The sequence below is a fragment of the Dipteris shenzhenensis genome, chromosome 15 (genome assembly GCF_047967505.1).
Source record: "Dipteris shenzhenensis isolate YYH24624 ecotype China chromosome 15, Dip_SZ_1.0, whole genome shotgun sequence".
Classification (NCBI taxonomy): Eukaryota; Viridiplantae; Streptophyta; class Polypodiopsida; order Gleicheniales; family Dipteridaceae; genus Dipteris; species Dipteris shenzhenensis.
The window spans coordinates 20,860,175-20,932,263 of NC_141610.1; positions in this window are offsets into that span (position 1 = coordinate 20,860,175).

Below are 72,089 nucleotides of genomic sequence, written 5' to 3' on the forward strand. Positions count from 1 at the left end.
GGTGACGACAGAAATGAGCACCTTTTTGTGATGTAGCATATGGTTAACTCCATGTCAGGAGATGCTGCAGCTTGCAATGATGTTTGGTATGTTGATTCAGGTGCCTCTAACCACATGACCAGTCATGGTGAGTGGTTTCATGATGTCAGAAATTTGGATAAGCCAGGTTATGTTGAAACAGGTGATGATACTGCGCACCCAATTACGCAGGTTGGTAAAGTGCCATTGGCTATGCAGGATGGCAAAACAAAGTACTTGGCAGATGTACCTCATGTTCCAAAAATCACTAAGAACCTGGTTTCAGTTGGCCAGATGGTTGAGCAAGGTCTGCAGGTTAGATTTAATCCTGATGGATGCTTTGTTGAGGACTTGAAAAATAAATGCCGCTTGGTTGCAAAAGGCAACAAAAATGGAAGAATGTTCACCTTGGATGTTGATATGCCTGAGGTGAAAGCTGCTATGTTTGCGCATGGGAGAGGTGTCATTGCAGATATTGAGATATGGCACAAGCGCATTGGGCACGTGAATATACAAAGGCTGAAATCTATGCAAACGAAAAACATTGTTGCAGGGTTGCCTAAATTCAGAGTTGAGGGAATGCAAAAGGTATGTGAAGCATGCCAAATGGGTAAGCAGGCCAGACATGCATTTTCCAAAAATGCTAAGGTGAGCAGAAGACCTTTGGAAGTGATCCATTCAGATGTTTGGACAACCAAAGCTGCTTCTATTGGTGGATGCCATTATTATGTGACGTTTATTGATGACTACACTAGGAAGGTGTGGATTTATTTTATGAAGCACAAAAGTGAAGTGTTCAGCCATTTCAAGGCTTCTAAGGCCATGGTTGAAAAAGAGAAAGGTGTGCATATTAAAGTGCTAAGATTTGATGGAGGGGGAGAGTACTTTTTAGAAGAATTTTGTGAATATCTGAAAGAACAGGGAATTCAAAGGAAGTACTCATGCAGGTCTACCCCTCAGCAGAATGGGGTTGCAGAAAGGAAGAACAGGCATATTGCAGAAGTAGGATGGGCGATCCTAAATGAGAAAAACATGCTTGATTATTTTTGGGCTGAAGCAGTAGCAACTACTGTTTATATTATGAACAGAACCCCCACTGCAGCTGTCCATGGCATGACGCCTGAAGAAATGTATACAGGCCAAAAACCAGATATTTCTCACTTGAAGGTATTTGGTTGCATAGCTTATGTTCATGTTCCTGATGAGAAGAGAACAAAGCTGGATCCAAAGGCAGAAAAATGCATCTTTATTAGATATGCTCAGCACCAGAAAGGGTATCGCTGTTATAACCCTTCCACCCGCAAAATGCAAGTGAGCAGAGATGTTGTTTTTGATGAAATGAGCAGCTGGTATGCACCAACTGTTATGGTAGGAGATGCAGATGCAGGAAATGGGAATGCTGCAATAAATGCAGAGCAGCAATCTCAAGCCTTGAGTGGACCCAGAGAGTCCTCTACTAATGGATCTAATGCATGGACAGGGAGATTGAGATCTAGTGAATCGTCACATGGCAGTCCTGATAGTGTTGTGCAGGTATCACATAAGGGAAAAGAAAAAGTGGACCATGCTCCAGTGTTTGATGTGTCTGCTGGTAGCTCTCATGTTGATGGAGATTCAAGTGGCTCTGAAATGAGCCTTGATGAGGAACTTGGGATTCCTTCTGTTGTTACACCTGGTGCAAGGAAAAGCAGGCATGATTTAAAGACTCCTGCAACTAATCCAGTTGTACGGAGGTCCACTCGTATTAAGTATCCAGTTGACAGGCTGAGATATGATGGGTATACAGCACATCACTATGCTTATATGGTCAAGGTTCTAGAGGAGCCAGAGCCCACATGTTTTGAGGATGCAGCAGGGCATAAAAATTGGGAAGCAGCTATGGATGAAGAGATGGCTGCCTTGGATGCAAACCACACTTGGGATTTGATGCCTTTGCCTCATGATAAGAAGGCTATTGGCTGCAAGTGGGTTTACAAAGTAAAGCACAATGCTGATGGGTCTGTTAGCAGGTACAAGGCAAGATTGGTTGCCAAAGGTTTTGCACAGACATATGGAATTGACTATGAGGAAACTTTCAGCCCAGTTGCAAGGATGGCAACCGTGAGAGCAGTAATTGCTATGGCTGCTGCAAAGGGATGGTCTTTGCATCAGATGGATGTGAAAAATGCCTTCTTGCATGGTGACTTGCAGGAAGAGGTTTATATGATGCAGCCAGAAGGTTATGAGGATAAAGCACACCCCGATTTTGTATGCAGGTTGCGCAAAGCCTTGTATGGCTTAAAACAGGCGCCGAGGGCATGGTCAGACAAGATAGGGCAATATCTTGTCACTATTGGATTTCAGATTTCCAATTTAGATTTTTCACTTTATGTGAAAAGGACAAACAGAGGGATTGTGCTTATAGTCATCTATGTTGATGACTTGATTATTACAGGTGATAGTGATGCAGACATTAATGAAGTGAAGCTGCTGTTGAAGCAGAAATTTGAGATGAAGGATTTGGGAGAGCTGCGTTACTTCTTGGGCATTGAGGTTATTAGATCCCCGAGTGGGATATGGCTGTTGCAAAGGCAATACGGTTTGGACATGCTGTCCAAATATGGGATGACAGGCTGTAAGCCTATTTCTGTTCCATTGGAGCAGAATGTGAAGCTCAATGCAGAGACAGGTGAGCTTCTTGAAGATATTACTATGTACAGGCGCATAGTAGGTAGCTTGATTTACATGACTATAACCCGACCAGATTTGAGCTATGCTGTGGGGCTGGTGAGTCAGTTTATGCAGGCACCGAGGAAGCCACATTTGGATGCGGCTAGGCGCATACTGCGGTATGTGAAGTCCACATTGCATTATGGACTGTTCTATGAAGCTGGGTGTGCATTACAGGTACATGGATACACAAATGCTGACTGGGCTGGTAGTGTCTCAGACAGGAGATCTACTAGTGGTTTTATGTTTTCCCTTGGGAGTGGTGCCATCAGTTGGAGCAGCAAGAAGCAGCCAACAGTTGCCTTGTCGAGCACAGAGGCTGAGTACAGGGGTGCAGCAATGGCTGCATGTGAGGTAGCTTGGTTACGGAAGCTACTTGCAGATATGGGACAGTCAGTTCATGCAGCAGTTGTCATTCATTGTGACAACATTAGCAGCATCATGCTTGCTAATAACCCAGTTTATCATGCTAGAACAAAGCACATTGAGGTGCATTATCACTTTGTGAGAGAGAAGGTTCTAGCTGGTGAGATTGATCTTGTCTATGTCAGCACTGAGGAGCAGGTGGCTGATATTTTTACGAAGGCATTGGGTACCGAGAAGCTTCGCAGATTTAGGAGCTTGCTTGGTGTACGTGAGATGGATTTGAGCTTGAGGGGGAGTGTTGAGATATCAAGCTCTATCCCCGACATATCTCCTGGATGACTATCATTTATGTCACCGCCTATGTTAGTTGTACTCGTGGTGTAGTTAGACTACCACGTATGTTTTTGGTTTGGGTTCACATATGAACCACGTATTCTAGGTTTTGACATATAGGGTATTTCCCTCTTCTATTGTATTGTTGTTGTGTGCAAAAGTGAAGAAAGGCTTCACCCTCCAACCTTGTGTCCTCTCTCTTTTGTGTTGTGAAGAAAGCTGAACTTGAGTCTCCTATCTCTCTCCCTTATTCTTTACACTCCGTCCAGCCATCAGGGCACACATGGCCCCCATCTGGTGTCCAAACAAGGACCTACCAAATAACCGAGCTACTCAAATGCCTTCTCCTCATATGGGGGGCTTACAAGTAGAGTTAGCTAGTTCCCGCATAGTCACATGAGAGTGGAGCATTGATATCTAACACCCCCCCTCAATGTCCACCTGCAAGTGAACTTACTTTTTCGGTCCAATGCCAAGTCGATGAAGATGCCTCTCCAGCAAGTCTCTTCTAAGAGCCTCTGTGAAGACGTCCACAACATTCTTTGTAGTCAGATAGTACACCAAGTCGACCTCTCCATCCATGAGGAGCTCGCATACAAAGTGATATTGAATCTCAATGTGTTTTGTGTGAGCATGGAACACAGGGTTCTTTGCAATCGCCATGCAGCTCGGATTATGACATGATAACTGTGTAGGCTTGTTCTACACTGCACCCATGTTCCCCAGAATCCTCCTCAACCACATTGCCTCACCAGAAGCAAAGCATGCTGATTTGTACTCACCCTCGGTAGAAGAAAGAGCAACTATGGGTTGCTTCTTACTGACCCATGACACAGATCTAAATCCAAGTGAGAAATAGTAACCTATCACTGATCTCCTGCTATCCACATCTCCTGCCCCCAATCTGAGTCACAGAATCCGATCAAGATGTTGCCCTTGGTATAGGTGATGCCATAATCAAGTGTGCCTTTGATGTATTTCAACACCCGCATCCCTACCGTCCAATGGTTCTCCCGAGGCTTATTGGAAAACCTACTTAGTACACCAATCGCAAAGCTGATGTCCGGCTGTGTGTTGCACAAGTAAATAAAATTGCCCACAAGCCTTCTGTACTTCGCTTCATCCACCAGTGGTGATAAATCGTCGTTTGAGAGCTTCACGTCAACCTCCATAGGGGTACCAACTATCTTACACTCAGCCATGCCAAATGCCTTCAGTATCTCTCTAGCATACTTCAGCTGTGAAATTTGGCTCCTACCAAACTTCAATCCCAAAACAGAAATGCATCAGTCCGAGGTCTATCATTTCAAACTCTCTTCCTAGCAAATGCTTTGTCTGTGAGATCTTCTCTTCATGGTTCCCTATTATGACAAGGTTATCCACATAAAGGACCACGATCATACACATGCCTCCTCCTCTGAAGATATACAAATTTGCATCTGATGGGCTCCTCTCGAACCTGTTTTGCAGAAAGTAGGCATCAATTCGCTGGTACCATGCTCGTGGGGCCTGTTTCAGCCCGTAAAGTGCCTTCTTCAGTTTGCAGACTTTGCCTTCTGAACTGAGGATCTCAAAACCTGGTGGTTGTTCCATGTATACCTCCTCCTTGAGATCTCCATTCAGAAAGGTGGATTTCACATCCATCTAAAACACGGGCCAACTTCCCTAGGTAGCTAAAGACAAAACACTGCAAATTGTGGTGGTTAGTCGAGCTGTGGGAGCAAAAGTATCTTGATAATCAAAACCATGCACCTGTGCAAATCCTTTTGCCATGAGCCGACCATGCACCTGTGCAAATCCTTTTGCCATGAGCCTTGTACTTATCCAATGTGCCGTCGGACTTGTGCTTGGTCTTGTACACCCACTTGGTTCCGATTACCTTGCATTTTGGTGGATGATCCACAAGGTCCCAAGTGTTGTTCTTCATTATGGAGCCATACTCTGACTGCATAGCCTCCATCCACCTATCATCACCCTGTGCCTCTTCAAGACACTTGGGTTCATCAGCACGGATCACTTCAGCTATGAAATGAAGATCTGTCTTGACTCTTGCCAAACTTCAATCCCCAAATAGAAATGTATCAGTCCGAGGTCTCTCATTTCAAACTCTCTTCCTAGCAAATGCTTTGTCTATGAGATCTCTTCATGTTTCCCTGTTATGACAAGGTCATCCACATAAAGGACCACGATCATACACCTGCCTCCTTCTCTAAAGATATACAAATTTGCATTTGATGGGCTCCTCCTGAACCCGTTTTGCAGAAAGTAGGCATCAATTCGCTAGTACCACGCTCATGGGGCCTGTTTCAACCTGTAAAGTGCCTTCTTTAGTTTACAAACTTTACCTTCTTAACCCAGGATCACAAAACTTGGTGGTTGTTCCACGCATAACTCCTCCTTGAGATCCCCATTCAAAAAGGAAGATTTTACATCCATCTGAAACACGGGCCAACTTCCTTGGGCAGCCAAAGCCAAAACACTACGAATTGTGGTTAGTCGAGCTATGGGAGCAAAAGTATCTTGATAATCAAAACCATGTACTTGTGCAAATCCTTTTGCCATGAGGTGATCCTTATACTTATCCAACGTGCCGTTGGTACTTGGTCTTGTACACCCACTTGGTTCCGATTACCTTGCGTTTTGGTGGATGATCCACAAGGTCCCAAGTGTTGTTCTTCATTGTGGAGCCATACTCTGACTGCATAGCCTCCATCCACCTATCATCACCCTGTGCCTCTTCAAGACACTTGGGTTCATCAGCACGGATCACTTCTGTCATAAAAGCATAGTTGACTAAGTGTTCCTACACTCTTCTTTGCTCCTCTAATCTCTTCGACTGGCAGTGTTCGGATGGTTCCTCCTCAATGGCTGGAGGTTCTCTGCCATCCAAAAGCTGCTTTACCCACTTCGGGAATGGCTTTTTCCATTGTGGTTCTGCAGGCTCTTCCTCATCTTCTTTATCTTGAATCCTCCAAGCACTGTTGGGGGAGTTTGGTTTGGTGTTGGTGGTGGTATTGGATGGATATCCTGGTCCTGGTTGTCTGGGAAGGAAGCATCCTCCTCCAATTGATGTGGCTATTCTGAGAAGACCACATCGCGACTTACCATTACCTTCTTGGTAACAGGGTTATAGAGATGGTAACCCTTCGCCTCTTCACTGTATCCCAAGAAAATACACTTCCAGCTCGTCGGTTCCCATGTGGTCCTGTTAGCATCAGGGACACGCACAAAACAGTCACATCCAAAAACTCTGAAATGTGCAGCTGAAGGTTTCTTACCAACAAAGGCCTGTAGTGGAGTCATCCCATTCACAGCTTTCATGTAGCTACAATTCAGAATGTAAACTACAGTGTTACATGCTTCAGCCCAGAAAGTCTTTGGCAAATCTTTCCCTTTCATCATACTCCTGCCCATTTCACAGATGACGTGCATCTTGCATTCTGCTTCTCCATTTTGCTATGATGTATGTGGCACGGGTTTCTACCTCTTGATCCCGTGACTTTTGCAGTAACTCTTGAATTTAGTTGATGTGAACTCTCCACCTCTGTTTGATCTCAATTTCTTCACCTTCTTCCCCGTTTCTTTCTCGACCATTACATGCCATTTCTTGAACTTACTAAAAGCCTTGTCTTTAGTCTTCAGGAAGTATATCCATATCCTTCTACTATAGTCATCGATCAACATCATGAAGTAGTAGGAACCACCCAAAGCTTCCGTCTCCATCTTTTCGTAGAGGTCCGTGTGAACGAGCTCTAGAGGAGCCTTTGCCTTGCTGGCCTCTTTAGGAAATGGCTACCGATGCTCTTTGCCCATCATGCAAGCTTCACATACATCGGGTAGATCTGAAATTTATGGTAGGTCTACAATCATTCCACTTTTATGCATCCCCTTCAAAGAACTAAGGTTTAGATGACCAAACCTCTCATGCCATAGCTTAGTGTTCTTCACATCGGCTCGAGCATTGAAAGCTGAGAGTTCATAGATGTTGTTGCGTTGTGTACCATTACCAATGAACTTCCCTTGAAGATCCGGGATCTGTGCACCATTCTTATCAAATTGAACTTTGAGGTCCCGATCCGGGATCTGTGCACCATTCTTATCAAATTGAACTTTGAGGTCCCGATCCGTGATTGCAAAAATGGACAACAAGTTCCTCTTGATATCTGGCACATAAAGAACATCGGACAACTGTTTTACAACTCCATCTAACTTGAGAGCAATCGTATGTTTTCCTTTTGCTGGACATTTTGCATCATTGTTGACTGCTACCAGGATGTCATTCCCTATCGACTGTAGAGAGGTATACTAATCCTTCCTACTGGTCATGTGGCGTGATGCACCACTGTAAATGATCCAAGGTTCATCTACACGTACATGAACTTCTTCCATGCAAATCTCCTCAATTGCTACAAATAGCTCTACTACTACTGCCTGCGTGCTGTTGCTGGACTCTTTCTTTACTCCATTCTTCTCATCTGCAATCTTCTTTCAGCACTCATTCTGCTTGTGCCCTACCTTGTTGCAATAGAAGCACTTGATCTTCTTCTTTCTCTTTTTATCAGTCCTTACCCTTACCTTTCTTCGATCTAGCATAGAAAGCCGAATCTTCTCCAGTCCTCGTCTTTTGAAGCATCTCCTCCTCTAGAAGCATCACGCTGAAATCCTCAAAGTTGAGGGGTGGATTTATGTTCTATGTATTCAGTGCCATAACAAGACCGTCGTACTTTGGTAGGAGAATCCATATACACCTTCATGCTAGATTCTCGCTGGTGATGGTGATGCCAATCACAGTCATCTGATCGCGTAGATTCTTCACCCTGGTGATGAACTTCTCTGCCGCTTCAGACTCAGACAATTTCTCATTCTTGAGTTGAGTCTCCAGATTCTGAATGCCCATCTAATTCATGGACTCGTACTGATTTTTCAAGACCATCCATGCCTCCTCCACTGTGGTGACATGTTGAATTAACGCCATGATGGAATCACTTACATTGCAGGCAATAGAACACAGTGCATCTGCATTTCTTCTTGTCCACATGAGATTCTCATCCGCAGTTGGTAGTTGTCCTGCATTGGCTGGATCCAGTCTCGCAACCGGCCTCATTTCCACCCCAGTAGTAGTGTCCCAAAGCTCATATGTGCTTAGGATGGTCTTTATCTTGAACTTCTAGAGTGGATAGTTAGAGCCGTCCAACTTTTCGCTTTTGTCGAATGGTGGGATTCGTAGTCTTGCGGGTTGGGCCATCTCTCACAATCTGCTCCCAAACAGAAACACACTACCAAATCTTCTTGCTAGAGTCCAGGCTCTGATACCATGTAAGAAAACAATAAAACGTCTGTGCTCAACAGATAACAGGATCTCATACGCAAGAGAGAAAACAGATAGTATGGAGAATCAAAAATTTGATTACTATAGAACTGATACAATAGATGGCGCTGCCTCCCAACCGTGCACTTCTATGAAAGAAGCTTCGATGGCAAGTTGGAAACAATAGAGGACGGAGGCTGGATGCTAAGAAATCAGGGTTGCTATAGCCAGTGATGAAATGGGCTTCATGGGCTTGCTCTTATATAGCCACCAGTCGTAGTCGATTGGGCTCAATTGGGTGACTAGTCCACCCAAAACGGTCGACTGGGGGTTGGTCCCAAAATAGGCCACCAACCACACGATAGAACAGGTGCACAAAATAGAGCAACTAACCTACGGTCACCGTTCGGCCCACAACCATCCGGGATCATCTGAGACTCCGAACGGGCCCCGTAACCTGAGAGTGGGCTGCTCTGAGAAATTCGCCATCTACCCTCAATGTGGTCAGTCATGGGATGCCTTCCCACACTTGCATGTAACCTAATTGGCAGTGTGCCAACTCCATCTAGCCATCAGGCCACACATGGCCCCCATCTAGTGTCCAAACCAGGAGCTATTGGATAATCGAGCTACTCTCGGGGGGGTCACTCATCATATGTAACCCTATCACGTGAGTTCAACAGAAGGATATTTTTTATTTCTAAAATTTATAGAAATAAATATACATAAGGGACTATTTAAAATACTTTTGGGAAAAATTTACAGATTTGTATAGAAAAAGGGTACATTTTATTAATGAAAAATTTACAGATAAGGGATTTTAGAAATAGGCCTTGAACGCACGTGGTATAGAGGGTTTATACATAGTGACCCCCCCGAGGAGCTACTCAAATGCCTTCTCCTCATATGGGGGGCTTACAAGTAGAGTTAGCTGGTTCGTGCATAGTTACATATGAGAGTGGAGCATTGACATCTAACAAGATGACCATAGCACAAAACATGGCATCCACACATAAAGCATCAAGGCACATGGAAGAACAAAGCATCATGCATGAAGCTACACCAAGCAAAGAAGCGAATGCCATCATCATCAAGCCATGAGCAGAATGACAGGAACAACATGTATTGAGAAATAAAAAACCTTGCCAACCTTGCCTATATTTTGTAAATCAAAACCTGACCACCTGAGAGTAGCCATGTAGGCACCCAAGGGAGGATTTGATCTTGTAACTCACATTTGACCACCTTGTAGTAGCCAAAGGATCATGGCACCAAGGGGAGGTGTTGAGAGTTGTGGTGCCATGAGCACATGTAGAGCAAAGGTATGAGTAAAGGGCAAGCTGCCACATGGCATGGAGGAGATATCCCACATGTTAGAAGGCATATGGATGTAAGTACCCTCACCTATAAAAGGGAGGTTCATTTGAAGTAATATCAATCAAGCACTTTGCACTATCTCAAGATTCTCTTTATGAGTCCAAACTAATCTATGTTGGAACCTAATTGACTTGAGGTACATGTCATGAGCACTCTCTACATCATGTTTGCACTTAGGTTGCATCCTTCTTAGATTAGTGTTTTATTAGGATGTTATCTCATGACTAGGAGAGCTTGATCCCCCGATTTGACAAAAGGTTGTAGCATTGAACAAACATCATCTACCATCTTCTTGGTATCACTAAGTACAACTGAAAGGAGAGAATCGAGCATACACATGCGATACTGTACTAATCTAGGAAAGTGAGACATAACAGTATTGTAGCAATAAATAAACAAATGTTAGAAGTAGATTGAATCAAATGATTGAAGTATCAAGCCAAGAGATGTTCATATCAAACCTGAGGATGGCCATCATGACTTTGTCATTAGCCTCTTTCAAAGGGTTGGAGAGGATTGTAACTTCCTTGCTACCAAATGTTGAAACATGAGGTCGCTTGCCCAATATAACCCTAACCTCAAAAGAGCTCCCCATTTCGTCCAATACAGTGGTTACATTAGGACAACTTATGGGCATAGCAACCAATGTTTCCTCTGGATGCTCCACCACATTATCAATAAATGCCTTAATGATAGATGACATAAATGCATATAGATACAAGTCTATATATGTTGACAATGACGTTTCAATGCCGCTCAAATTAAAAATTTGGGCAAGGAGCAAAAAGCAGTTATATCCGACTCTCCACCCACAACTGTGGTCATCATTTTGCTTCCCTACAGGGCATGTTACATACTCTATTTGATCTATTAAGTCACCTTCCATTTGCATAAGTGCATCTATAGCACCTACCAACTTTCGAGCCAATCTACACATCAAAATAAATAACATAAATGAATGTGCGCATTGCATAGGATGCATCTCATTGATGTAATTGTGACACAAGTAGGTTATACTTACTCTGACACACTGCCATGGATAGATACTATTGAATTGACAAAGAAACATTGCTTGGCTAAGATGTCCACAGTCACCAAGCTCCAATGTGAGCTGCATTATCAATTAAGAATAATTATTATTTGATATAATCCTCCACAATGTAAGAGATAAGCTAAGTAGGGATTGATACTCACTCCTCGTGATATGTAGTAAAGATAACTCGCGCCGTAGTCAAATCAATAGGTTGGAACCACTTAAAAACATCATCTATGGTCTTTTGCTTATTGCTAAGTACAATAGAAACAAGAGGATCAACCATATATGCACATCTCTGTATATATAGGTGAAGCTGTTCTAAAACCATACTGCAATAAAAATAAAAGAATATTAGTCCATTTGATTCAATGAAAATAGAAAAGCATAAAGTCAAGAAAAATTTTGTGTCAAACTTGAGGATGGCTATTATGACCTTGTCATTAACCTCTTTTTTGAAGTTTAAAAGGATTGAAATGTCCTCTTCATCGAATAGAAAAGTAAGAGGTTGTTCTCGAACTTGAAACCTAACTTGAAATGACTTCTCCATCTGCTACAAGGTATGATTATTTTTTAGAGTCATCCAATGGATAGCCAGAGTAGCTTTGCTTTCTTGAGATGAGCTTCCTATATTCTCTACTCCAACTATGTCCTCCTCATCCTCCTCCTTTTCCTCCTCCTATAAAAGGATAAAATAATTATGAGATTCAAAATTTTAAATTAATTATAATTTTACGAAGTCTTTTAAATGAATAAAGAAAATTAAAGATAAGTTTTCATACCTCTAGATATCTTCGTGGTCTTTTCATGTAACCTTCTGAGGCAAGGTTAGTGTCATATCCATCTCCTTTAGCTTCCTTACTATCGTTGGTGTCCCCACTATCATATTTAGAGCTTTCAACATTTTAATCATCTTTCTTGCTCTCATCATACATGGCTATCTCTATGTCAGCATCCTCTTCATGTGAGATCAAACCTTTCTTATCATACTTTATTGTGAGAGAAGCCATGGTATCAAGGTATTCCAAGCAAGCAGGGCTCTCAATAATATTTACATGGTGTCCTTTTCTGATAAGAGCTTCAAACAAATGTCCCATTCGACACAATGTGACTTCCCATCCAGATGGCAGCAAAAATTCCATCATACTAATTAAAAGATCATCACTTTTTGTTGGCCTTTCATAGCGATTCGCATTGGGATGGAGGGGACTTGGAGCTTCATGGTCTTCCAGCAGTAGTTGCAATCTCTTTGCATTCCCTATTATGTTGTTCTGTAAGGAGTGATCATTGTAAGGGCTCTTCATGCACAAGAAAAAGGTTTCAAGACTCTGTATCTTGAGATCGCATTCTCTCTTGTCCCTCTTTCTTGAGTATATACCATTGTAAGCCTTAAGCTCATTGCCATATTATTTTTCTAGGGTAGCAGACATTTTTTCCTTGTCATCTTTATCAACAAATATGACTATGTTACATAGTCCCACTCTACCAATGGTGGTATGTAATATTCTATCAAGGAGTTGACGAATGTCATCCGGTGATATTTCGTAGACAAAGAAAAGCTGAGGCCTCTCCCAAGCAGTGTCGTCAGACAAAAAATCGTTCAATAAAACTCCCTTGCACTCAACACTCTTTCCAGACTCTGAAATGATTTCATGTATGAAAAAAAGCCGTTGTTCAAAGTTTTTGCTTTTCTGAGAGTGTGCTTATTGATGACTTTTTGTGCATGTGCATACACATTTTTTGGAATGTCACTTGCCATAGAATGAGTAATTTCAGATCCATCATCTTCCACCTTCACCCATTTATGCACCCAATCCTTCTGTTTAGCTGACGGTAAAGCCGATGCCATCTGCCTCATAATGCTATGATCAATTTTACATTGGCTAATTGGAATATTTTTTTTTGCCAGCAAATGTTCAATTGCACTCTTTACTGCATCATGCTTGACTTGTTGGATGATGCAGTCTTCCATGCAATGATCTTTATCCTTTTTGCCAAAAAACCATTCTTTGGACATTAGTTTCTCTACAGCAAGACTTGCGTATTTGTCTGGCAAGTTTCTTAGAGGCCTCCACATCTGAGCTGTCATCTCTTTTTTCTCAATCTTCTTTGCCTTGTCTTTAATCAATGATGGAGCCTCATATGTGACATCTCCCTTCTCACATGCAAGACACATGTCTTTGATCTGATGAAAAACTTCATCACTATGGAAAAGTATGCTTGTGTACTCTTGATACGTGTCCCTTACTGTCTTAAAGCTTGTAATCACCTCTGTTCTTTCCTGCTTTCCCCTTGGTACAATGGCACTCAAGCATGTGTAGAAGTCAACAAGATTATCTGCTTCCACTTTAGTTGTAGTTCTTTTGAGAGTGGTCATAGGAGAATGAAAAGTTCTCCATATGATCCTAGCTTTGAGCATCTTTGAAGTGGAGGTGATCTTTTGTAGTGCATGAATGTCATGATTAAGTCTTTCCGACTCAATCAAATATTTTTTCTCGTTCTTGAAGATACAAATGCATGCAGAAAAGTAGTCGAATTGAGGCACACTCGCGAAGGTTTGATAAGTAATTTCTCCTTTGTTGTATGCCTCTCTAGAATGCTCATTACAAGCATAGGCATAGTGCTGACCATCTATTGCCTCAAATGTGCAATGAGCTAAGAAATTTCTCTTAGCATCCTTTATATGTCGTTCTGGATCATTCACTGAACTCTATCCTTCTTGAAGTGAGGGAACTTGTTTTTCGAGGAACTTAGTGAATTGCATCTCAAAATCTATAGGCTGAGAGAAATTGATGGATTGACTAGAATCTCCTCTGACTAGCCAAAATGCTCTTGGACGGAGTACCAAATTAGAAACAACTAGTTTTTTTCCATCAATCAAGGCCTGAAAATCTTTTCAGCATAGGCAATATCTAAAGTCCTACTGTTGGTGAAGATGTTTGCTTTGACTACCATTGAAGCATGTATAACTTGAGTCTTTTGGCCCCATATATATCTTGGATCCTCATCTGTCACAGCCTCATTCAAGCAAAGATTTAGGTTCTTCATTGATAATAATTTTTGCTTCTAAATCTGACTCCACCATTTCAAGACCCTCCGCATCCTCTTTGTGTTCTTCCTCTTCTCTTCTTTGCCCTTTCTTTGTATATGAACGACCTCTTTTTTGAGTTATAGGACTTGGAACTATAGCTTGTGAAGTACTTGCCTTTGCGTTTTACGTCGGGGTTTATTTTTTAGGGGCTCTATGTGAACTACTTTAGATCGCCCTACTTCTTCTTCTATTGCCTCAACTTCAAGTATACTTAAGGGCTGCACTTGTTCTATTATTCCATCAACTTCATAAGTTACACCATCTAAGTGAGTAATACCATGAACAAGAGATGCATGTGTAAGAAAATAATACAACGTCTATGCTCAACAGATAACAGGATCTCGTACGCAAGAGATAAAACAAGATAATATGGAGAATCAAAAATTTGATTACTATAGAACTGATACAATAGATGGCGCTGCCTCCCAACCGTGCGCTCCTGTGAAAGAAGCTTCGATGGCATGCTGGAGACAGTAGAAGATGGAGGCTGGATGCTAAGGAATTAGGGTTGCTATACCCAGTGATGAAATGGGCTTCACGGGCTTGCTCTTATATAGCCACCAGTCATAGTCAGTTAGGCTCAATTAGGTGACCGACCCAGTCCGTACAAAACGGTCAATTGGGGGTCGGTCCTGAAATAGGCCACCGACCATACGATAGAACCGGTGCACAAAACAGAGAAACTGACCTATGGGCACCGTTTGGCCTAGAGCCATCCAGGATCATCTGAGGCTCCAAATGGGCCCCGCAACCTGAGAGTGGTCTGCCCCAAGAAATGCTCCATCTACCCTCAGTGCGGTCAGTCAAGGGATGCCTTCCCGCACTTGCATGTAGCCTAGTTGGTGGTGTGCCAACTCTATCTGAAGTCGTCCAGTGATCAGGCCACACATGGCCCCCATCTAGTGTCCAAACCAAGACCTGTCAGATAGCTGAGCTACTCAAATGCCTTCTCCTCATATGGGGGGCTTACAAGTAGAGTTAGCTGGTTCTCACATAGTTACACGAGAGTGGAGCATTGATATCTAACACCCCCCCTCAATGTCCACCCGCAAGTGAACTTACTTTTTTGGCCCAATGCCAAGTCGATGAAGATGCCTCTCCAGAAAATCTCTTCCAAGAGCCTTTGTGAAGATGTCCACAGCATTCTCTCTAGTCAGACAGTACACCAAGTCGACCTCTCCATCCATGATGAGCTCATGTACAAAGTGATATTGAATCTCAATGTGTTTTGTGCGAGTGTGGAACACCGGGTTCTTTGCAATCGCCATCCAACTCTGATTGTCACATGATAACTGCGTAGGCTTATCCTGCATTGCACCCATCTCCCCCAAAATCCTCCTCAACCACACTGCCTCGCAAGAAGAAAAGCATGCAGATTTGTACTCGGCCTTAGTAGAAGAAAGAGTAACTCTGGGTTGCTTCTTGCTGACCCATCACACAACTCCAAATCCAAGTGAGAAACAGTACCCTATCACTGGTCTCTTGCTTTCCATGTCTCCTGCCCAATCCGAGTCATAGAATCTGATCAAGATGTTGCCCTTGGTATAGGTGATGCCATAGTCAAGTGTGCCTTTGATGTATTTTAGCACCCACATCCCTGCCCTCCAATGGTTCTCTCGGGGCTTATTGGGAAACTTGCTTAGTACACCAGTCACAAAACTGATGTCCAGCCATGTGTTGCACAGGTAAATCAAGCTGCCCACAATACTTTTGTACTTCACTTCATCCACCAGTGGTGATGAATCCTCGTTTGAGAGCTTTGCATCAACCTCCATAGGGGTACCAACTGACTTACACTCAGCCATGCCAAATGCCTTCAGTATCTCTCCAACATACTTCAGCTGTGAAATGAAGATCTATTTTGGCTCCTGCCAAACTTCAATCCCCAAATAGAAATGCATCAGTCCGAGGTCTGCTGTCATTTCAAACTCTCTTCCTAGCAAATGCTTCATGTGCAAGATATTCTCTTCATGGTTCCCTGTTATGACAAGGTCGTCCACATAAAGAACCACGATCATACACATGCCTCCTCCTCTGAAGATATATAAATTTGTATCTGATGGGCTCCTCCTGAACCTGTTTTGCAGAAAGTAGGCATCAATTTGCTGGTACCATTCTCATGGGGCGTGTTTCAGCCTGTAAAGTGCCTTCTTCAGTTTGCAGACTTTACCTTATGAACTGGGGATCTCAAAACCTAGTGGTTGTTCCACGTATACCGCCTCCTTGAGATCTCCATTCAGAAAGGTGGATTTCACATCCATCTGAAACATGGGCCAACTTCCCTAGGCAGCTAAAGCCAAAACACTACGAATTGTGGTTAGTCGAGTTGTGGGAGCAAAAGTATCTTGATAATCAAAACCATGCACCTGTGCAAATACTTTTGCCATGAGCCGAGCCTTGTACTTATCCAACATGCTGTCGAACTTATACTTGGTTTGGTACACCCACTTGGTTCTGATTACCTTGCGTTTTGGTGGTCGATCCACAAGGTCCCAAGTGTTGTTCTTCATTATGGAGCCATACTCTGACTGCATAGCCTCCATCCACCTATCATCACCTTGTGCCTCAAGACACTTGGGTTCATTAGCACGGATCACTTCTGTCATCAAAGCATAGTTGACCAAGTGTTTTTGTGCCCTTCTTTGCTCCTCTAATCTCTTGGACCGGCAGTGTTCAGATGGTTCCTCCTCAATGGCTGGAGGATCTTTGCCATCCAAAAGCTGCTTTACCCACTTCGGGAATGGCCGTTGCCATTGTGGTTCTATAGGCTCTTCTTCATCTTCTTTGTCTTGAATCCTCCCAAGCACTGTTGGGGGAGTTCCGTCTGTTATTGTGGCAGTACTGGATGGATATCCTAGTCCTGGTTGTCTGGGAAGGAAGCATCCTCCTCCAATTGATGCGGCTATTCTGAGAAGACCACATCGCGACTTACAATTACCTTCTTGGTAATAGGGTTATAGAGATGGTAACCCTTTGCCTCTTCACTATAGCCCAAGAAAATACACTTCTGGCCCTTCGGTTCCCATTTAGTCCTAGTAGCATCAGGGACATGCACAAAACAGTCACATCCAAAAACTTTGAAATGTGCAGATGAAGGTTTCTTACCAGGAAGGGCTTGCAGTGGAGTCATCCCGTTCATAGCCTTCGTGTAACTATGATTCAAGATGTAAACTGCAGTGTTACATGCTTCAGCCCAAAAATTCTTTGGCAAATCTTTCCCTTTCATCATACTCTGCCCCCCATTTTGCAGATGACACGCATCTTGCATTCTGCTACTCCATTTTGCTGTGATGTATGTGGCGGGGGTTTCTGCCTCTTGATTCCGTGACTTTTGTAGTAACTTTTGAATTCAGTTGATGTGAACTCTCCACCTCTGTCTGATCTCAACTTCTTCACCTTCCTCCCCCTTTCTTTCTCGATCATTACATGCCATTCCTTGAACCTACTAAAAGCCTCATCTTTAGTCTTCATGAAGTATATCCATATCCTTCTATTGTAGTCGTCGATCAGCATCATGAAGTAGTAGGAACCACCAAAAGCTTCCGTCTCCATCTTTTTGCAAAGGTCTGTGTGAAAAAGCTCTAGAGGATCCTTTGCCCTATTGGCCTCTTTAGGAAAGGGTTGCCGATGCTGCTTGCCCATCATGCAAGATTCACATACATCGGGCTGATCTGAAATTTCTGGTAGGTCTGCAATCATTCCACTTTTATGCATCTCCTTCAAAGAACTAAGGTTTAGATGACCAAACCTCTCATGCCATAGCTTAGGCGTCCTTCACATTTGCTCGAGCACTGAAAGCTGAGAGTTCGTAAATGTTGTTACATCGTGTACCTTTACCAATGACCTTTCCTTGAAGATCCAGGATCTATGCACCATTCTTATCGAATTGAACTTTGAGGTCCCAATTTGTGATCGTAGAAACGGAAAATAAGTTCCTCTTGATATCTGGCACATAAAGAACATTGGACAACTATTTGACAACTCCATCTGACTTGAGAGCAATCATACCTTTTCCTTTTGTCTGGCATTTTGCATCATTCCTGACTGCTACCAGGGTGTCATTCCCCACCCGCTGTAGAGAGGTATACTAATCCTTCCGACTAGTCATGTGGCGCGATGCACCACTATCAGTGATCCACAGTTCATCCACAGGTACATGAAGTGCCTAGGTGCAAATCTCCTGAATTACGATGAACAGCTCTACTCATACTGCCTGCGTGCTATTGCTAGACTCTTTCTTTACTCCGTTCTTCTCATCTGCAATCTTCTTTTGGCACTCATTCTACTTGTGCCCTGCCTTGTTGCAATAGAAGCACTTGATCTTCTTCTTTCTCTTTTTATCATCAGAAGAAGATGGGTTACTAGAGTCCTTACCCTTACCTTTCTTTGATCTGGTCCAAAAAGCCAAATCTTCTCTAGTCCTTGTCTTTTGATGCACCTCCTCCTCCAGAAGCATCGTGCTGAAATCCTCAAAGTTGAGGGGTGGATTTTTGTTTTGCGCATTTAACACTAACAAGACCGTCGTACTTTGGTGGGAGAATCCATATGCACCTTTGTGCTAGATTCTCACTGGTGATGGTGATGCCAATTGCAGTCATCTGATCACATAGATTTTTCACCCTAGTGATGAATTTCTCTGCCGCTTCAGACTCAGACAACTTCTCGTTCACGAGTTGAGTCCAGATTCTAAATCCGCATCTAATTCGTGGTCTCGTACTGATTTTTCAAGACCGTCCATGTCTCCTCCGCTGTGGTGACATATTGAATTAACGCCATGACAGACTCATTGACACTGCAGACAATAGAATATATCGCATCTATATTTCTTCTTGTCCATGCGAGAATCTCATCCGCAGTTGGTACTATCTATTGTCCTGCATTGGCTAAATCTGGACTCGCAATTGGCCCCACGTCCACCCCAGTAGCAGTGTCCCAAAACTCATATGCGCTTAGGATGGTCTTCATCTTGAACTTCTAGAGTGGATAGCCATCCATCTGCTTTCGCCGAATGGTGGGATTCGTAGTCTTGCGGGCTGGGCCATCTCTCACAATCTGCTCGCAAACAGAAACACACTACCAAATCTTCTTGCTAGAGTTGAGGCTCTGATACCATGTAAGAAAATAATACAATGTCTGTGCTTAATAGATAATAGGAACTCGTACGCAAGAGAGAAAACAAGATAGTATGGAGAATCAAAAATTTGATTACTGTAGAACTAATACAATAGATGGCACTACCTCCCAACCGTGCGCTCCTGTGAAAGAAGCCTCGATGGCATGCTAGAAATAGTAGAAGATGGAGGCTGGATGCTAAGGAATCAGGGTTGCTATAGCCAGTCATGAAATGGGCTTCACGGGCTTGCTCTTATATAGCCACCAATCGTAGTCAGTTAGGCTCAACTGGGTGACCGCAATCTGCCCAAAACAGTCGACTGGGGGTCGGTCCCGAAATAGGCCACCGACCATACGATAGAACCAGAGCGTAAAACAGAGCAACTAACCTACGGTCTCCGTTCGAGCCATCCGGGAGCATCTAAGGCTCCAAACGGGCCCTGCAACCCAAGAGTGGGCTACCTCGGGAAATGATCTATCTACCCTCAGTGCGGTCAGTCAAGGGATGCCTTCCCACACTTGCATGTAGCCTAGTTGGCGGTGTACCAACTCTATCTGAAGTCGTCCAGCCATCAGGCCACACAGGCCCCCATCTGCTAGTGTTCAAACTAAGACCTACCGGATAACCGAGCTACTCAAATGCCTTCTCCTCATATGGGGGCCTTAAAGTAGAGTTAGCTGGTTCCCACATAGTTACACAAGAGTGGAGCATTGATATCTAACAGCATGTGCATTTCCTATCTTATCTGATGCATGTCGTGTCTCAGTCAATGCAATTTCTATCTGAGATACATGTGCATGTCTTGTATCATGTGATGCATGTCGTGTCTCAACCAATTCAGCTCCTGTCTCAGATACATATCCCTTGTAAGCACCATGTGTACAAGACCCTCATCCAATGCTACAATGTGTTCTGTCTCATCCACTCCAGTTCCTCTCTCATTTGTATTACCATGAACTAGGTCTACATGGCATGTCTCATCACTTCCTTCCTCAAGTGTAGATTCTTGCACCTTAGGTCCCTCCAATGAAGTTGAACCTTGTTCAATGACACCCTGAAAGTATTCAAGGATAATCTTTGACTGCATCTTTCTTGCTTCCTCAATGGGAAATTCCTCCCACACATGTTGGAGGATCTCCAATGCAGGACCTTGAACCCCAAAACCTAAATCCTAAACCCTAACCCCCAAATACTAATGCCCTAAACACTAACCCTAAACCCTAAACCGTAAACCCTTAACTCCTAACCCCAAACCCTAAGCCCTAACTCCCAAACCCTAAACTCCCAATCCCCAAACCTTAAACCCGAACCCCCAAACTCTTTTTTAATTGAAATTAATTTAACTTAAAACTAATAAGAATTTAAAATTCAGAATCATAAGAAGTTTAAATTTTGACAAAGTAAATTCTTATTAGTTTGAAATCACAAAATTTGAAATATAAATAAATTTAATTTAACTTAAAGTTTATGAAAAAATATAAAATTTAAAATGTAAAATTAAGAAAATAAGACTTAAAATAAAAAACTTAATATTTACGTAGAAGAAAATATTAATTCTCCCTAAAAAGAAATAAATTAAACTAATAATATACGAATATAAGTTAAACTACTTTGAAAATTTTCAAAAATGTGATAAAATTATAATTCTACTTTCTATATTCCAACACATAATTTGCATTTTTTTCTAATATACTTCAAAAAATTTAATTGAGAAATTAAACTAGTAAGTTGAAAATGAAAGTGAAACTCATTTTAATTTTAAAAAAAAAGAAAATTTTAAAATTCAACTTTCCACAAGTTTTCATTTTTGCACACGTAAACGTCTTTTCATAGTTTTCAAGTTTCTACACGTTTGTCTTTTCAAACACAAGGTTGTCTTTTCACACAATTTTCAAGTTTCCACACGTTTGTCTTTTCAAACACAAGGATTCATAGTTTAAAAAAAGGCGACAAATTTTAAATTCAAGTTTCCATACGTTTGTCTTTTCAAACACCAAGGTTTATAGTTTTGCTTGTTTAAGTTTCGACTAAATCACACACCAAGGTAGATAGTTTTGTTTGCAAGTTTCCACACATTTACATTCTCCTTCACTATCTCTCCTCTAATATCCCTCATTGATTGTAGCTCCCAAATTCTTCCATCAAAACATCTCTCCTTTATACCTCCTTGATCGTTGCCCACTCATTTCTCCTCCTCATTGGTAAGATTTTCTATCTCTGAGAGTCACAGTCTTTCATTTTTACTCTCTCGTACTTCCTCTTGCTCCCTCCCTCTCTAAATTTTCATCTCTCGTCAATCTCTCTCATCTCGTCTCTTCGTCTTCTTCTCTCTCTCTCTCTCTCTCTCTCATGCTAGTACGCTTCTCTCTCTCTCTCTCTCTCTCTCTCTCTCTCTCTCTTGTATCTCCTCTCCCTCTCTCTCTTTCCTCTCCTTTTTATTTCCTCTCCCCTCTCCTCTCCATTTCCTCTCTCTCGCGTCCCCTATTCTTGCTTTATCCCTCTCTCTCTCTCTCTCTCTCTCTCTCTCTCTCTCTCTCTCTCTCTTTCTCTCCTCTCTCCTCTCTCTCTCTCTCTCTTTCTCTCCTCTCTCTCTTCTCTCTCTCTCTCTCTCTCTCTCTCTCTCTCTCTCTCTCTCTTCCACTCTCTCCTCTCTTTTTCTCTCTCTCTCGCTCGCATGCTGCGCCTCTCTCTCTTCTCTCTCGCTCTCCCACTCTCTTTCTCTCTCTCGCCCCTCTCTCTCTCTCTCTCTCTCTCTCTCTCACTGCCGCGACGGTGCGCCCCTCTCTCTCTCTTTTTCTCTCCCTCCCACTCTCTCCTCTCTCCCTCCCACTCTCTCTCTCTCTCTCTCTCTCTCTCTCTCTCTCTCACGCATAGCGTGCCTCTCTCCCACTCTCTCCTCTCTCTCTCTCTCTCTCTCTCTCTCTTTCTCTCTTGCCCCCCTCTCTTTCTCTCCTCTCTCTGCTCTCTCTCTCTCTCCCACTCTCTCCTCTCTCTCCTCTCTCTCGTTCTGCCACTGCTGCGGCTGTGCGTCTCTCTCTCCCACACTCTCTCTCTCTCTCTCTCTCTCTCTCTCTCTCTTACCCCTCTAGAGCTCTTTCTCTCCTCTCTCTGCTCTCTCTCTCTCTCTTCCACTCTCTCCTCTCTCTCTCTCTCTCTCGCACATGCGCTGTTGTGGCAGTGTGCCTCTCCCACACTCTCCTTTCTCTCTCTCTCTCTCTCTCTCTCTCACCTCTCTTTCTCTTCTCTCTCTTTCTCTTCTCTCTCTCTCTCTCCCCCACTCTCTCCTCTCTCTCTCTCTCTATCTCTCTCTCCCCCCACTCTCTCCTCTCTCTCTCTCTCGCTGTCATGCCCCCCCTCTCTCTCTCTCCTTCATGCTGCGTGTCCCCCCTCTCTCTCTCTCTCTCTCTCCCCCTCCCTCTCTCGTACTCTCTCTCTCTCCCTCTCATCTCGCCTCTCTCTCTCTCTCTTGTCTCCCTTTCCCCCTCTCGCGCTCTCTCTCCTTTCCCTCTCTCTTTCTCTCTCTGGCCTCTCCCGCAGCCCTCTTCCCCTCTCTCTCTCTCTCCCCTCTCTTTGATCTTGCGCTGTCCTTTCTCTCTCGCCCCTCTCTCTCCCTCTCGTCTCTCTCGTGGCTCTCTCCCTCCCTCTCTCTCTCTCCTCTATCACGGTGCCCCTCTCTCTCTCTCCTCTCGCGCTGCCCTCCCCTCTCTCTCTCTCACTCTCTCTCTCTCTTTTACCTCTCACCCTCTCTCTCTCTCTCTCTAAACGTCTCTCCTCTCTCTTTCTCTCTCTCTAAAAGTCTCTTCTCTCTCTCCCTCTCTCTTTCTCCCTCTCTCTCTCTCTTACTGCTGAGGCAGCAAGATTCTCTCTGTTTTAATCTCTCTCTAAAAGTCTCTCCTTCACTTTTCTCTCTTTCTAAGTTCTCTCTCAATAATAAAATTTCAAAGAATACAAATCTTAAAAAAAGTACCTGGAAGAAAGTTGAGATCAATGCTTGTGCTTGCTTTTGCTCTTGCTCCTCTTTTTGCTTCTCCTCTTACTCTTCCTTGTTGAAATGAGAGAAACAATGAGAGGAGGAGAGTATATATAAGAAATACTCGAATTTTAAGTGCTTCTCTCTCATTGGTCCTTCTATATCATTATCTCATCTCCCATTGGCCTCTCCATCACATTATCTTCTCTCACCTCCCACTCCCATCCTCCCACCCCCACCCCTCCCCCCCCATTCCCACTCCCTTTCCCACTCCCACTCCCATTCTCCCACCCCCACCTCCCCCATTCCCACTCCCACTCCCTCTCCCACTCCCACCCCCATCCTCCCACCCCACCCCTCCCACTCCCATCCTCCCACCCCCATCTCCCCCATTCCCACTCCCACGGGCCATGCCCATTCTCCCACCCCCACCTCCCCCATTCCCACTCCCTCTCCCACTCCCACTCCCATCCCCCCACCCCCACCCCCATCCCCACCTCCCACAATCCCACTCCCTCTCCAAGTTCCACTCCCACCTCCCCTCTCCTACTCCCACTACCACTTCCACACTCCCACTCTCCCTTTCTCCCACTACCACCCTCCCAACTCCCACTCCCATTCCCACATTCCTACTGTCAATTCCACTCCTACTTATGAATCCTAATTAAAACTATTACTTAAATAAATGACATTACTGAAAACACTCATAGGATTTAAGATTTAGGGTTTGGTGGTTTGGGTTTAGGGTTTGGGGGTTAGGCTTTTAGGATTTGGTGATTTGGGTTTAGGGTTTGGGGGTAGGGTTTAGGGTTTAGGGCTTAGGGGTTTGGGTTTAGGGTTTAGGGTTTGGGGGTTACGGTTTAGGGTTTCGTGGTTTGGGTTTAGGGTTTGAAGGGTAGGATTTAGGGTTTAGGGTTCGGGGTTTAGGGTTTAGGGGTTAGGGTTTGGGGGTTAGGGTTTAGGGTTTAGGAATTTGGAGTTAGGGTTTAGGGTTTAGAGATTAGGGATTAGTTTTTATTGGTTAGGGTTGAGAATTCAGAGAGTCAAGATTAACATTTACTATTTAGGGATTAGGGGTTAGGGTTTAGGGATTAGGGTTTATGGGTTAGGGTTTGGAAATTAGGGTTTATAGGTTAGGGTTTAGGGTGTAGGATTTAGGGTTTAGGGTTAAAGGTTTAGGGGTTAGAGGTCTAGGATTAGGAATTAGGGTTAGGGTTTAGGTTTAGGGTTTTGAGGTTAGGGTTTAGGGTTTAGGATTTAGGGTTTAGGGTTTAGGGTTTAGGGATTATCGGTCTAGGATTAGGATTGAGGATTCAGGAACTAGGGCTTAGGGTTTAGGTTAAGGATTTTGAGATTAGGGATTAGGGGTTAGGGTTTACAGATTAGGATTTAGGGATTTAGGATTTAGGTTTAGGTGTTAGGGTTTAGGGTTTAAGGGTTAGGGTTTAGGAATTAGGGTTTTGAGATTAGGATTTTGGGATTAGGGATTAGGGGTTAGGGTCTACAGATTATGATTTAGGGGCTTAGGATTTAGATTTAGGGATTAGGAATTAGGATTTAGGGCTTAGGGTTTAAGGGTTAGGATTTAAGAATTAGGGATTAGGGTATAGAATTTAGGGTTTAAGATTTAGGGTTTAGGGTTTAGAAATTAGGGTTTATGGTTTAGAAATTAGGGTTTATGGTTTTAAGGGTCTGAGTTAGGGTTTAGGGTTTGGGGATTGGGGGTTAGGATTTAGGGTTTGGGGATTAGGGGTTAGGATTTAGGGTTTAGGGTTTAATTAATTTTTTAAACAAGATCTAGATTTTTAAATAATTAGTAAAATAGATTATTGAGAAGAGACTAATGTTCTTTATAATGGTTATTAGAGCTTGTTTGCAAAGGAAACTCACAAAGGAGATGGCTACAAAATTTATTCCACGGATGGAGGTGATTCTATGTTGCAAAATAGTAGTTACATTTGCTACAATCCATGAAAGTGATCCAAATTCTATTTGTCACTTTAGAAGACTTGGCAAAGATAAAGTGGCGGTTATCGTATCAAGGATTCTTAGTGCACATCAACGTTGAGCTAAAGCATAAGTATGGGGATATGGAAATCCTTGGAGATGTTATGCCCTATAATACTTCCAACAAAGAATTTATTGCATGGGACAGAGATGAGACTTATCCAACACATGTCATCAGGAATACAAAGTGCATATCTTTGGATTTTAGAGTGGGAGATATTTTACAAATGTTATCATTTGCAAATAAGAATGTAGCAAAAGGTCAAGTCTTGGGATTTGAACAAGTGGAACACTTGACATTTGTGCAGATGACAATTCAAAAAGTTACTGATGATGGTATGGATGATAACTCAATCTCATTGGATGGTCCCTACTATGAAGTAGGTAAGGATTTGAGATGGAGCATGCAATTTTTGAAGATTGGAAAGACTCGGCATGTGGCTTTTAATGATAAACATAATGTATACTACAACATCAAAGAATTGAAAGAATATGCCAATGTACCAAGCTCTATTCCTTCAAAGATGGATGATTCCAATGCACTCAACTATAGCACTGACGTTGGATGGACAAAAGAAGTAGAGCCTAATCCATCTTCACAGCCACCCTCATCCACGTTTGAAACACTCGGACGACACAATCACAAGGTGAAAGGCATTGATTCAACCTTTGTGTCTCTACACACCTCTATATACATACTCATACTCTGGCCACATTTTCTTCGTAAGCCTAACAACCTCGAAAAAACCCAGTGGACCACAGAACATCAACACAAGCTCTCCTACTAACTGAGATCAAGCTCAGAAAACACGTAGAGGACCCATGAAACATAAAACTCTAGAAAATGACAACTTCAAGAATGCATAACTATTGCGAACACTTTCAGATAGCTCAAGGTGTAAACAACCATGCATGCTATGAACCCATATCCCACAGGAGAGCCACTATCAACCATCATCTTCATCATGAATTCAGAGGGGATGGGCTCGTCAACTACAAGTAAGAGCACCATGCTTCCATGCCAAAATGTTGACCAAATGCAGCATTTGCAAGATAGTCAGCACCCATGCTGTGAGTGCCAAACAAGAAACTAAAGTCGAGTCCTTTGGCTCGAGCCATAAACTGCAAGAAACTCCAAGTGGCTTGCACCAATAGCTCGATATTAAAAAAGATCACCCAACACTGCTGCAATAGAATTTATTTCATCCTCATCTCTTGTGCTTATATACTGAGTCCTTCCAAGGCAACACATGACTGGTTGAATCCCATGGTCAAACGTTTCATGGTAATATGCTCTCCATGCTTCTCCGAGCCTTGGCCTGCTCACGGTTGCATTCACAACCAGGCTCCTTCGAAAGGCGTTACTACTTGAAGCTCCAGCTCAACCTTCTTCTAGCCCACTTCGTACATGCTTCAGTAGCATCTCGTGCTTGCACTCAGCTTTCCCTTTTGCTCGGCCTTCATTCTAGCCTTCAGCTCCACTCTACATCTGCGAACCACGATCAGCCCTTTTGCGTTCTACTCCAGCATCAATCCTTTCGCTCAATCCTACATATGCTCCTCCACTTTAAACTACAGCTTCGCTCCAACTATACATCTCCCGCTAAGTCCTTGGTTATCGGCTACTGTACTCCTGCTCGAAGCCTTGCAGCACGTACCTCCCCTGCACAATTCATGCTTCTACACTCAACTCATGCGTATGCACTGTGCCACCCAGAATCCTCCGCTCCAACATCTACGAGCCATGCTCAAATCTCCCTTCCCTTCCTTTCAGCAACGAGTGCCCCTCTTCCTTCTCCTCCTCCCCCCTTGTACTGCGCTCCTTGTTTTGGAAAAATCTACCACACAAAGCCCGACTTGGCATCCTCTCCTGCTGTCAAATCCTTCCTGCGCCACCTACAATCCTGCCATGTACATGTAACCATGCACATTCATCGACCAAAAGCTTCCCTCTTCTATTACGTAGCCACATGCATGAGCACGATGCCTCCCCAATCAGTCCAGCCACCTCAGCAATGACATTTTACTACTCTCAAGACATTTCCCCAAATCACATCAAATGCACATTTTGGACCTTTAGTCATACAATTTCCACACACATTAGCATGCACATTAAAGCTTGCATGCACCCCCATACACACAATTGGAAAGCCCCTTGACATGGGTAACATCCAAGTACACATTGACTTAGGAAAATATAACAAAACCCTTCATGATTTGATTTTCATGACCCCAAAAACATTTCACTTGACCACACACTCGACACCCTTGCTCTGGAGATCTGGTACAACCACATTGCATTTCATCATTTTCCAAAAGTCCCTATAGAAGCTTCTACCATCTGCACATCAGTGTAGAGTCCTTTTGGAAGTGTCCAGAACTCAATACCACCACCAACTAGCTATATACATAGCTATGCACCTACCCAACAACATGCAACAAGTAAAAAACATGTTTACATTTTTGTCCACACATCTCTAGCAACCCCTTTCTTCTGCTGTGACATTCATGTTCAGCAGTGAGCCAAAAAGAGGTGACAGATCCAAATTTTCTTCTTCTTCATTTTGCACTGACTTCCATTGATTCTGCCACTGCTCATTATCTTCATGATCTTCTTCTTTCAGTGCTACCATTAACTGTGCAAAGTATCTCTTCAACCAGACACCATTGACTCTCTTCTTATGCTTTTTACCATCTAAATCAATCAATTGATAAGTTCCATTTTCAAATTTCTTCTCCATTTTGTATGGAGCTTCCCACTTGGTTTGAAATGCAGTATGAAATGTACTGTCCAGTTTGCTATTGTATCTAAGAACCAAGTCTCCATCTTCGATTTCTTTTCTTTTTTTTTTTACATTTTCCAATTCTTGCCTCCGCATTTGCACTCTGGCATAATGCTTAAAAGCCAAATCCCTGTCTAACTGCATTATGTGCAGTGCTAGTAATCTCTCCTTGTAACTGTCTATAGGCTCATATCCTTCTTCAACTAAAAATTTCAAAGCTGGTATCTCTACATCCAATGGTAGAATTGCTTCTTTCCCATATACCAAATGAAATGGAGAGAATTGAGTGCTATGCTTCATCGCTACCCTGTATGCCCACAAAACTCTATTCATCTCCAAATCCCAGTTTTTGGTGTGGCTCCCAGTCATCTTAGTCATCATTAATTTGAAATCTCCATTAAAATTCTCATTCAACCCATTGCACTGAGGGTAGCATGGGGTGATGTACTTATGATTTATATTCAGCTTGCTACATAAGTAATCTGTCACTTCTCCTGTGAATCCAGGACCATTATCTAAAAGTGACTCCAGGGGAATCCCAAATCTGCAGCATATGTGTTCATACATAAGTAATCTGTCACTTCTCCTCTGTATCGAGTTATTTGAAAGTAACTCCAGGGGAATCCCAAATCTGCAGCATATGTGTTCATATATAAATCAGCAACCCCTTTGCTATCCACTCTCTTCACTGCCTTCACCTCTACCCATTTTGATAAATACTCCACTGCAGTCTCTGCAGTCAGCATATAACATTTCCCTCTAGCAGTTCTGGGTAGAGGACCAACTGCATCTATCACCCATCTTTCAAAGATATCATAAACCAGCATAATATTTCTCGACTCCATTTCAAGAATTCTTTTTTCCATCCTCTGACATTCATGGCAGGATCTACACCAATGCTGCACATCCTTCTGTATTGAAGGCCACACATAACCCTCCAGAAGTATTTTCTGCAGTGTAATCTTAAAAGCATAGTGTCCTCCACAAGCTCCTTCATGACTGGATGATAGTATATAATATATTTCTTCTCTCCAGGGCACTCTTCTCATGATTTGATCAGCTCCTCTCATGTAAAGCTCATCATCAATCATCATATACTGTCTGCTCTTCTGTATGAAGTGATATTTCTGATTCTTCTTAACCTCCTGAGGTAGATGTCCAGTAAGTAAGAAATCCACTATTTGAGCCAGAAATTCTCTCCCTTTGTACAGTGGATCTTCAAGCTTTGCTATCACTGGATCTTGGCCACTCATCTCCTGAGCCAATTCATGTGCCATTTGATTATCCTCCCTTCGCACATGCCGGATATTCCATGTTGTAAATTGTTGAAGCAACCTTTTTACTTTGGCTAGACACCCTCTCAACCTTGGGTTTCTTGCTTGCCAACTTCCTAGAACCTACTTTACAACAAGTAGAGAATCTCCCTTGATCATTATCTTCTGAATTTTCAGCTTAAGTGTAGCTAGCAACCCCTCATATAATGCTGCATACTCTGCCTCATTATTACTTTTGGCTTCCAGATGGACTCCTTCCTTCTAAATCAGCTTGCTCTCTGAATCAGCAATCACATATCCTCCATTAGCTTGATGTAAACTCTTCTTGCATGAGCCATCAAAATGCAAGATAGATCCTCCTGGAATGATAGCATGCTCCTCTTTATCTATCTTTTTCTCTACTTCCTTTACCAAAATGGGACCCTCTTTGTATGTTAACAGATCTGCCAGTGTGGCCCTGGAAGTGCTCTCCACTAGAAATGAGAAACTATATTCTTGTAGCTCAACTAACCATTTCATCATGCTTCGAGAAAGTGTTGAATTATTAACAAGCTAAGGCAATAAAGGGTAGCATGTCAAAACCACAAATGGCTTTGAGATCAGATATGCCTTAAACTTCCTGCAAGCATACACCAAGCTTGACAGAATTAGCTCTGCCTCCATATATCTCCTCTCTGCTTCTGTTTTGACTCTACTAGCATAATACACAGGCATCATATAACAGGACTCCTCCCCTTTCTGCAATAAAATGGCTCCCACAGCATCAGGTCCAAATGAAGGATTCACATAAAAGGTCTGAGAGAAATCTGGAGCTTTCACACAAGCAATCTCTCCCAACACTTCCTTCACTTTACTGAACACTGCTTCACAATCCTCATTCCATTGCAGAGGTTCTTCTTTCATAGCTTGTTGCAAAGGATACAATAGCTGAGAGACTAAATGTATGAATCTTGTCATATACTTCACTTTCTGCACAAAAGTCTGCAACAGTTTTGATGTAGAGGGGGCTGGAAGTAAGATAAGGTCTTTCACCTTCTCTAGATCAGGTTCAATGCCATTTTGGGATACTATATGTCCCAATAACTTCACTTTGGAGCATCCCAAATGACATTTCCGTGGGATGAATTATCCTCCTTCTTCATCCATTTTGTGGAACACTTGATCCAGCCTCCATGCATGCTCTCTCTTGGAATTGTACACACATATATCATCTAGAAATGGTCTCACAAATTTATCAATGAAAGGAGCTAACACTTCATCGGTATTCTCCTGATACCATGCCGGTGCATTCTTCAATGCAAATGGCACTACTCTGTAACAAAAGCAACCCCAGGGTGTGATGAATGTAGCTTTTATTTGATCCTCCTCGGCAATTGAAATCTGGAAGTATCCAGAGTATCCATCACACACGCTGTATTTCTCATATCTTGCCACTCTATCCAATATATCATCAATAAAAGGAAGAGGATAATGATTGCTTTTAGTTACCGCATTGAGAGGCTTGTAGTCAATACATACTCTCCATCCTCATGTGTGCTTAGGAATGATTACCACTGGACTACCCCAATTTGAATGCTCCACTGGATATATCAGCCTAGCCTTGAGCAACTTATTCAACTCCTCTCTCAGCACGGGCAAAAGCTCTTTGTGTGTCCTCCTCAACTTCTGAAAAATAGGCCTGCTGCCTTCTTTTAACTCAATGTGCATTGCCTCACATCTGAAACCCCTGGTCTCTTCATGTGAGGTTATAAACAGCTTTGGATACTGATGAATGACTCTCATATACTCCTCCTTTTCCACCTCTTCCAGATTGAAATTCAGCATGGATAGCAATATCTCTTCTCTTTCTGTCTGGGAAGGTGGGGGTTGCATCAAATTATCCATATCTTCAAGCTTACTCTCCTCCTTAGCTTCTTGTACCTCTGCTACTTGCAACTCATATGCATCACGTTCCTTCAATAGAAATGATACTTGCCCCTCCTCCTCTCTGGGTCACTATGTACAAACCCTCTATATCACGTGCGTTCAAGGCCTATATTTAAAATCCCTTATCTGTAAAATTTTTCATTAATAAAATGTACCCCTTTTCTATACAAATCTGTAATTTTTTTCCAAAATTATTTAAAATAGTCCCTTATGTATATTTATTTCTGTAAATTTTAGAAATAAAAAATATCCTTTTGTTGAACTCACGTGATAGAGTTACATATGATGAGTGACCCCCCCGAGCTCCTCCTTAGATGTAGTACTTTCTTCTTTAATCTCACTATCCGACGACTCCTCCATGTTTGTTTCTTGTGGTTCTTCTTCTATTTCCCGTCTGCTACTCATATCAAATTTCTTGGCCTTTCCCTTCTTATTATGCACTGTAGTTGTACCCATCTTCCAGTTTTGTATTGCTCCTACCTATCTGAGCCAAGGTCTACTAATGTGGCAATTAATGCAACAGGATACTCCAAAAGCATCTACTACTACTCCCGTGCATACCCAGACACTTCACCTTTGCATGATTTGCCAATCGGAGACTAAAATCTGAATGTGCATTCAATTTTAGCCCAACCTCTCCATACATGCCTGAGTCATGACACTTATCTGTGCACTGCCATCAACATATGCCTCTCCAACACTCATACCTCCACACCATGCATCCACTGCAGGGCATAAATCTGGAAGATCTTCTATAGACATCATCTCCATCTCTCCTCTCATAGGCTCCTGCTCATTACTTTTCCTGGGATTAGCCAACTTCTTCCATTCTCTTTTGAGCTTCGGACACAAACCAAGTAACTGTGCAAAAGTTATATTAGTTGATCTCCCTTTCAAATCATTCATCAATGTGTATTCCTCTTGTCCTTGACCCATATGCAAATCTGAAGTCTTGTAATGTTTCTTGGGCCTCCGACTCTTCTTTTTAGGAGACTGAGGGCTGAGATCAAACTCCACATGCTTCCCTTTTTTTGCAGAAGGTCCATTCTCTCCTATTGCACTCCTTGTTCTCTTTGCTACTGGCATGATCTTCGGAATAGTCTCCACCCTAATCAGGCTGATTGCCTTCCCTTTTCCTTTATCATCCCATTTGACTCCACTGGTAGAGGGCTGATTCAAATCATTCACCTCCACATTGAAGTCTCCTGACCTATGATTGGTCTTTTGCATCACAGGATAAACTTCTCCACCTACTCTTGCTGGCTTATCACAGTGAGGGCTGATATGTCCCCATTCTCCACAATTCCAGCACTTCACATTACTCATGTATCCCCGTCCTCTACCTGTTCCAAGTATATTTCCTTCACTCCCAGCCTGTACATCTCTCCTGTTGTTTTGCACACCTCGGCCTCTTCCTCTTCCTGCAGTCTCCATCCAATTTAGACTGAGTGACTTCATAAGCTCTACAGCATCATGCAAGTCCTTCTTCAGGGAGTCATCTTGCATAGGAACAGACACCGGCTCTCTCTATGCATAAGCCTTTATTATTTTTGGACTTCCAATCGGATTCCTAGGCTCTTCTTGCATGCCAAGCTGCCTCAATCCCTGGGCTTTCCATTCTTTCTCCCTGGCCACTCGATCCAGATTCTTCAGCTCCACTTTCAATTTGAGTGTAGGCTTTAGGCCAACTATGAAACGATCACGCTTGATCATTTGAGGTGGTACTTCTAGAACAAGGGCTTTGCACACAAACTCCATAATCTCCCAAACTAGATTATGTATTGGTTCATATCTTGTTCCTCTGCCTATCTCACTGAGCATAGCTCTTTCCAAACTTCATTAGGGCTCCTAGCTTGTGCAAATCGTGCAAGGAAAGCTGCTCTCACCACTTTATACTCTGGATTTAGTTGCTAAGGATGAGCAGTCCTGAAGGTAGCAATTTGAGTCTACAACCATGCTTTTGCATCCCCCTACAAACTATAATTCAAGATCTAAAACAAAATCTCAGGGGTTGCCCTATCTTTCATAAGTGCTGTAAATTCCATCTTTTCCAAAAATCTTACTGCATTTTCATATAGCATCCCCCAGTACCCTGGGAAATCCTGTGCCATCCTCACAATCTTTCAACTGTCACACACCCTGGATTTCTCAACCACAACAAAACTGGATGGCAACAAAGCGAACACTCTGCTGAAGAAGCTCACTCTGCATCCGAAGAGCATTCTTTTTTTTGTGGGTAAGCACTTTCAGAGCTCTCTACACTCTAGCTCAGAGTCAGATCACACATAGCTGGACTTCAATGCATCTGTCCTTCCTATGACCACATTCTCCACACCACTCATATTGTATCACTCTCATGTGTGGATTTCTCCCCATTGCTTGCAACACGTCTCAAACACCTGCTCCTCCAATCTTATAAACTGCATTGAACTTCCTCTGTGGAGGCACCAAAACGTTGATGGACAAAAGAAGTAGAGCCTAATCCGCCTTCACAGCCACCCTCATCCACGTTTGAAACACCCGGACAACACAATCACAAGGTGAAATGCATTCATTCAACCTTTGTGTCTCTACACACCTCTATATACATACTCATACTCTGGCCACATTTTCTTCGGAAGCCTAACAACCTAAGAAAAAACCCAGTGGACCATAGGACATCCACACAAGCTCTCCTACTGATTGAGATCAAGCTCAGAAAACACGTAGAGGACCCATGAAACATAAAACTCCAGAAAATGACAACTTCAAGAATGTATAACTACCGCGAACACTTTCAGATAGCTCAAGGTCTAAACAACCATGCATGCTATGAACCCATATCCCACAACAGAGCCACTATCAACCATCATCTTCATCATGAATTCAGAGGAGACGGGCTCGTCAACTACAAGTAAGAGCACCATGCTTCCATGCCAAAATGTTGATCAAATGCAGCATTTGCAAGATAGTTAGCACCCATGCTGTGAGTGCCAAACAAGAAACAAAAGTCGAGTACTTTGGCTCAAGCCATAAACTGCAAGAAAATCCAAGTGGCTTGCACCAATAGCTCGATATTAAAAAAGATCACCCAACACTGCTGCAACAGAATTTACTTCATCCTCATCTCCTATGCTTATATACTGAGTCCTTCCAAGGCAACACACGGCTAGTTGAATCCCATGCTCAAACGTTTCATGGTAGTATGCTCTCCACACTTCTCTGAGCCTTGGCCTGCTCACGATTGCATTCACAACCAGGCTCCTTCGAAAGGCATTCCTGCTTGAAGCTCCAGCTCAACCTTCTTCCAGCCCACTTCGTACATGCTTCAGTAGCATCTCATGCTTGCACTCAACTCTCCCTTTTGCTCGGCCTTCATTCCAGCATTCAGATCCACTCTGCATGTGTGAACCATGATCAGTTCTTCTGCGTTCTACTCTAGCATCAATCCTTTCGCTCAATCCTACATACGCTCCTCCACTTCAAACTACAGCTTCGCTCCAGCTATACATCTCCCGCTGAGTCCTTGGTTATCGGCTACTGTACTCCTACTCGAAGCCTTGCAGGACGTACCTCCCCTACACAGTTCATGCTTCTGCATTCAGCTCACGCGTATGCACTGCGCCACCCACAATCCTCCGCTCCAACATCTGCGAGCCACGCTCAGCTCTCCCTTCCCTTCCTTTCAGCAATGAGTGCCCCTCTTCCTTCTCCTTTTCCCCCCTCTGTACTGCGCTCCTTGTTCTCGAAAGATCTGCCACACAAAGCCCGACTTGGCATCCTCTCCTGCTGTTGAATCCTTCCTGTGCCACCTACAATCCTTCCATGTACATGTAACCATGCACATTCATTGACCAGAAGCTTTCCTCTTCTATTATGTAGCCACATGCATGAGCACGATGCCTCCCCAATCAGTCTAGCCACCTCAGCAGTGACATTTTACCACTCTCAAGACATTTCCCCAGATCACATCAAATGCACATTTTGGACCTTTAGTCACACAATTTCCACACACATTAGCATGCACATTAAAGCTTGCATGCACCCCCATACACACAATTGGAAAGCCCCTTGACATGGGTAACATCCAAGTATACATTGACTCAGGAAAATATAACAAAACCCTTCATGATTTGATTTTCATGACTCCAAAAACATTTCACTTGACCAGACACTAGACACCCTTGCTCTGGAGATCTGGTACAACCACATTGCATTTCATCATTTCCTAGAAGTCCTTATAGAAGCTTCTACCATCTGCACATCAGTGTAGAGTCCTTTTGGGAGTGTCCAGAACTCAATACCACCACCAACTAGCTATATACATAGCTATGCAGCTACCCAGCAACATGCAACAAGTAAAAAACATATTTACATTTTTGTCCACACAACGTCTTATCAAAAGTCGATGAGTTCATTGGTACCAAGAAAGAAAAATATTTCACAAGTGATGCCTTATCTGGGGTGGATGAGTTCATGCACATTGAGAACTTGGGCAAAGATGTCAAAAGTGATATCTTTTCAAGGGGAAAAATCTTTTGGCGAGCTTTTTAATGTGAGCTTTTTACCATTTCCTTTGTTTTTGCGAGCTTTTTTTAGAAATCCATACATGTTCTTGTTATAAGAAAGCTGGGGAGGTTAGAAAGAGGGGGAGAGGATATAGGATATGTTCATTTTCATAGCATGTGGAAGGGGTGGAAGAGTGTATCCTATGCACAAGGGGGGGGGCGGATATGAGTGGTAGTAGGAGGCAAAAAATTATGGAAGATATGTCCATATTCAAAGTAGAAGGGAGGAACTATGGGAGATATGTTCATTTTAAAAGTGTATAATTTGAAACTTTTGACCTCATATTTGGATTCTTCGTCGAATTCCGGTCATTTTGAGTACCAACATGACCATATTCCGATAAAAATTGGAAAAATGGTGTTTTTGTCATTTTGGCCTGTTTTGGGCCTGTTTTGAGTCTAGCGCAGACTCAAAACAGGAACAGGCCAAAATGACAAAAACACCATTTTTCCAATTTTTATCGGAATATGGTCATGTTGGTACTCAAAATGACCGGAATTCAACGAGGAATCCAAATACGAGGTCAAATCTATCAAATTATACACTTTGAAACTGAACAAATTTCCCTTATGCTCTCCGTTCCCCTTTACATTTAGGAGATGAACATAAGTTTCACATTCCTCATCCTCTCTCTCCCTTCCCCTTTACATTTAGGAGATGAACATAAGTTTCACATTCCTCATCCTCTCTCTCTTCCTTGCACTCCTCTTTGCATACCTTATAAGCTCCCCCTCTAACTATGATAATGAATATATGTTCCAACTCCCCTCCCCTCCCTTCTCCATGCGACCATCCCTCCCCTTTTCCTTTATCTCCCCTCTCCCCCCTCTCTCCTCTTAATTGCAACCATAACCCAAACTTTCCACCCACCCCACTCCATGAAACCCCCCCTCCCCCTCTCTCTCTCTCTCAGGTGAATGAAAAGCTCACAATATTCATGAAAATTGAAAAAAAGCTCATGACAAAAAGATCACCAAAAAATCACACCCCTTTTCAAGCATGGATGGCTTCATGGATACTGATAAAGTTCTTGGAGTCAAACCAAGTAACTATGGAATTATGGAAATCATGCACGATAGTATAATGAGTGATGTTCTCTCTGGAGTAAAGGAGTTTCAAGACTATGGAGTTATGAAATCCATAGAAAGTGCATCATTGAGTGATGTTCTCTCAGGAATAGATGAGTTTGAAGATTATTCTGGACACTCTATCACCACTGACTATGGAGTTATGAAATCCATAGAAAGTGCATCAATGAGTGATGTTCTCTCAGGAATAGATGAGTTTGAAGATCGTTTTGGACACTCTAATGCCATTGTGACAAGTGGTTCTACTATTGTATCAAAAGTAGGGATGAGATCAACAAAGGACTATTCGGTATTTGACTTTGGTTGTGAAACAGTTAATGTCACAAATGGTTTGACCAATGTATCAAAAGCAAGGATGACATCAACAACGGACTATTCAGTATTTGACTCTCAGAGTGATAAGATCAAGGATGCAACATCTCATGAAAACAACGTGACAAATAAATCTTACAAAGAGAACTACACAAATCCAAATAAGAATGTACAAAAGGTCCCAAAACGGACATACAGATGCATGAAACGACAATGAGTCTAGGCAGATCTAGAAAAGCAACCAAAGAGAATAAGAGTAATGAATGAACATGTTATGCTAAAAGCAATGCGATCTACATGATGTGAGCGTAGATGTATGCAATCCATTAACTTACATGACATCAAGGGCTGTAGAGAACATGTCTGGCAAAGAAAAGGGAGCAGAAGAAATGAATACCTACTCACGAGACTATCTTGCTTTCTTGTAAATGATAAGAGAAGGAAAAGTTCAGGACAATAGATAAGGCCTCTTATAAATGGAAAAAGTGATTGCAATAGAGGAAAAGACTAAAAAAGAAGTACGTAACTCTATTGGAGAAACATGTAGGCAAAGAGGGCATGCACTGGCATCTTTTCATACTTTGTATACTCTTTGGAAAAAAATCTTTGGACATGTTAAAATCCCAAAGAGGAAAAAAATGTCAAAGTGCAACGACTGTGATGATCTAAAGCGAGCACTTGAGAGTGCAACATCTCCAGAACAAAAAGAGGCTTACAAAAAAAAGAGAGAATTTTATCATGGACTTGTTTGACATTCTAGAATAAAATATACATTTTGGAAGGAGCAAGCTATTTCTCACCCAAACGAGTACATGTGCATTATTGTAGATGGTATGGATCAAAATATAACAACATTACCTCGATTCATTAACACTCCACCTAAGCTATAAGGAAAATACTTTTTAAAGACACATCTATGTGGAGTGTTAGTGCATGGATTTAAGTTTTTTGCAAACATATGGATTGATTCCTTGCATCTACATGATAGCAATCAAGTTGTAACATCCGTTATGAAGGCAATTCACAATGTACATGCAGAAAAAGGTCACCTACCAGCAACTTTGAGAGTACAAGCAAGCAGTTGTGAACGAGAGAATAAGAATGTACTCTTCTTCAATGCTAATTGCTCATAGAATCTTCAATGAGATTGAAGTTGGGTTTTTGTTGGTTGGGCACACACATGAGGCTATTGATCAGGTATTTAGCACGGTTTCAAGAGAACTAAAACACAAGGACATGGAGATGATGGATGACTTGATAAGAAAATGTGGGAGGCAAGTTGGTGGCCATAAGGAAGGAATAGTATGCTCAATGGTTGAGAGGATGCATGATTAGAAGAGCTTTATTCTACCTTTCATACAAAAAGGTGGTGATGACCTGATAAGTCATAGCGCTCCACACTATTTTTGCTTTTTCTTAAAGGATGAAAAACCAGTGATACAATGGCAACACTATTCTCTTGATACAAAATGGGAACTTGAAGAACCTTACTCTCTCTTAACTTCAATCTTGAGCAAAGAAATGCATCCAACATGGGCTCCTATAAAAGAATTCAGCGAGAAATCCAAAGGTGAAATAGAAGGCGTAAAAGCTTTTATTACATACAAGGAGGAAATGCTCTGGAGATTTTCTGATTGGAAGCCCTCTTGGAAGGAACACACTACTGTTGTAATTAGCAAGACTACCAATTGATAAAGGACCTTGCAAAAATGCGACAAGATGATATTAAGGCAGAACAGCCTTTATTTTGGCCAAATGTTGGTAATGACTTGTGTCCAGCCTTGTGTCCAGCCTGTGGTCTCTTTGAAAATGAGTTGAATCGCTACTCCCACATCCATATTGTGGACCCAAGAAGAGAGATTTTATGCCACAAATAGACATAGATGTCCATTGTTTTGTTGTAGTTCGACCATCGAATGATGAACATGAGAATGTGAAGTTTTGAGTTGCGAAAGTAGTTGACGTGAGCATGGATGACCGGGGGAGAGCTACAACATTTACAATGGTATGGTATGAGCCAAGGGGTAGGAAGGAGAACCAAGATAACAATACATTGTATAGTAGTTGTCTAAAAAAGGAATGGGTCCCAAACCATGATGCAATTTCAAGACTTTCCATAGAGACAGTCATAGTATCCTGGAAATCAAGGTCAAAGAAAACAAAGAAGCACATGGGGTATGATGTAGAAGACAAAATAAAATTACCCTAACCAATTATTTCACACATTACAGAGTTCATAAAGATGCTCGCCCAGGAGGAAGTACAAGGAGATAGCGCAAATGAAGAATGCCCATGATAACAGCATTCAAATATAAAAAAAAAGTGAAGGTGGTGGTGGTAGTCAAATGAGAGTGAATGAAGATGGCACCCAAGTGACAAGTGACGACAGAAAGAACATTCTGAACAAGCAAATGTTTGGATCGCTCATTTCTATGATGATAGAAAAGTACATTCAAACAAGCAAATGTTTGGATCGCCCATTTGTACTAAACTCACTGTAAAGGAAAAAATAAATTATTGAAAAGGCCACAGGAGATCCTTTGTACAAAGACTCATCTAGAGCAATATTTGTTGTAAAACTTATTATATGATAATGTAAAATTGCAAGCATAGCTATTGCTATTTTTTGGAGTACAAAAGAGGCTTCCATCATGTCTCATGTCTATATAAACCTTTTAATTTCTTGAATATTCAAGAGTGTTATAGTTTTTTGCATTGAAAGTAAAAAGAGTCTTGCATGTGTCTTTATGTATACATTTTTTAAATGTTGTGAATCGTCAATAGCATGGTGTTTCATGGATTTAAACTAATAACTCGGATTTTTAAATTTAAGAATACGATTCTTATAGACAAGAAATACAACTTTAGGATTTAATAGTAGTTTTTGCATTATTAGTACAACATTGTAGAGAGATATTTTGAAATGTATTATGTGGAAATGATAGTGCCAGAAAGTAAACTTTTGATTTTCGAATGACATTTTCATAAAGTAAACTTTTCATTTGGGAAGGATTTTAAGGAATAGTCCAAAAGTAAACATATGAGTCCAAAATTAATGAAATAAGTGTTATGCACTATTAATTAACGCATATATAAATGCCATTTTAGATGTGTGACTAATCGCACTAATAGATGCACTTGTATTTTCATTAACTACATCAGCGCTTGTAGATGTGCCCGCTATTTTTTGCATCTATCAAGTGCGTCTACGGATGCATTGTGTTTTTGTCATGTTGGTTGAAGTGGACAAATCATATGATGCTTGAGTTTCTTAGTTGTCTTGCCTTGCCATTCATACATTTGTATTATGCAACATACTTAACAAGACAACACATTTCCTCTGCATGATAGCATCGAAGAATATATTTTTTGTGTCATCACAAAACAATTGCCAAGATACTTTTCTTTTTAGAAAAATTGTTCAAGATTCTTCCAAAAATTTTGTATTGATGAAAGTGAACTATCCTAAAGAGCTTAACAATGGCAAGGATAGGGCAATCAACACTGCTTGTTGTGAGCTCAATTCTTGTGTGTTTTATCATTGTGTTACCAAGATTGCACAATCACTTGGATATGCTAACGTTGTTCTTGATGTAATAACTTCATTAATCTTCTTATAGTGGTATCAATTTTTGTCATATGGGAGGTATAGTATGGAGCTGCCCCATGTGCATTCAAAATTAATTGTATGTCTTTGTTTGCATCCAAGAGTGAGGAGATATGGCAATTCACTTTATTTGTGTATATGTCTTTTGGCTATATCTTCATTGGGACAAGGTTTTGAGAATATAGGGTTGTTCTATTGTTTGCAATAGAGCTATCCATTCATCAAACAAAATGCTTATGTCTTATTGAGGCTTGAGTTATTATCTTTTTATTTTTATTGATAGCTCTTCAATGTTAGGTGGTTGTCGCACTTCCTTGTCTTTATTTGATGGTTGTAAAAAGAAATTTGTTTGCGAAGCTTTGAAAATCTATATCTACATCTATTCACAACAACACAAAGCACCCATAGACACGCACACAGACGCATTTCCTTAACTTTAAAAAAAAACTTACGGGTGCCTCTATTTGCACATCTATAGACCCACATCTATAGGCATGTCTATATAATAGACAGATGCACCTATAGACGTGCTATTAGATGCTCTGTACAATTTAAAAAAAAAACAGAAAGACGCATTCATAGATGCGCTTATAAATGCTTTGCAAAATTTTTTTAAAAACAAAAGCAGAATTTTGTGTGGTTGAACAGAATGTTGTGTATGTTGTGTGTGCTGTGTGGATACAAGAATCCCATTTCCACAATGTGCAATTCAATTCTGACAACCAACTGCATTTTAACCCAAGCATGTCTATAGCCGACGATTACAATTTTGAATAAAACATTGCAACTCCAAAATGTTTAGTCCACAACGCATTCATTGACAGAACATTGCACAAGGAAATTTAAAGCCAAAAAAATAAAAGGAGTGTATATTAATTCATAGCCCAAAAAGTGCTTTATGTACATGTAGCACGAAGCCAAGCCACGTCCTATGGCTTCAAGTACAAGGCAAGAAGCTGGGACACAAGGAAGAAGATTGCAGATTGAAGAACCAACAAGTCAACTACGTGGAGTCATCATCAAGCCATGAGCCAAAAGGTGACATCAATGGAATGTATTGAGAAACAAAAACCTTGCCAACCTTGCCTATATGTTTGTAATCAAACCTGACCACCTGAGAGTAGCTATGAAAGCACCCAGGGGAGGTATTGACATGTAGAAGCCACACTTGACCACCTTAAGTAGCAATGCATGCACTAAGGGGACGTGATGGAATGTAACTCACATCTGACCACCTTGCAGTAGCCAAAGGATCATGGCACCAAGGGGAGGTGTTGAGAGTTGTGGTGCCATGAGCACATAGATTAAAGGGCTAAGGTATGGTATAGGAAAGAATTAAAGTAGCCACCCTAGGATGTGGACTACATGATGTGGAGATGTGGATTGAGGATATCCACAAGGAGAGATGTGGATGAGAGGATCCCACATGGTTTGACTATTCTAAAGGCTCTCTCTATATAAGAAGCCTATCATGTATCGTTGATAATATAGATTGCTATAGATTGAGTGTTTGCTACCCTATGTCTCTTTCATGGTGCTTTGATCCTCCTTGATCCTTCACTTGCACAAAGATGAATTGTACCATTCAAGAAAGGTTGCAATGCATGCTTTCCAATGCAAGTGTTTCTGGTTGTTTTTGGGCTGAGGCAATGAAGACTGCAGTGCATGTGATCAATAAAGATGTCTGCAACATTTTCTTTGCTATCACAATGCTGCAGTGTGATGTCACCAAGTAACACTCTTTCTCTGATGAAGTGCTCTCTGACATCAATGTATTTTGTCCTAGAGTGATATACTAGATTTTTGGCCAATGCTTGAGCTGATTGATTATCACAGTATATTGTTGTTGGCTTTGACTCATCAAAGTAATCTGTTTCTAACAATAGTCTTCTGAGCCATATAGCCTCACATGCACTTGTAGTGAGTGCTCTATATTCTGCGTCATTCGAAGACAAAGAAACAGTTGGTTGTTTGTTTGTTGACAGCCATGATATAGCACCTTGACCAAGGAAAAATGCATATACCTATGTCGATCTCCTGGTCTCATGATCTCCAACATAGTCACTATCACAGTATCCATGCAACCGTGGATGACTTCCTTTGTATTCTATCCCAAACTGTCTTATACCTCTGATGTATCTCAAGACTCTTTTGGCTGCATTCCAGTGAGACTGTTTTGGATTTGCCATAAACTGTGCTAGTGGGCTTACTGCATAACAAATATCTGGCCATGTGATTGTCAAATATATAAGAGATCCGATGAGCTGCCTGTAGTATTTGTCATTGACTATACGCTTTTCTGAATCTTTAGTAAGTTTCAAACTCTGTTCCATGGGAGTGGCTGCAATTTTGCAATCTGCCATATGAAACTTCTTTAGGAGACTGTCAACATACTTGAGCTGACTCATAAATGTGCTATCTGAATCTCCCCAGAACTCAATTCCAAGACAATAGTGCATAAGTCCAAGATCTTTCATGTCCAACTCTGCAGATAAGTCTTGTTTTAGTTTTCTGATGAAGCTATCCTTGCTTCCTGTCACAATCAGATCATCTATGTACAAAAGTGCAATAGTAATGTCTTCCCCTTGAACTTTGTAGTAGAGAGTATGATCTGCATTGGATTTCATGTATTCTAGATCAGCAAAATACTTGTCAATTCTGCTATACCAACTTCTAGGTGCTTGTTTTAAGCTGTAGAGGCTTTTCTTGAGATGGCAAACCTTTGTCTCCTTTCCTGGCTCAACATAACCTGCAGGTTGTTGCATGTAGACTTCCTCGTCTAGGTAACCATTGAGAAATGCATTCTTGACATGGAGCTGATACACATTCCATTTATTGAGTGTCACCAGTGATATCAAGAATCGTATGGAATCCATCTTTGTACTGGAGCATAAGTCTCATCATAGTCTTGACCATATTGTTGTGCAAATCCTTTTGCAACTAATCTGGCTTTGTATCTCTGAATACTACCATTTGGATTGTACTTCACTTTGTATACCCATTTGTTTTCTATGGCCTTCTTTCCTGGTGGAAGGTCGCATAATTCCCAAGTATTATTCTTATACAAAGCTTCCATTTCTTCATTCATAGTAGTTTGCCATTCTGGCTTGTCTACTGCGTGTCTTTGAAGTACACTGGCTCTTCTGTAGCCATGATGGTAGTCATAAGAGCATAGTTGGTGGTTTCCACCTGAATTGCTTTGCCTTTCTGAGCATATGTCAATCTGGCTGGAGGTCTGCTTTCCCTAGTAGACCATTTGAGCTGCTGTGGTGCTGCTTGGAGTGTTGCTGGCAATTCTTGCTCTTCTTCATCAACCTGTTCTGTAGATAATAGTGAAGTCGATGCTTCTATCTCCTATGTAGGTAAGGTTTTCCATTTTGATTCCTCATTAAAGATTACATTTCTGGAGATAATGACTTTGCGGTTGATGGGATCATACAATTTGTATGCTTTTCTTTCCTCACTGTAGCCAACCATGATGCATTTCTGTGACTTCGCATCCAATTTCCTGCGATGATCATCATGTATGTGGGCATATTCTATGCAACCAAATATGCAGAGATGCCCGTTACATGGCTTGTGTCCAGTGAATGCTTCATAAGGAGTCATACCTTGTATGGTTTTGGTAGGAAGCCGATTAAGCAAGTAGTTAGCTGTAGCTATTGCTTCTGCACAATACTGATTCAGAAGATGCTTTTCACTAAGCATTGCTCTAGCACTGTCTGCTAAAGTCCCATTCTTCCTTTTAGCTATTGCATTCTACTGAGGAGTATCTGCACATGTGACTTGTCTTCGTATGCTGTGATTTTTGCAAAAGTTCATGAATGCTGAAGACATGTATTCACCTCCTCTGTCTGATCTCATGACTTTGATCTTTCTGCCTATCTGGTTTTCTACCATGGCTTTGAATTCTTGAAATCTGGAGAACACTTCAGATTTCTCTTTCAGAAAGTAGACCCAACAATATCTGCTATAGTCGTCGATGAAGGTCAAGTAGTAAAGTGAACCATTGATGCTGCGGGTCTGGGTATAACCCCATACATCTGTATGTATCAAATCAAGAATACCTCGTGCACCAGAGGTACTTCTGACAAAGTTGGTTCACTTTTGTTTGCCAAAGCAGCATGCTTCACAAACCTTTCCAAGAATCTGTAGCTTCAGAATCCCAATTGCCATATTCTGATTCTTGAGAAACAAGTACATGAAATTGACATGACCATATCTCTTGTGCCATTTTACATATAGTGGCATCTGTTGCATTTGAGATGACATGGCATGCTTATCTGGTACTGTAGCTAGCATTCTATATAAGTGTCCTTCCTTGACACCTTTTGCTACTAGCAGACATCTTTTGGATTTGTCTCTAATAATAGATTCATCACCATCGAATATGACTTTGTAGTTGTGTTCCGTCATTTGACCTACTGACAAGAGGTTCTTGCTGAGCTTCGAAACATAGAGCACATCTTTGACTAATCCTTTTGTACCAGTGAAATTGTTCATAGGGATAACACCTATCCCTTGAACTGGATTCAGTGTACTGTCTGCTGTGTAGATGACATTTTTCTGTCCTTCTAATGGTTTCATCTCTGTGAACCATTCCTAATGATTTGTCATATGAGATGATGCAGCACTGTCTATGTACCAAGGATCCTGTTCCACTTGGTCGACTTGATAGCTGAAATCATCTTTGGGATTGAAATCAGTGTCTAGGTGCATTGTATCAGTCTGATGCAATTTCTCACTTGCAAGAAACATATTTCCATGTTCATTTGCAAAATGACTGTGACTAGAATGTCCACCACGATGATTTCCTCTTCCTCAAAAATTCCCTCGATTACTGGATTGACCACCTTGGTCGTACTGCTTCTTGTGGCAATCTCTTTCATAGTGTCCAAACTTGTGACAATAGTTGCATTGAATGTTTAACACATTGGTGGATGCATTTCCTCGTCCTTGGAATCTTCCTCGATTGGAATGATTTCCTCTTTGCTGATTCTGATTTTGCTGAGGATGATGTTGATGCTGATGTTGATGTTATGCTAACTTTGATTTTGTTGATGATGACCACTATTCTGGTATGATCTACCTCTGTTTCTACCTTTTCCTGTACTTATGTCTAAAGCTGTGAATGCTTGATCATTAGAATGACCTTTACGTGCTTGAATGGCCTGAGTCGTGAGTTCTTCACCGAGTAGAACTGACTGAAGTTCTTCTAGTGTTGGAATTTGCCATTGGATGGCAATACTCTGGACTAGATTCTCGTATCCTTCTCCTAGTCCATTCACGATTACTTGAACCATTTATGTGGGATTCATAATCTCTCCTACTGCTGCAAGTTGATTGTTGTAGTCTCTGATGCGGAGTACATAAGCATGACCGGCTTCACTGCTGTTGCGGAAACTCTGGTTGATTTGGTTTCTCAGGGTGAGAATCCTGGATGTGTTCTTGGACTCGTAGAGAGCTGCGAACATATCCCATGCTTCTTTTGATGTCTTGACTGTGTTGAGCTGTCCTAGCATGACATCTTGCACATTCTGCTTGATCAGGTGATAGGCATACTTGTCTTTCTTATCCCATTTTGCTTGAGCTCGAGCAATGGCAGGACCTGCTACTGGTGCAGAAACTGTTTGTGTAGATGTAGATTCCGTTGCTGGTGCTATGACAACAAATGAAGTAGAGCTACTGGTTGTTGGATCGGCCAATGGTCTAGGTGTAGACCCATCGACATACTCCCATTTGTCCTAAAGCACAAGAATGGTCTCCATTCGGTATTTCCATGTACCATAATTGGAGTTGTCTAACTTAGCAGATGGCTCTAGATTGAGGTTGCTAGTCGACATGGTGCAAAAAATGTACTCAAAAAGTGTCGTGAAAATCTCTGTATGAATCAACTGTAAATACACTGAAGATGCCAAGTGAAATCTATGTACCGTCGCTGAAGATAGAACTGCAGTATATAAAATCTGATCTGTGTTACAAGGCTTGTGGCAATGATGCTGGGAATAGCCAAGAGGCTTTACAAGGCTGAAAATGATGTGCACGATGCCGTGAGATAGCCGAATAGGCTTTACAATGGTGGCATGTGTGTGTGAAATCAAATGCTATCTGCCCACTAAATCAATCTACAATGCCTCTGAACTCTGAAGTCTGCTCACTGGACTAATGAACGTAAGGTTTCAGGTAATGTAATGATGTGAAATAAGATGTGAGCATATGGACACGGCGAGTAGGTACTAGTCGGGAATTTCGGGCATGGCTTAGATTGGCAACTTGGGGAATTCAAAGCAGATTCTCTTCTATGGCGATCTAGTCTACTCTGATCTAGATCTAAACCAACCATCAATCAATGAAAGAACAGCAAATAATTCCTTTTCTTTTGTTCTTTTTAAGTGCTGGGTCAGATGCGTCGATGTAGAGGCAAATGTGCATGACGGAAGTGGTTTTGTCGGTGAGGCTCAAATGTGAGTGTAACTTGTGCCAAAATGTGTGCATGATGTAACGAGCGCGTAGAGCACGAAAAAACGAGCGACTTTTTTTTTTAGAGCACCCTCAAATTCTTCCTGGATCAAGAGATATGACTTGATCTAGGTGGAGGGGCAAAAGGAGTGCAAATGGTGCTCAATGATCATGTGTCACTGTTAGTCACATGTAGTGATGATGTGGCACTATGCTTAGCAAGAGGTGTGCCTGTGAAGTTCTGTGCTGAGGTGGCAGGAGTGTGCACAGTGTGCCTGGCAAGGGACTGTGCCTGCAGAGGGTCAGTGTTGACTGGAATGTTGAGGTGGCAGTGCTGAGGTGGCACAAATGATGTCAACAAGGTGATGTGGCAATGCTGATGTGGAAGCAATGATGTGGTAATGATGACATGTCAGTTGATGCACTTGGTAGATGCGTAAAATAGCTAGCGCGTCTATAGGAATTGCTCTAGTAGAGAAATTACGGGCGCGTCTATAGGCGCGGCTAAACGCTCGTCTATTTGCGCATAAATCACCGCGTGTATTTGCGCGTTTGACCTGAGAAAATACGGGCCCGTCTAACATCCCGTTTATTAGCACGTCTATATGCACGTGTATTTGCACATTTATTTGCACGTTTACACTGAGACTCAGATGCGCATTTAGACGCGTAGATAGACGCGCTCCAGAGAATACAGAAAGTGAGATTTTGGTGTACATCATTTCTTTCCAAACATTGCCCATGATTACCAAAGCACATAATTTTTTGCAAGCCCACATATACAAGAATTAAGTGAAATGAGGAGAATGAGAAAATATGTAAAATAGTTTTGCCAATATCAATTGTGGGGCTACGGTTCAATCTCATCCTCAATGAGATCAACCCTTGCCTCTTTCCACCAGGTCCTTAAACCACTTTACATCCAAAACATACACAAAGAAGCGTCGAAAGTCAAGCATAATGATATCTTGGATTATGCCACAATAATCATCCATGGTTCCATTGGCTCCCTCAAAGCTAGCAATGACGACGCAATCTTGTGTGTTTCTCTTATCATCAATCCGTTGTGTTCGAAAATGCTTGCCCTCACACCATATAGCATTGAACATAGTGCACTACACCAAGAAAAAATCAATTAAATAAGCAATCTAAATTATAAAAAGCCCCTAACTTATGCATAACATTCTATATACCGACCTTGCTCATGCATCCCCTAGCATACTCCCATTCTTCCATTGTGATATGCATCCCCTCGTCTTTCTGTGCTTTCTCCATTTCATCAAGTAGCCAATCCACATGAATATCCTTTGGAAGTGCTCTTAGACGCTGAGGGTATGGCACACGAGATCCGTGGTGTGTACGAAAGAGGGCCCTTTCTTCTTGTCTTCTTGCCTTTGCATCCTCGTATCTTGTCACCCATCTTTTCATCACATCACTATTAAGCATGCAAAAGAGGTTGATACTATTACGCAACTCCGTGTCTATTACTTTGTTGCGTCCTTTTCCTTGAGGCACAATAGAGGTCATCCTTAGGTCTTCATCATCTCTCCATAGTTGTGGGAGAGAGCTATCCACATCAACAAGAAACTTAGAAATATATACAAGTGACTCTTGTACCAACCAACCCTCGGCCATGCTACCTTCGGGTCTTGCATTTTGTCTCACGAAGCCCTTCAACGTCTTCATGAAGCGCTCGAGGAAGAACAACCATCGTGCATGTATAGTACCGCATATAGCAATCTCATCCACCAAATGTACTATGAGATGTAGTTGGCTTGTGAGAATAGAACGTGGAATTGTCTCCTCCACTAAACAAACTGCCTCCACTGACATAACTCGAGCATTCTCAAGCGTGGTGGGATCTATTTCCTTTGAGCTCACATACCTCACAAGCTCACCCATTTTGTAAATACAATCTTTCATGTCCTTTGATGCACCACGTGAAATGCTAGTAGGTAGTATGAACTGAACCCGCGAGGAGGTGGTTGATTAGTTGCTTATAGCTATCCACTCACAAATTTGAAAGGAAAAAGATATTATGCATATAAAATACTTACTTGGAGCATCTTGTGCCAATCATGACATTTCAAGCCATATAATTGCTCTACACCTCTTTTCTTGCTCTTTGTAAAGGCTCCCTTCAAACACCTCATGCATCCAGTGGGAGTACGAATTGTAGTAATAGCGCACTTCATCGTCGCCATCTCTAGCTTTGATAACATCCACGGTGCACGAGGTAAAAAAACACGCCCATTTGGTCTCTCTTGAGGCCAAGCTTCATGCATCCTCCCTGTGGTACATAGATCCTCCCTTATGCCTGTCGAATCTCTTGTCCCATTCAAATGCTCCCAAATGGTAGATGCCACATTCTTGAAGATATGCATGGGATCGAGCAGGTGATTGATCTTGAGGTGGGACCAATATGGTAAACGATAAAAGATGGAGTATCTAAACAAAATAAAGTGTTAGCGTGCAATCTTCACTTTCAACCAATATAGCCAATCTTTACTTCTAGCCAATAGGTACAAATCCTTACCAGCTCATGCCAAGTGATGGAGGAGTCGTGGAACCATCCCAAATTCTCATCCAATCTCCCACGGTGAGTGATTGTGGGAGGACTTCATTCCAAGGGGCAACATATCTAGGATGATCAGGTGGGAGAAATCAATGGTGATTCTCATAGATGACCTTATTCAATGCGTCTGCCCGTGAGGCAACTATCGAAGGACCACAAACAGGACATGCATGGTAACCCAATGTAGTGAGACCTGAAACAATAGATGCAATTCAGAGTGGAAGGTGAGTTTAGGGTGCCACGTCCTTTGCCTATTCATAATTTAAAAATGCAATGCTTACCTGAACACTCGCCATAGCCTGGAGAGTCATGCATCGTCCACATCAAGACTGCTTTGCAGTTGAAGTCTTGTGACGAGGGAGGCCTACTCACATCATGCACCTCGATACCTTTCCAAAGTATCTTTAGCTCATCAATCAAAGGCTCTAAATAAACATCAAGGTTTTTGACTTTATGTTTCCCTGGAATTAGAAGGGACAGCATGACATGTCCTTTCTTAATAGCCATAGAGGGTGGAAGATTGTAATTCACCAATACCACTGGCCATACACTGTAAGACGTGCTTTTGAGACCAAATGGGTTCACACCATCCATACCCAATCCAAGTCTCAAGCTCCTAGGTTCTTCCTTCAAGCTTGGCCATGTGTCTTCAATATGCTTCCACGCAAGAGAGTCCGCGGGAGTTCTCCACTTGCCATCGGTTGATTGATGGGAGGAATGCCATGACATGAGCTCTGCAATAGATTTGCACTTGAACATATGTTGGATGCGAGTAATTATGGGAAAATGTCGCAATACCTTACGAGGCACGTCCAAGGTTTTGAGATCTGCTCTATATCTTGGCTCTCCACGAGTAGGACACTCTCTTGCATCCTTATGTAGTCCACAAAACAAAACGCAATCGTTGACACATGCATGGATGCGCTTGTAATCTAATCCTCCAAGAGAGGTCACATGTTGCCTTGCCATATCTCTTGAGGTCGGTAATTTATTCTCCCTTGGAAGCATTTTACACAATAGCCTGCACGTGAAGACCATAAATGAGGAAAAGCATTCGAGTAATTGACCCACACGCATAATTCACCATGTTTGCAGAATCGACTTTAAATCTTACTTGAGTAATGCATTCAAACTTGCATTGCTCCATCCATAGATGGTTTGCAAGTTTAGTAACTCAAGGGAGGCACGTAGAACAGAGAATTTGCACCCCTCAAACAGTGGAGTCGATGCTGCGGTAAAAAGATCATCCTGCTCCATGCTATTATCCCTCCCTTGATGGACATATAAATCCCGCACCATATCATCAAACACCTCCTCCTCCACGGCTTCATGAGGTAATTGTGGAGGGCTACTATCACCATCACTCCATGCATCCGTAACGGTCCCTCCTGAAGATCCCACCTCATATCGCCGACGCTTCGCCTCCTCACGACGGGCATAGGGTAACATGTGCGGGTGTGGCACTGCATCCTGTATCAAATTAAAACGGGATCATAACTCAAACATATGAACACCTATAGGTATCTCAATCAACTTAACTTACAAACCCTTACCCTGTTTACAGTCACATCCCATTCTCCATACTTTGAGATATGATTGAGCGTAATCCTGCGTGCACGATACATGTTTCCTCGACATCGATCACACAGACATTTGATTTTTTGCTCCAACCACATTTCGTGATGGTGGATGCGGAGGGATTCATCCTCACTGGAGCTGCTTGTTGAAGATGGAGACATCCTACAAATAAACAACCCACCAAATTTGCTCTTCTTCAAATGCTTAACTTAAACTCTGTGTTGCGTCTATCACCGCATCTATAGTTACGTCTAATATCGCGTCTAATTGCGCGTCTAAACGTGCGTCTACTCTTTGTATTTAAACGTGCCTATAGATGCACTAATAGACACGACTACAGGCGCATCTACTCTGTGTATTCAGACGCGACTATAGACGCGCTAATAGACGCGACTATAGACGCGGCTTTTAAACCTGCTTTTCGGCGCGCCGCTCGCTTTGCTTTTATTTTCATTACTTAAACTTCGCGAGCGGCTTTCTTCCTTCTTTATTAGCAGTTCTATAGATTTGAAGCTTAAGAGAGAGCCTCCCATACACAGTTCCAAGCTTTCACTCAAGAGAAAGGGACCGTACCTACACCCAGGAGTCGGCACTACAGACTCCGAGCCACCCCACACCGCCTGAGATCACCCCAGCGGAGTTCGCACAGCCGTCTTATGCCCTGTCTTATGCCCCTTCCCCCGTACCGTCTTATGCCCCTTCCCCCATGCCGTCTTATGTCCCTTCTGCCATCCGGTCTTATGCCCCTTCCCCCATGCCGTCAGAAGGTCCTTCTGTCCCGGCGAGCCGTTGACGTACTCCCCAGCCATCGAGACTCGGTTCTCCAGCTATGAGTGGTCAGCATAGTCCCGTGCAGTCCCCAGCTACGAGTGGCCAGCGTACGAGGTCAACACGATAGGGTAGCAGGCGTAGTAGCAGGGAGAGCGGTGGCGGATGCATGGCACAGTGCTTTGGGCCATGTGGCGGTGAGGAGGAGGATGATTCAGATGATTTAGACGTGCCTCTGGGTGATGGTACAATTTATTATGACATCACTCAGACAGGAGGCATCTTGATGGATGCGCGGGGGAAGGACATCATGGCCTTCATGCGCTCTATAATTGCTAACAATTACAGAGATTGCTTTATCCACTATAAAGACCACCCAAAGAGGTTGGCTGATGAGACCCTCGCTACTGTTCGCTCTAGGTATCCTAACCCCCCCAATCGCTAGTTCACGAATAAATGGGGGAAGTCAAAGATTGTTACGATACTTAGCAATAAAAGATCTTTCCTTAAGAGGCAGGCACTAGCGGAGCTTGCCAGGCTTGAGGTAGGTCAACCTCCAAGGGGCCCGCCCCACACCACTCACAAGCGTGAGTGGAAGAAGGCGATGAAGTCAGCGAGGGAGGAGCCCAATCTGCAGCACGTGGAGGCACGGAGGATCCAGATGGAGGAATATGGGAGCGTGCATTTCGGAGCAGGGGGTGTTGAATCATGGGAGGCCCAATTTGTAAGTATCGATCTCAAATTATATTGCTTATGTAGTTTATTAGGAGATTGGTTGTTTCTTTGTACTAATCCCTCCACAAAGTGTATCGCGGTCATGCAGCTTGAGATCATGGGCAGATACCCTACTCCAGTGGAGACAGCCTACCACCACCACCATCGCAGAGGAGATACATGGAGGCACTTGTATGATGACGGGTTGATTACTGAGGAGCAGTATACCCGAGCTACTGGGGACAGGCCCCCCAGGTATTTGAAAGTAATTAAATAATGCCAAAATTATAAGTAAAGATTTGATTTTTCATACATTGATATATGTTGTCCCTTGTTTACAGGCCCGTGCACAAGACGATGAGGAAGAGGAGGAAGGAGGCGCAGAAGGGAGCGTGGAAGGGAGCAAGGACCTAGAGAACATAGATTAGTCATATAAGTAATGCTAGCTACTCTTTTTTGTACTTAAAGCCACTGGCTTGGCTTCGTGCCTCTTATATATAGACTCCTCTTATTTTTTGTACTTGAAACCACATGACATGGCTTAGCTTCCTTATTTTTTGTACTTGAAGCCACATGACGTGGCTTAGCTTCATGCTATATGTATATATATACAAGCACTTTTTTGAGCTTTCAATTTTATTGTGTTTTGGAGTTGTAATATTTTATTTGGAATTATAGAATGTGGATATGGGATTCTTGTAACTATATAGCATACACAACATACACATTATTCTGTAAAATTCAAAAAAAAAAAAGGCGCATATATCAGTGCGTTTAAAAATGCATTTATATTCGCGTCTGTCTGTTCGTTTTGCATCTATACGCGTGTTTATAAAATCGTTTATAAGCGCGTCTATTTACATGTCTTTGTGCACGTCTATACGCACGTAAGTCTGATATATAGACGCGCAATTAGACGCGGGTCTCCAGACGCACAAATAGACGCGCAAATAGACGCACCCGTAAGTTTTTATTTTAGTTCATGAAGCGCGTCTGTGCGTGCGTCTATGGGTGCTTTGTCTTGTTGTGTCCCTATGTCGATCTCCTGGTCTCATGATCTCCAGCATAGTCACTGTCACAGTATCCATGCAATTGTGGATGACTTCCTTTATATTCTATCCCAAACTATCTTATACCTCTGATGTATCTCAAGACTCTTTTGGCCGCATTCCAGTGAGACTTTTTTGGATTTGCCATAAACTGTGCTAGTGGGCTTACTGCATAACAAATATCTGGCCATGTGATTGTCAAATATATAAGAGATCCGATGAGCTGCCTATAGTATTTGTCATTGACTATAGGCTTTTCTGCCTGTAGTATTTGTCATTGACTGTAAGTTTCAAACCCTGTTCCATGGGAGTGGCTGCAATTTTGCAATCTGCCATATGAAACTTCTTTAGGAGACTGTCAACATACTTGAGCTGACTCATAAATGTGCTATCTGAATCTCCCCAGAACTCAATTCCAAGACAATAGTGCATAAGTCCAAGATCTTTCATGTCCAACTCTGCAGATAAGTCTTGTTTTAGTTTTCTGATGAAGCTATCCTTGCTTCCTGTCACAATCAGATCATCTATGTACAAAAGTGCAATAGTAATGTCTTCCCCTTGAACTTTGTAGTAGAGAGCATGATCTGCATTGGATTTCATGTATTCCAGATCAGCAAAATACTTGTCAATTCTGCTATACCAACTTCTAGGTGCTTGTTTTAAGTTGTAGAGGCTTTTCTTGAGATGGCGAACCTTTGTCTCCTTTCCTGGTTCAACATAACCTGCAGGTTGTTGCATGTAGACTTCCTCGTCTAGGTAACCATTGAGAAATGCATTCTTGACATCGAGCTGATACACATTCCATTTATTGAGTGTCACTAGTGATATCAAGAATCGTATGGAATCCATCTTTGCTACTGGAGCATAAGTCTCATCATAGTCTTGACCATATTGTTGTGCAAATCCTTTTGCAACTAATCTGCTCGGGGGGCTTACTCATCATATGTAACCCTATCACGTGAGTTCAACAGAAGGATTTTTTTAATTTCTAAAATTTACAAAAATAAATATACATAAGGGACTATTTTAAATAGTATTGGAAAAAATTTACAGATTTGTATAGAAAAGGGGTACATTTTATTAATGAAATTTTTTACAGATAAGGGATTTTAAATATAGGCCTTGAACGCACGTGATATAGAGAGTTTATACATAGTGACCCCCCCGAGCTAATCTGGCTTTGTATCTCTGAATACTACCATTTGGATTGTACTTCACTTTGTATACCCATTTGTTTGCTATGGCCTTCTTTCCTGGTGGAAGGTCGCATAATTCCCAAGTATTATTCTTATACAAAGCTTCCATTTCTTCATTCATAGTAGTTTGCCATTCTGGCTTGTCTACTGCGTCCTTCGAAGTACACTGGCTCTTCTGTAGCCATGATGGTAGTCATAAGAGCATAGTTGGTGGTTTCCACCTGAATTGCTTTGCCTTTCTGAGCATATGTCAATCTGGTTGGAGGTCTTCTTTCCCTAGTAGACCATCTGAGCTGCTGTGGCGCTGCTTGGAGTACTGCTGGCAATTCTTGCTCTTCTTCATCAACCAATTCTGTAGATGACAGTGAAGTCGATGCTTCTATCTCCTATGTAGGTAAGGTTTTCCATTCTGATTCCTCATTAAAGATTACATTTCTGGAGATAATGACTTTGCGGTTGATGGGATCATACAATTTGTATGCTTTGCTTTCCTCACTATAGCCAACCATGATGCATTTCTGTGACTTCGCATCCAATTTCCTGCGATGATCATCATGTATGTGGGCATATGCTATGCAACCAAATATGCAGAGATGCCCGATACATGGCTTGTGTCCAGTGAATGCTTCATAAGGAGTCATACCTTGTATGGTTTTGGTAGGAAGCCGATTAAGCAAGTAGTTAGCTGTAGCTATTGCTTCTGCGCAATACTGATTCAGAAGATGCTTTTCACTAAGCATTGCTCTAGCACTGTATGCTAAAGTCCCATTCTTCCTTTTAGCTATTGCATTCTACTGAGGAGTATCTGCACATGTGAATTGTCTTCGTATGCCGTGATTTTTGCAAAAGTTCATGAATGCTGAAGACATGTATTCACCTCCTCTATCTGATCTCATGACTTTGATCTTTCTGCCTGTCTGGTTTTCTACCATGGCTTTGAATTCTTGAAATCTCTCTTTCAGAAAGTAGACCCAACAATATCTGCTATAGTCGTCGATGAAGGTCAAGTAGTAAAGTGAACCATTGATGCTGCGGGTCTGGGTATAACCCCATACATCTGTATGTATCAAATCAAGAATACCTCGTGCACGAGAGGTAATTCTGTTTTGCCAAAGTAGCATGCTTCACAAGCCTTTCCAAGAATCTGTAGCTTCAGAATCCCAATTGCCATATTCTGATTCCTGAGATCTAACAAGTACATGAAATTGACATGACCATATCTCTTGTGCCATTTTGCATATAGTGGCATCTGTTGCATTTGAGCTGACATGGCATGCTTATCTGGTACTGTAGCTAGCATTCTATATAAGTGTCCTTCCTTGACACTTTTTGCTACTAGCTGACATCTTTTGGATTTGTCTCTAATAATAGATTCATCACCGTCGAATATGACTTTGTAGTTGTGTTCCGTCATTTGACCCACTGACAAAAGGTTCTTGCTGAGCTTCGAAACATAGAGCACATCTTTGACTAATCCTTTTGTACCAGTGAAATTGTTCATGGGATAACACCTATCCCTTGAACTGGATTCAGTGTATTGTCTGCTGTGTAGATGACATTTTTCTGTCCTTCTAATGGTTTCATCTCTGTGAACCATTCCTAATGATTTGTCATATGAGATGATGCAGCACTGTCTATGTACCAAGGATCCTATTCCACTTGGTGGACTTGATAGCTGAAATCCTCTTTGGGATTGAAATCAGTGTCTAGGTGCATTGTATCAGTCTGATGCAATTTCTCACTTGCAAGAAACATATTTCCATGTTCATTTGCAAAATGACTGTGACTAGAATGTCCACCATGATGATTTCCTCTTCCTCGAAAATTCCCTCTGCTGGATTGACCACCTTGGTCGTACTGCTTCTTGTGGCAATCTCTTTCATAGTGTCCAAACTTGTGACAATAGTTGCACTGAATGTTTAACACATTCGTGGATGCATTCCCTCATCCTTGGAATCTTCCTCGATTGGAATGATTTCCTCTTTGCTGATTCTGATTTTGCTGAGGATGATGCTGATGCTGATGTTGATGTTATGCTGACTTTGACTTTGTTGATGATGACCACTATTCTGGTATGATTTACCTCTGTTTCTACATTTTCCTCTACTTATGTCTAAAGCTGTGAATGCTTGATCATTAGAATGACCTTTACGTGCTTGAATGGCCTGAGTCCTGAGTTCTTCACCAAGTAGAACTGACTGAAGTTCTTCTAGTGTTGGAATTTGCCATTGGATGGCAATACTCTGGACTAGATTCTCATATCCTTCTCCTAGTCCATTCAGGATTACTTGAACCATTTATGTGGGATTCATAATCTCTCCTACTGCTGCAAGTTGATTGTTGTAGTCTCTGATGCGGAGTACATAAGCATGACCAGCTTCACTACTGTTGCAGAAACTCTGGTTGATCTGGTTTCTCAGGGTGAGAATCCTGGATGTGTTCTTGGACTCATAGAGAGCTGCGAACATATCCCATGCTTCTTTTGATGTCTTGACTGTGTTGAGCTATCCTAGCATGACATCTTGCACATTCTGCTTGATCAGGTGATAGGCATACTTGTCTTTCTTATCCCATTCTGCTTGAGCTCAAGCAATGGCGGGACGTGCTACTAGTGCAAAAACTGTTTGTGTAGATGTAGATCCCGATGTAGATTCCGTTGCTGGTGCTGTGACAACAAATGGAGTAGAGCTACTAGTGGCTGGATCGGCCAATGGTCTAGGTGTAGACCCATCGACATACTCCCATTTGTCCTAAAGCACAAGAATGGTCTCCATTCGGTATTTCCATGTATCGTAATTGGAGTTGTCTAACTTAGCAGATGGCTCTAGATTGAGGTTGCTAGTCGACATGGTGCAAAAAATGTACTCAAAAAGTGTCCTGAAAATCTCTGTATGAATCAACTGCAAATACACTGAAGATGCCAAGTGAAATCTATGTACCGTCGCTGAAGATAGAACTGCAGTATATAAAATCTGATCTGTGTTACAAGGCTTGTGGCAATGATGCTGGGAATAGCCAAGAGGCTTTACAAGGCTGAAAATGATGTGCACGATGCCGTGAGATAGCCGAATAGGCTTTACAATGGTGGCATGTGTGTGTGAAATCAAATGCTATCTGCCCACTAAATCAATCTGCAATGCCTCTGAACTCTGAAGTCTGCTCACTGGACTAATGAACGTAAGGTTTCAGGTAATGTAATGATGTGAAATAAGATGTGAGCATATGGAGGAGTAGGTACTAGTCGGGAATTTCGGGCATGGCTTAGATTGGCAACTTGGGGAATTTAAAGCAGATTCTCTTCTATGGCGATCTAGTCTACTGTGATCTAGATCTAAACCAACCATCAATCGATGAAAGAACAGCAAATAATTCCTTTTCTTTTGTTCTTTTTAGGTGCTGGGTCAGATGCGTCGATGTAGAGGCAAATGTGCATGAAGGAAAGGGTTTTGTCGGCGAGGCTCAAATGTGAGTGTAACTTGTGCCAAAATGTGTGCATGATGTAACAAGTGCGTAGAGCACGAAAAAACGAGCGACTTTTTTTTTTAGAGCACCCTCAAATTCTTCCTGGATCAAGAGATATGACTTGATCTAGGTGGAGGGGCAAAAGGAGTGCAAATGGTGCTCAATGATCATGTGTCACTGTTAGTCACATGCAGTGATGATGTGGCACTATGCTTAGCAAGAGGTGTGCCTGTGAAGCTCTGTGCTGAGGTGGCAGGAGTGTGCACATGCAGTGTGTGGACAGTGTGCCTGGCAAGGGACTGTGCCTGCAGAGGGTCAGTGTTGACTGGAATGTTGAGGTGGCAGTGTTGAGGTGGCACAAATGATGTCAACAAGGTGATGTGGCAATGCTGATGTGGAAGCAATGATGTGGCAATGATGACATGTCAGTTGATGAACTTGGTAGACGCGTAAAATAGCTGGCTCTAGTAGAGAAATTACAGGCACGTCTAAACGCTCGTCTATTTGTGCGTAAATCACCGACGTGTATTTGCGCATTTGACCTGAGAAAATACGGGCCCGTCTAACATCCCGTTTATTAGCGCGTCTATTTGCGCGTGCATTTGCGCATTTATTTGCGTGTTTACACTGAGACTCAGATGCGCATTTAGACGCATAGATAGACGCGCTCCAGAGAATACAGAAAGTGAGATTTTGGTGTACATCATTGCTTTCCAAACATTGCCCATGATTACCAAAGCACATAATTTTTTGCAAGCCCACATATACAAGAATTAAGTGAAATGAGGAGAATGAGACAATATGTAAAATAGTTTTGCCAATATCAATTGTGGGGCTACGGTTCAATCTGATCCTCAATGAGATCAACCCTTGCCAAACTATCTACTTCAAAATCCAAACAAGTGTTTAGATCTACAAATACATTCAACCCACTACTACTTGTGCCACTCATGTGCTCATCGAAATCAACATCTCCAATGGTAGGCTCGTCCTCACGGGTAATGCCGGCCTCAATATGTATATCTCCTATCTCATGATCATCCTCCTCTCTTGTATCACGGTCATCATCACGTCCATGACCATGATCATCCTCCATATGCTCCATATTAGTAAATGTACTATACATCACTTTGGAACGTGGCATAATAGGTATGACATGCCACCATCTATTATTATCCACCATTGGTTGATAGACAACCTAATTCAAACACAAATACAATCATGTTACTTTTCTTGCATCAAATATTTAAAAGCGAGTATTTTTATGTGTGTGCACAGTACCTGTTCACATTGTTGCGGTAGTACTAGTGTGTCCTTCCTACTTTGCCAAAACTTTGGGGAGTCAATAGTTACAAAGCCACTTGCATGGCATTTGATTGTTGCATTAGGGCCTCTTTCCACCAGGTCCTTAAACCACTTTACATCCAAAACATACACAAAGAAGCGTCGAAAGCCAAGCATAACGATATCTTGGATTATGCCACAATAATCATCCATGGCTCCATTGGCTCCCTCAAAGCTAGCAATGACGCCGCAATCTTGTGTATTTCTCTTATCATCAATCCGTTGTGTTCGAAAATGCTTGCCCTCACACCATATAGCATTGAACATAGTGCACTACACCAAGAAAAAATCAATTAAATAAGCAATCTAAATTATAAAAAGCTCCTAACTTATGCATAACATTCTATATACCGACCTTGCTCATGCATCCCCTAGCATACTCCCATTCTTCCATTGTGATATGCATCCCCTCGTCTTTCTCTGCTTTCTCCATTTCATCAAGTAGCCAATCCACATGAATATCCTTTGGAAGTGCTCTTAGACGCTGAGGGTATGGCACACGAGATCCGTGGTGTGTACGAAAGAGGGCCCTTTCTTCTTGTCTTCTTGCCTTTGCATCCTCGTATCTTGTCACCCATCTTTTCATCACATCACTATTAAGCATGCAAAAGAGGTTGATACTATTACGCAACTCCGTGTCTATTACTTTGTTGCGTCCTTTTCCTTGAGGCACAATAGAGGTCATCCTTTGGTCTTCATCATCTCTCCATAGTTGTGGGAGAGAGCTATCCACATCAACAAGAAACTCAGAAATATATACAAGTGACTCTTGTACCAACCAACCCTCGGCCATGCTACCTTCAGGTCTTGCATTTTGTCTCACGAAGCCCTTCAACGTCTTCATCAAGTGCTCGAGGAAGAACAACCATCGTGCATGTATAGTACCGCATATAGCAATCTCATCCACCAAATGTACTATGAGATGTAGTTGGCTTGTAAGAATAGAACGTGGAAATGTCTCCTCCACTAAACAAACCGCCTCCACTGACATAACTCGAGCATTCTCAAGCGTGGTGGGATCTATTTCCTTTGAGCTCACATACCTCACAAGCTCGCCCATCTTGTAAATACAATCTTTCACGTTCTTTGATGCACCACGTGAAATGCTAGTAGGTAGTATGAACTGAACCCGCGAGGAGGTGGTTGATTAGTTGCTTATAGCTATTCACTCACAAATTTGAAAGGAAAAAGATATTATGCATATAAAATACTTACTTGGAGCATCTTGTGCCAATCATGACATTTCAAGCCATATAATTGCTCTACACCTCTTTTCTTGCTCTTTGTAAAGGCTCCCTTCAAACACCTCATGCATCCAGTGGGAGTAGGAATTGTAGTAATAGCGCGCTTCACCGTCGCCATCTCTAGCTTTGATAACATCCACGGTGCACGAGGTAAAAAAACATGCCCATTTGGTCTCTCTTGAGGCCAAGATTCACGCATCCTCCCTGTGGTACGTAGATCCTCCCTTATGCCTGCCGAATCTCGTGTCCCATTCAAATGCTCCCAAATGGTAGATGCCACATTCTTGAAGATATGCATGGGATCGAGCACGTGATTGATCTTGAGGTGGGACCAATATGGTAAACGATAAAAGATGGAGTATCTAAACAAAATAAAGTGTTAGCGTGCAATCTTCACTTTCAACCAATATAGCCAATCTTTACTTCCAGCCAATAGTTACAAATCCTTACCGGCTCATGCCAAGTGGTGGACGAGTCGTGGAACCGTCCCAAATTCTCATCCAATCTCCCACGGTGAGTGATTGTGGGAGGACTTCATTCCAAGGGGCAACATATCTAGGATGATCAGGTGGGAGAAATCGATGGTGATTCTCATAGATGACCTTATTCAATGCGTCTGCCCGTGAGGCAACTATCGAAGGACCACAAACAGGACATGCATGGTAACCCGATGTAGTGAGACCTGAAACAATAGATGCAATTAAGAGTGGAAGGTGAGTTTAGGGTGCCACGTCCTTTGCCTATTCATAATTAAAAAATGCAATGCTTACCTGAACAGTCGCCATAGCCTGGGAAGTCATGCATCGTCCACATCAAGACTGCTTTGCAGTTGAAGTCTCCTGACGAGGGAGGCCTGCTCACATCATGCACCTCGATACCTCTCCAAAGTATCTCTAGCTCATCTATCAAAGGCTCCAAATAAACATCAAGGTTTTTGACTTTATGTTTCCCTAGAATTGGAAGGGACAGCATGACATGTCCTTTCTTAATAGCCATAGAGGGTGGAAGATTGTAATTCACCAATACCACTGGCAATACACTGTAAGACGTGCTTTTGAGACCAAATGGGTTCACCATGTTTGCAAAATCGACTTTAAAGCTTACTTGAGTAATGCATTCAAACTTGCATTGCTCCATCCATAGATGGTTTGCAAGTTTAGTAACTCAAGGGAGGCACGTAGAACAGAGAATGTGCACCCCTCAAACAGTGGAGTCGATGCTGCGGTAAAAAGATCATCCTGCTCCATGCTATTATCCCTCCCTTGATGGACATATAAACCCCGCACCATATCATCAAACACCTCCTCCTCCACGGCTTCATGAGGTAATGGTGGAGGGCTACTATCACCATCACTCCATGCATCCGTAACGGTCCCTCCTGAAGATCCCACCTCATATCGCCGACGCTTCGCCTCCTCACGACGGGCATAGGGTAATATGTGCGGGTGTGGCACTGCATCCTGTATCAAATTAAAACGGGATCATAACTCAAACATATGGACACCCATAGGTATCTCAATCAACCTTAACTTACAAACCCTTACCCTGTTTATAGTCACATCCCATTCTCCATACTTTGATGAGATATGATTGAGCGTAATCCTACGTGCACGATACATGTTTCCTCGACATCGATCACACAGACATTTGATTTTTTTCTCCAACCACATTTCGTGATGGTGGATACGGAGGGATTCATCCTCACTGGAGCTGCTTGTTGAAGATGGAGACATCCTACAAATAAACAACCCACCAAATTTGCTCTTCTTCAAATGCTTAACTTAAACTCTGTGTTGCGTCTATCGCCGTGTCTATAGTCGCGTCTAATATCACGTCTAACTGCGCGTCTAAACGTGCATCTACTCTTTGTATTTAAACGTGCCTATAGATGCACTAATAGACGCGACTACAGACGCATCTACTTTGTGTATTCAAACGCGACTATAGATGCGCTAATAGACGCGACTATAGACGCGGCTTTTAAACCTGCTTTTCGGCGCGCCGCTCGCTTTGCTTTTCTTTTCATTACTTAAACTTCGCGAGCGGCTTTCTTCCTTCTTTATTAGCAGTTCTATAGATTCAAAGCTTAAGAGAGAGCCTCCCATACACAGTTCCAAGCTTTCACTCAAGAGAAATGGACCGTACCTACACTTGCTTCCAAGCCTAAAGAAGAGGAGGAGTACGAACAAGGAGAAGAAACAAGTTTGGAAAAGAAAGATCCTTCCATACCTTTTTCCAAGTAAGTCCTTTTGAAGTTGTTCTTGCTTGCTCTTTCCAATTTTGTACTTTATCGCATCCAGGAAACGCAGGATCTAGGTATGAGCGACACGTTCTTTTGTCGGGCGAAACGTCCTTTTCGACTTTTTAGTATTCTCGCCTGTCGGAGCACGTGTATAGGCGCATCTGAGGGTGCTTCTAAATGCGCATCTACAGGCGCATCTATCTGTGCGTCTGGCTTGTTATAGACACACACAGATGCGTATGTAGACGCTCAGACAAACGCCCTGTTAAACGGAGTTTTAAACGCAATGTTAGACACGCTTTTAAACGTGCTGTTAGACGGATAGCTAGACGGACTGTTAGATGCACTTTTACTTGAATTGTTAAACGCTCTGTTAGACGCGTCTATAGACGCGCAGATCAGACGGGTCTATAGACGCGCTCTGACAGAGCCTCTTCTTTTTTTTCCCCTTTCTTTTCAGCTCCCAAAGTAATAGATTTGTTTCCTATTTTCCAGTTCAACATGTGGCCAGGAAGTGCTTCTAGCTCACCTGATCTGCGGGAATCGATTTGGAAGGATTTATATAATCTTTTAGGGCACCCTCCTAGTCCTGCGGAGTTATACGGGTACATGACGGGTACCCTTAACACTCCCCAAGAGTCGGCACTACAGACTCCGAGCCCCGCCTGAGATCACCCCAGCGGAGTTCGCACAGCCGTCTTATGCCCCTTCCCCCGTACCGTCTTATGCCCCTTCCCCCATGCCGTCTTATGTCCCTTCTGCCATCCCGTCTTATGCCCCTTCCCCCATGCCATCAGGAGGTCCTTCTATCTTGGCGAGCCGTCGACGTACTCCCCAGCCGTCGAGACTCGGTTCTCCAGCTACGAGTGGTCAGCATAGTCCCGTGCAGTCCCCAGCTATGAGTGGCCAACGTATGAGCTCGACACGATAGGGTAGCAGGCGTAGTAGCAGGGAGAGCGGTGGTGGATGCATGGCACAGTGCTTTGGGCCATGTGGCAGTGAGGAGGAGGATGATTCAGATGATTTAGACGTGCCTCTGGGTGATGGTACGATTTATTATGACATCACTCAGACAGGAGGCATCTTGATGGATGCGCGGGGGAAGGACATCATGGCCTTCATGCGCTCTGTAATTGCTAACAATTACAGAGATTGCTTTATCCACTATAAAGACCACCCAAAGACGTTGGCTGATGAGACCCTTGCTACTGTTCGTTCTAGGTATCCTAACCCCCCCAATCGCCAGTTCACAGATAAATGGGGGAAGTCAAAGATTGTTACGATACTTAGCAATAAAAGATCTTCCCTTAAGAGGCAGGCACTAGCAGAGCTTGCCAGCAGGTCAACCTCCAAGGGGCCTGCCCCACACAGCTCACAAGCGTGAGTGGAAGAAGGCGATGAAGTCAGCGAGGGAGGAGCCCAGTCTACAGCACGTGGAGGCACGGAGGATCCAGATGGAGGAATATGGGAGCGTGCATTTTGGAGCAGGGGTTGTTCTATCATGGGAGGCCCAATTTATAAGTATCGATCTCAAATTATATTGCTTATGTAGTTTATTAGGAGATTGGTTGTTTCTTTGTACTAATCCCTCCACAAAGTGTATCGTGGTCATGCAGCTCGAGATCATGGGCAGATACCCTACTCTAGTGGAGACAGCCTACCACCGCCACCATCGCAGAGGAGATACATGGAGGCACTTCTATGATGATGGGTTGATTACTGAGGAGCAGTATACCCGAGCCACTCGACAGGCCCCCCAGGTATTTGAAAGTAATTAAATAATGCCAAAATTATAAGTAAAGATTTGATTTTTCATACATTGATATGTGTTGTCCCTTGTTTACAGGCCCGTGCACAAGACGATGAGGAAGAGGAGGAAGGAGGCGCAGAAGGGAGCGTGGAAGGGAGCGAGGACCTAGAGAACATAGATTAGTCGTATAAGTAATGCTAGCTACTCTTTTTTGTAATTAAAGCCACTGGCTTGGCTTCGTGCCTCTTGTATATAGACTCCTCTTATTTTTTGTACTTGAAGCCACATGACATGGCTTAGCTTCCTTATTTTTTGTACTTGAAGCCACATGACGTGGCTTAGCTTCGTGCTATATGTATATACAAGCACTTTTTTGAGCTTTCAATTTTATTGCGTTTTGGAGTTGTAATATTTTATTTTGGAATTACAGAATGTGGATATGGGATTCTTGTAACTATATAGCATACACAACATACACATTATTCTGTAAAATTTTTTTTTTTTTTAAAGGCGTGTCTATCAGTGCATTTAAAAATGCGTTTATATTCGCGTCTGTCTATTCATTTTGCGTCTATACGCGCGTTTATAAAATCGTTTATAAGCGCATCTATTTACGTGTCTTTGCGCGCGTCTATACGCACGTAAGTCTGATATATAGACACGCAATGAGACGCGGGTCTCCAGACGCACAAATAGACGCGCAAAGAGACGCGCCCGTAAGTTTTTATTTTAGTTCATGAAACGCGTCTGTGTGCGCGTCTATGGGTGCTTTGTCTTGTTGTGTCCCAATGTCGATCTCCTGGTCTCATGATCTCCAGCATAGTCACTGTCACAGTATCCATGCAACCGTGGATGACTTCCTTTGTATTCTATCCCAAACTGTCTTATACCTCTGATGTATCTCAAGACTCTTTTGGCCGCATTCCAGTGAGACTGTTTTGGATTTGCCATAAACTGTGCTAGTGGGCTTACTGCATAACAAATATCTGGCCATGTGATTGTCAAATATATAAGAGATCCGATGAGCTGCCTGTAGTATTTGTCATTGACTATACGCTTTTCTGAATCTTTAGTAAGTTTCAAACTCTGTTCCATGGGAGTGGCTGCAATTTTGCAATCTGCCATATGAAACTTCTTTAGGAGACTGTCAACATACTTGAGCTGACTCATAAATGTGCTATCTGAATCTCCCCAGAACTCAATTCCAAGACAATAGTGCATAAGTCCAAGATCTTTCATGTCCAACTCTGCAGATAAGTCTTGTTTTAGTTTTCTGATGAAGCTATCCTTGCTTCCTGTCACAATCAGATCATCTATGTACAAAAGTGCAATATTAATGTCTTCCCCTTGAACTTTGTAGTAGAGAGTATGATCTGCATTGGATTTCATGTATTCCAGATCAGCAAAATACTTGTCAATTCTGCTATACCAACTTCTAGGTGCTTGTTTTAAGCTGTAGAGGCTTTTCTTGAGATGGCAAACCTTTGTCTCCTTTCCTAGTTCAACATAACGTGCAGGTTGTTGCATGTAGACTTCCTCGTCTAGGTAACCATTGAGAAATGCATTCTTGACATCGAGCTGATACACATTCCATTTATTGAGTGTCACTAGTGATATCAAGAATCGTATGGAATCCATCTTTGCTACTGGAGCATAAGTCTCATCATAGTCTTGACCATATTGTTGTGCAAATCCTTTTGCAACTAATCTGGCTTTGTATCTCTGAATACTACCATTTGGATTGTACTTCACTTTGTATACCCATTTGTTTGCTATGGCCTTCTTTCCTTGTGGAAGGTCGCATAATTCCCAAGTATTATTCTTATACAAAGCTTCCATTTCTTCATTCATAGTAGTTTCCCATTCTGGCTTGTCTACTGCGTCTTCATAGTACACTGGCTCTTCTGTAGCCATGATGGTAGTCATAAGAGCATAGTTGGTGGTTTCCACCTGAATTGCTTTGCCTTTCTGAGCATATATATGTCAATCTGGCTGGAGGTCTGCTTTCCCTAGTAGACCATCTGAGCTGCTGTGGCGCTGCTTGGAGTGCTGCTGGCAATTCTTGCTCTTCTTCATCAACCTGTTCTGTAGATGACAGTGAAGTCGATGCTTCTATCTCCTATGTAGGTAAGGTTTTCCATTCTGATTCCTCATTAAAGATTACATTTCTGGAGATAATGACTTTGCGGTTGATGGGATCATACAATTTGTATGCTTTGCTTTCCTCATTGTAGCCAACCATGATGCATTTTTGTGACTTTGCATCCAATTTCCTGCGATGATCATCATGTATGTGGGCATATGCTATGCAACCAAATATGCGGAGATGCCCGATACATGGCTTGTGTCCAGTGAATGCTTCATAAGGAGTCATACCTTGTATGGTTTTGGTAGGAAGCCGATTAAGCAAGTAGTTAGCTGTAGCTATTGCTTCTGCACAATACTAATTCAGAAGATGCTTTTCACTAAGCATTGCTCTAGCACTGTATGCTAAAGTCCCATTCTTCCTTTTAGCTATTGCATTCTACTGAGTATCTGCACATGTGAATTGTCTTCGTATGCCATGATTTTTGCAAAAGTTCATGAATGCTGAAGACATGTATTCACCTCCTCTGTCTGATCTCATGACTTTGATCTTTCTGCCTGTCTGGTTTTCTACCATGGCTTTGAATTCTTGAAATCTCTCTTTCAGAAAGTAGACCCAACAATATCTGCTATAGTCGTCGATGAAGGTCAAGTAGTAAAGTGAACCATTGATGCTGCGGGTCTGGGTATAACCCCATACATCTGTATGTATCAAATCAAGAATACCTCGTGCACGAGAGGTACTTCTGACAAAGTTGGTTCGCTTTTGTTTGCCAAAGTAGCATGCTTCACAAACCTTTCCAAGAATCTGTAGCTTCAGAATCCCAATTGCCATATTCTGATTCCTGAGATCTAACAAGTACATGAAATTGACATGACCATATCTCTTGTGCCATTTTGCATATAGTGGCATCTGTTGCATTTGAGCTGACATGGCATGCTTATCTGGTACTGTAGCTAGCATTCTATATAAGTGTCCTTCCTTGACACCTTTTGCTACTAGCTGACATCTTTTGGATTTGTCTCTAATAATAGATTCATCACCGTCGAATATGAGTTTGTAGTTGTGTTCCGTCATTTGACCTACTGACAAAAGGTTCTTGCTGAGCTTCGAAACATAGAGCACATCTTTGACTAATCCTTTTGTACCAGTGAAATTGCTCATAGGGATAACACCTATCCCTTGAACTGGATTTAGTGTATTGTCTGCTGTGTAGATGACATTTCTCTGTCCTTCTAATGGTTTCATCTCTGTGAACCATTCCTAATGATTTGTCATATGAGATGATGCACCACTGTATATGTACCAAGGATCCTGTTCCACTTGGTCGACTTGATAGCTGAAATCCTCTTTGGGATTGAAATCAGTGTCTAGGTGCATTGTATCAATCTGATGCAATTTCTCACTTGCAAGAAACATATTTCCATGTTCATTTGCAAAATGACTGTGACTAGAATGTCCACCACGATGATTTCCTCTTCCTCAAAAATTCCCTTGATTACTGCTGGATTGACCACCTTGGTCATACTGCTTCTTGTGGCAATCTCTTTCATAGTGTCCAAACTTGTGACAATAGTTGCACTGAATGTTTAACACATTGGTGGATGCATTCCCTCGTCCTTGGAATCTTCCTCGATTGGAATGATTTCCTCTTTGCTGATTCTGATTTTGTTGAGGATGATGCTGATGCTGATGTTGATGTTATGCTGACTTTGATTTTGTTGATGATGACCACTATTCTGGTATGATCTACCTCTATTTCTACCTTTTCCTGTACTTATGTCTAGAGCTGTGAATGCTTGATCATTAGAATGACCTTTACGTGCTTGAATGGCCTGAGTCCTGAGTTCTTCACTGAGTAGAACTGACTGAAGTTCTTCTAGTGTTGGAATTTGCCATTGGATGGCAATACTCTGGACTAGATTCTCGTATCCTTCTCCTAGTCCATTCAGGATTACTTGAACCATTTATGTGAGATTCATAATCTCTCTTGATTGTTGTAGTCTCTGATGCGGAGTACATAAGCATGACTGGCTTCACTGCTGTTGCGGAAACTCTGGTTGATCTGGTTTCTCAGGGTGAGAATCCTGGATGTGTTCTTGGACTCGTAGAGAGTTGCGAACATATCCCATGCTTCTTTTGATGTCTTGACTGTGTTGAGTTGTCCTAGCATGACATCTTGCACATTCTGCTTGATCAGGTGATAGGCATACTTGTCTTTCTTATCCCATTCTGCTTGAGCTCGAGCAATGGCAGGACCTGCTACTGGTGCAGAAACTATTTGTGTAGATGTAGATCCCGATGTAGATTCCGTTGCTGGTGCTGTGACAACAAATGAAGTAGAGCTACTGGTGGCTGGATCGGCCAATGGTCTAGGTGTAGACCCATCGACATACTCCCATTTGTCCTAAAGCACAAGAATGGTCTCCATTCGGTATTTCCATGTACCGTAATTAGAGTTGTCTAACTTAGTAGATGCCTCTAGATTGAGGTTGCTAGTCGACATGGTGCAAAAAATGTACTCAAAAAGTGTCCTGAAAATCTCTGTATGAATCAACTGCAAATACACTGAAGATGCCAAGTGAAATCTATGTATCGTCGCTGAAGATAGAACTGCAGTATATAAAATCTGATCTGTGTTACTAGGCTTGTGGCAATGATGCTGGGAATAGCCAAGAGGCTTTACAAGGCTGAAAATGATGTGCACGATGCCGTGAGATAGCCAAATAGGCTTTACAATGGTGGCATGTGTGTGTGAAATCAAATGCTATCTACCCACTAAATCAATCTGCAATGCCTCTGAACTCTGAAGTCTGCTCACTGGACTAATGAACGTAAGGTTTCAGGTAATGTAATGATGTGAAATAAGATGTGAGCATATGGACGGACTCCGAGTAGGTACTAGTCGGGAATTTCGGGCATGGCTTAGATTGGCAACTTGGGGAATTTAAAGCAGATTCTCTTCTATGGCGATCTAGTCTACTCTGATGTAGATCTAAACCAACCATCAATCGATGAAAGAACAGCAAATAATTCCTTTTCTTTTGTTCTTTTTAAGTGCTGGGTCAGATGCGTCGATGTAGAGGCAAATGTGCATGAAGGAAGTGGTTTTGTCGGTGAGGCTCAAATGTGAGTGTAACTTGTGCCAAAATGTGTGCATGATGTAACGAGCGCGTAGAGCACGAAAAAAGAGCGACTTTTTTTTTTAGAGCACCCTCAAATTCTTCCTGGATCAAGAGATATGACTTGATCTAGGTGGAGGGGCAAAAGGAGTGCAAATGGTGCTCAATGATCATCTGTCACTGTTAGTCACATGCAGTGATGATGTGGCACTATGCTTAGCAAGAGGTGTGCCTGTGAAGTTCTGTGCTGAGGTGGCAGGAGTGTGCACATGCAGTGTGTGCACAGTGTGCCTGGCAAGGGACTGTGCCTGCAGAGGGTCAGTGTTGACTGGAATGTTGAGGTGGCAGTGTTGAGGTGGCACAAATGATGTCAACAAGGTGATGTGGCAATGCTGATGTGGAAGCAATGATGTGGCCATGATGACATGTCAGTTGATGCACTTGGTAGACGCGTAAAATAGCTGGCACGTCTATAGGCATTGCTCTAGTAGAGAAATTATGGGCGAGTCTATAGGCGCGGCTAAACGCTCGTCTATTTGCGCGTAAATCACCGCGTGTATTTGCGCGTTTGACCTGAGAAAATACGGGCCCGTCTAACATCCCATTTATTAGCGCGTCTATTTGCGCGTGTATTTGCTCGTTTATTTACGCATTTACATTGAGACTCAGATGCGCATTTAGACGCGTAGATAGACGCGCTCAAGAGAATACAGAAAGTGAGATTTTGGTGTACATCATTTCTTTCCAAACATTGCCCATGATTACCAAAGCACATAATTTTTTGCAAGCCCACATATACAAGAATTAAGTGAAATGAGGAGAATGAGACAATATGTAAAATAGTTTTGCCAATATCAATTGTGGGGCTACGGATCAATCTCATCCTCAATGAGATCAACCCTTGCCTCTTTCCACCAAGTCCTTAAACCACTTTACATCCAAAACATACACAAAGAAGCGTCAAAAGTCAAGCATAATGATATCTTGGATTATGCCACAATAATCATCCATGGTTCCATTGGCTCCCTCAAAGGTAGCAATGACGCCGCAATCTTGTGTGTTTCTCTTATCATCAATCCGTTGTGTTCGAAAATCCTTGCCCTCACACCATATAGCATTGAACATAGTGCACTACACCAAGAAAAAATCAATTAAATAAGCAATCTAAATTATAAAAAGCTCCTAACTTATGCATAACATTCTATATACCGACCTTGCTCATGCATCCCCTAGCATACTCCCATTCTTCCATTGTGATATGCATCCCCTCATCTTTCTCTGCTTTCTCCATTTCATCAAGTAGCCAATCCACATGAATATCCTTTGGAAGTGCTCTTAGACGCTGAGGGTATGGCACACAAGATCCGTGGTGTGTACGAAAGAGGGCCCTTTCTTCTTGTCTTCTTGCCTTTGCATCCTCATATCTTGTCACCCATCTTTTCATCACATCACTATTAAGCATGCAAAAAAGGTTGATACTATTACGCAACTCCGTGTCTATTTCTTTGTTGCGTCCTTTTCCTTGAGGCACAATAGAGGTCACTACAAGGCATAGGCCATTTTCCGACGGAAATACCGACGCTTTTTACATTAAAAATTTTTTTTTTCACGGGCGCAAAGGTCGCTATAAAAGTCGT